Source organism: Lactuca sativa, chromosome 7, assembly GCF_002870075.4.
Source record: "Lactuca sativa cultivar Salinas chromosome 7, Lsat_Salinas_v11, whole genome shotgun sequence".
In the NCBI taxonomy this organism is placed as follows: domain Eukaryota; kingdom Viridiplantae; phylum Streptophyta; class Magnoliopsida; order Asterales; family Asteraceae; genus Lactuca; species Lactuca sativa.
The window spans coordinates 138,782,024-138,854,112 of NC_056629.2; the positions used below are offsets into that span (position 1 = coordinate 138,782,024).

General features: G+C 37.1%; 4 protein-coding genes across 4 annotated transcripts; 3 read left to right on the top strand and 1 right to left on the bottom strand.

Annotated features, from left to right (window-relative positions):
• The first annotated feature begins 14,018 nt into the window (after nucleotides 1-14,018).
• On the top strand, nucleotides 14,019-16,151 carry LOC111913659 (uncharacterized). Its single transcript, XM_023909383.3, has 5 exons — nucleotides 14,019-14,568; nucleotides 15,154-15,350; nucleotides 15,456-15,554; nucleotides 15,676-15,727; nucleotides 15,801-16,151. The coding sequence occupies exons 1-5, from the start codon at nucleotides 14,316-14,318 to the stop codon at nucleotides 15,947-15,949; spliced, it is 750 nt and encodes a 249-aa protein (XP_023765151.1). The 5' UTR covers nucleotides 14,019-14,315; the 3' UTR covers nucleotides 15,950-16,151.
• Nucleotides 16,152-27,895: 11,744 nt separating this feature from the next.
• LOC111913660 (serine hydroxymethyltransferase 7) lies at nucleotides 27,896-30,983 on the top strand. Its single transcript, XM_023909384.3, has 4 exons — nucleotides 27,896-29,440; nucleotides 29,855-30,260; nucleotides 30,342-30,443; nucleotides 30,529-30,983. Exons 1-4 carry the CDS (start codon nucleotides 28,316-28,318, stop codon nucleotides 30,750-30,752), a joined length of 1,857 nt encoding a protein of 618 aa, XP_023765152.1. The 5' UTR covers nucleotides 27,896-28,315; the 3' UTR covers nucleotides 30,753-30,983.
• A 589-nt stretch (nucleotides 30,984-31,572) lies between these two features.
• Nucleotides 31,573-32,940, top strand: LOC111913633 (uncharacterized). The gene is made up of 5 exons (XM_023909349.1): nucleotides 31,573-31,577; nucleotides 31,656-31,767; nucleotides 31,857-32,174; nucleotides 32,277-32,324; nucleotides 32,485-32,940. Exons 1-5 carry the CDS (start codon nucleotides 31,573-31,575, stop codon nucleotides 32,938-32,940), a joined length of 939 nt encoding a protein of 312 aa, XP_023765117.1.
• A 4,220-nt stretch (nucleotides 32,941-37,160) lies between these two features.
• Nucleotides 37,161-37,487, bottom strand: LOC111913634 (uncharacterized). Its single transcript, XM_023909350.1, has one exon. It carries the CDS (start codon nucleotides 37,485-37,487, stop codon nucleotides 37,161-37,163), a length of 327 nt encoding a protein of 108 aa, XP_023765118.1.
• Nucleotides 37,488-72,089: the final 34,602 nt, after the last annotated feature.

The window sequence follows — 72,089 nt, forward strand, 5'->3', positions numbered from 1 at the left end:
TTTGTTACATGTCACTCTCTTGTTAACTTAAACACATGCCATATTTTGGTATTTTTGATTAAGTGTTTTTTCCATTGTCATTTTCTTATTTTTTTTTTATCTTTTCTTAATTAACACATCATATTTACACCTCAATTAATAATTGTCTTGATTTAAAATAATCAATAAATTATAATATTAGTACTTATAGGATTTAATATGTTTACTTTTAAATTCAAATTTCAAATCTAAAATTTTTAAGTTTAAATAAATTTTTGTTTAAATTTTTATATTTAATTTTTGTTTTATCAAACCCGTATAAAATACGGGTCTCACACCTAATTATAATTATACAACCACATTTCATCCAATTAAACACGTTTGCGGTTGGATATTGCATCTTTGGATCTTAATGAAACGTTGCATATTTTGTATAAATCCCACGTCGTTATACAAATTTTGTTCTGAATAAACTTTTTTTTTCTTTCTAAATTAAATAAAAAACAAAGAGTCTCTCGTGGAGGTGTCACATTTAGTCTTTATTTTCAAATAGGACAGATACCAAAAAATCCAAAGTTTTACAAGCTTAATTTGAAAAAATACCAACTTTTTTCTTTGTTGGTTAAAACCACAACTTTTCGAATGATCTTCTATTTTTAACATTCATATATTTTTTTATTAAAATAAAAGGTTTTCCAACCAAGTGTGTAAAAATTGAGACTTTTTTTGTATTTACCATCACTTTCATTAAGCGGATTTATATACACAAATGATATTCGTATATCTATAAAAAAAAATTATTTAATGTTTAAACATATAAATATCATATTATCGTAATATAAGTAAAAATTACATATTGTATGTACTTTATATGATTAAAATGTGTATTTTACTTATTTTTTGTATAGAAATCGTTTTTGATATATATATATATATATATATATATATATATATATATATATATATATATATATATATATATATATATATATATATATATATATATATATATATATATATATATATATATCGTCTTTTGTATGTATTTTATGTTTTCTAAAATATAGGTATACAAATAAGATTTTTATGTATAACACGGTTTTATACAAACATAAATACATAAAAATACATTTTTTATACATAAAAACATTTTTTACATATAAAACTAAGTAAAAAACATATTTTATACGTATAAAGTACATACAATACGTATTATATACTTATATTACGATATTTATATGTCTAAACATTAAACAAGTTTTTTTATAGATATACGAATACAATTGTGTATATAAATCCGTTTGAGGAAAAGAAGGGAAAAATACCAAAAAACCCCAAGTTTTACACACTTGTTTGGAAAAGGCCCTAACTTTTTTTTGTCACACCCCTGTGTTGACGGCGGAAACGTTAGGCATGACAATGTATGATACGCATAAGAGCTTATAGTAGTTCTATTGGTCAATCGCTTAGTAAGTGCAAATTTTTATCTCTTGGTTTTTTAGGAATACATGTGGTTTTAAAAACGTTAATATAATATTGGTGAACTTATAATTTTGAAATGTTACATCTTGAAAATACTTTTTTTTATTAACTTGTTTATTTGTATTAAGTATTTTTCTTTTAAACTCTGACGTTGATATAGTTTTAACCAAAAGTATATTTATAAAATTATACATGGTGCTGGAAGTCGTGATTTAAAATATGGCAACCTATATAATTAGTATATATCTTTACCTTAAAGGTTGTGTTTTAATATATATATATATATATATATATATATATATATATATATATATATATATATATATATATAGAGAGAGAGAGAGAGAGAGAGAAAAAAGAGAGCTAGGTTCAGGTATTTAAAGTAATTATTGTGTTATTGTATAAATAAATATAGGTCAATCATTTCAAAAGGGTAAATATGTAATCATACATTTAATTAATTATGGTAAATATATAAATCAATTAATATCCCTTTAATTTAGGAATATCAGTTTTAAAACCCAATTTCTAGTATATATCCTCATGTCCGCCTCTTCCCTCTTCTCTTCTATTCATTGTCGCTCCCAACCTTTTCCCTCTCATCTCCCTCTCGTACACACTCCAATTCTAGCCAACCAAGCACACACACGACGACATATTTTGGAATACACATCCAAACACGAGCAGAAACACTCGTACTCACGTGAAACACAACGCAACAACCAATATCTTTCTTCTTCTGATCACTCGCTGCCACAATTACAATCGGCGGCCTTCGTCTTCGATGTTCGTTGAATCGGCGACGGTGGTTGGGCACAGGTAGTTCACAACAGCCATATAAACATGGCTGTGACTAAGCGGTTCACGGCAGTTAGCCACCACGAAAGGGATGGTGGGGTGACAACCTTAGACTTCTTGCATCCTACTGGCTCGCTCTCTTTCAAACGTAGGAGGGCGTGGCTCTGGCGATTTCCGGCTCCAATGGCGGATAGGATGTGGCGGGTGAAGGATGGGGTATAAGCGGCGGCTGTAGCACCCTCCTAGGGTTAAGGTTCTTATTGCGGCGGTTATAGCACCCTCTCATCCGAAATTGAAAGTTGTTTTGATGCACACCAAGCGCTCGCTAAAATGATTCAACTGAATGGTATTTCTTCGTTTATAGTATTCTATCAGAAAAGAATGTTTTTTTATGATAATAATGAACATATTCGGTTAGAATTCCCCAAATTAATATAATTATTGGTAAATTAATACCAATTTTATCAGAATGAAATCACAAATTCCAATTCTGTTGGAAAGAATATGGATATTTTCTTACTAATTTATCATTGGATTTGTTTCTACAGAAGCCGATGCTTGAAGAACGGACCACAAAATTTGAACGACGTCTCTTAGCAACATTATTTTTTTAGAATGTAGTAGTGTATTTGTTAGATTTTGATGTTTTTTTTCCAGATTTGAAAGTTTTTTTTTACTTTTATTCTTTAAAAATAAATGTAATTCTTAACAATTGTTACATGTATTCTATAAGAATTAATGTAATTTTTGTTTTAATTCTTCAATTGATGGTTCAAGAATTTTGTTATTCTACAAGAAATTTTTAAAGTCATGATCAAGAAATATGTTCAAGAATATTTTTATTATTTTATGGTTCAAGAATTTTTTTTATTTTTGAACATACTCAAACATATTCTGTCAGAATGTCCGAATTAAAAACCTTATAATTCGTAAAATTGGATTTTTAAAATTAATAGAATATATGATCCCCTAAAATATGCAAATTTCCTTTATTAAATTTATGTTAATTGACTAAAATACCCTTATAGTTAAATTAGATGGTATTTTTCAATTATATTTAATTCAATAATATATATTAATCACTTTCTTAAAATAAGTAAAATGATTGGCCCACATTTATGCATATAATAACACAATAATTACTTTGAATATAATAATCTAAGCCTATATATATATATATATATATATATATATATATATATATATATATATATATATATATATATATATATATATATATATATATATATATATATATATATATATATATATACCATTTCAACTTTCGTGCTTTAGTTATTGCTCGTAGTATAGATATCATATATGTATATTACTGTCGTTATTAAGTGTTCCACCATTGGTGGTTTTATGATTATTACTTCCTTTAAGGCTCCTGGACAGTGTCATAATAAGTTATCATAATCGAGTTATTACGTAAGATTGTGTCCCGCACGACGCTTCATCAGACGTCATAAAAACTAAGACAATTATCCCCGCATTTGACTTGACCGCCATGGTTGTCGCTAGCAACCACATATGGGGATGTCTACCCTGTATAGATATATACATAGCTTTTTCATTCATTTAAGATTAACGATTACAGGTTGGGGTCTTAGCTAAAGTTAATTAGCTAAGGTGATGAATTGTTGTCTCATTTAACATCTGTTTTATTTAGCCATTGAATTACGGACACATTTTTAGTGTGTTTGTAGTATAATTATACTTATACATAATTATATTATTCTTAGTTACTTAAAAATAAACAGGAAGTGTAACGATATGATATTGAAACTATCCTTATGAACCCGGGCAGAGTAACGACCGGTTACAATGTTATTCGTAGAAGTTCAACAAAGTAACGTCTAGCTATAATGTTAGAAGTTGAGAAGAGTAATGACTAGTTACAATGTTGTCCATAAAAGTTGGATAGAGTAACGACCGGTTACAATGTTGTTAAAAGTGATGGGTTTTGATCATAAGACATCCTATGTGTTCATACAAACCCTAATGCTTGGATCTAGGTTTCTCTATTGTACATGCTTTGAATCCAAGACTATAAACCCTAATTCTAGCATATGGAAATCGATATTAACATATAATTAGGTTTATGATATTACCTTGATTGTTATGTAGCAATAACAATCCCAATTCCTCCTTGAATTGACTTTGGAAGGCTTAGAGTCACAAGTGTCACTCCTCTAATGGCTCACAAACACCATAAGCAAGAGGATGAAGAGGAGAGAGGATGGAGGCTGCCCAAAACGTGTTCTAACCCTAGAAAAGAAGTTCCCCACGTTTTTTAGCCTTAAGGGTTCTATATATAGTGAGGCTATTAGGGTTATCTAACAAGGAAACCCTAATTTGGTTGCTTAAGCCCTAAGCAACCCATAGACTCCTTTAATCAAGCCCTTAGACGATTTCCTTATGGGCTTCCCATAAGAATTCTTCCAACCCTTGATACAAGGCAATCCGTGGCCCAAATTGCAATTATCTTATAATTACAATTCCAGTCCCTTAAGTTTAATTAATCTCTTTTAGTCACAAAACTAATTACCAATTAATTATTGACTAATATTAATTAAACAATATGATTTCTCCTTTAATATATTATTCTCATAATATATTAATAAATCATATTTAATCCTTTCTCTCCATAATTCATCCTATCAAGTTGCTTTGGTGAAGGCAACCCAAAAGGACCATGCACCATCGGGTCAAGTACATACCAAAATAGTTATGGACTTAGACACTAATCCAACAGTCTCCCACTTGGATAAGTCTAATAACTATTATGCGTATGACTTCAGATCCCGATCTGCAATCGTAGCTTTCCAAAGCCGCTGTCAACTCTGATCATATCGGATACGCGTGTCCTTAGATAACAGATCATATATTCCTCCATTCTAGATATCATATGAGATATGATTTCAAATCATTCTCTTTGTACTATATCTCGATTCCCGATTTATGACGACTGACTAATTGAGCAAATCAAATTAGCCCTAGCCCGGCCGAGCATTTACGTTTGTCATCACTAAATCATCTAGGGGCCCAAAGATATCGCTTTTATCCTACTTTGGATAAAAGGAACGGATAAACTTTGATACAATGCTTGCTTGCACTTACTAACCAAATTACACACAACAATATGTTTTATAACACCAAGTTACTAGTGCGTTTACATATTATCAATGTGCAACCGATTTGCAAGATACAACTCACACATCTCGGTTTCAAGAATATAAGATGTTATCGTCTCACCAATCACTCGTGATACCATTCATGGAGTGATCCAAGTGAGCGTGGGTTTAATCCAATGCTCAAATCACATTCATAAGCACTCATGAACGTTGCAGCAAACATTTGCTTATGTCTAATGCTCTTTAGACAATCCACACATCAATTCACGACAGTCTTCATTCATATCTACTTCCAACATATGAACGACTGTGGCCCGTTTGAATAATTCGATTATTCTTAATAAACTCAATTATTCTGGAAGTCAAAACATGCAAATGTGAAACACAAGAATAATACTAATCCCATATGGCCTCAAACCTTTGAGCATAAATAAAACACCTTTTATTTATCACCATATTGATTACTCATTATTTGTCGTTTCGGTTAATCAACTTCTTACTTGAATTACAACACTTGTCCCATGCTCTTAGCATGCACACAATGTTTTCCTATGGTTCTTACTTTGTGAAATAGATCATATTCAAAACATTTCCAATCATTCTCATTTCACAACTCCAAATCCGTTTTTCATAAGTTAAAGAATATCAAATTCTTGCTACTTATAGAATATGCTAGAATCTAACATTTTATGCAACTATCCTTTCGTAATGTCACTGCACCAAAGTCACAAAGACTATTGCCAATGATATTACAAAGTCCTCTATCGGAGATTGTTACAAGACAATTCCATAGACGTGATGTCTCTCACTCAAAGTACATTCCTTTGAACATCCTTTTGCATAGAAGTTTCTAGTCATAGATTTCTCAATATTCAATTCCCAATATGGACACACTTCCATATGTTCCATATGACAACTCATTCTTAATAGAATCTTTTCTATTCATAATAGAGTCGATATGGTCCATCCAATATGAAAACATTTCCATATTTTCCAATACTATACTTCCAACTACTCACAAGCGACCAATCCTTGTCGAACTTTGGGTTGTCCTTTAATAGTTGTTTAATTGTTTTAGTCAAAACCAATTCTAGTCCCTTTTCCTTCTAAATGCGCTAGACATTTGAAAAATTTTAGAATGGTCAATCATTAAAGCATTTGCAATCGATCCTATACCCGAAGCGTATGGGACACGACGCATAATGTTTTATTTGCTATGTTCTCAAAATTCGAATTGTGAAGAGGAATGTCGTAATCATAATCGAAATTTTAAGAACACACTATGTACCCTTGACTAAATTTATTAACATTTCTCAACCTAAACCTTTAGATTTGAAATGAAGCATAATATTCTCTCCCTTAATTATAGCAAAACAACTTTACAACCCTTACGATTTTGCAAGGTATAACTCTTGTTTTCTATAATTAATATTGCCAATTTGCAATACGTGCCTTAATAATCATACAATCATAACATTTATGCTCCCACTATCATGATGATTACTATAAAACATAACACTTATGCTCCCACTAGCTTCGACATGTATTCATAAACATCTTAACTTTCAGAAAAACAATACTTATTGAATTTCTTAAGTTCATGTTTCTAATACTTAATGCTTTGATAATCTTTTATCAAGGCTTCTTGAACTTATACACCTTTGCCTTAGATAGTTCATATGTGTGTGTAAACAATTGCCAAACCTCACAATTCAAATTATGGAAAGGGATACCGTAACCATAATCGAATTCGAGAATGCAATTGTACAATCACTATCTTCTTAAAATCTTTCTTAGTGAAAGCATTTCCTCACAATCATTTTCATGAAGGAGGAAATCTTATGACACTTAGATTTAAACGGTGTATTTGTTCCTATCCATGTGAATTTGTCAAAAACAAAGTTTACGACAAATTCAAACTCATATGGATCGAACTTTCTTGATCTCGATTTCTTGCCTTATGGTAGCACCGTTGCCCACCACGTCTTCCAAGTAGTTAAGCAGCTCACCTTTTCTTATCAATGTAATTTCCATTGATCAAGGTCCTTGCCTTTTATGCATTCAAATGAGAACTCATAGGACTCACATGCATAATTAACTCGATTGGATTGGCACAGAAACAAAATAATGTCAACACGATAGGTTGTAAACCTCAACTCGTGTGCTAGTGATGATCGATAAGGTTTATTTGATTTGTTCCTGAAACCTTTCAAGACTATTAAGACTCCCACTGACTCCTTGACATATAAGATCCTTTTGTCAATAAACATTTCTTGACAAATAAATATTCAAGAGTTAGTGTAGCTTTTATCAAGACTCTTCATAAATTGGTTCTAGTTGGTCTTTGTCTTATCCAAGACATCACAACTTTCCACATTTGATGAATCTTATAAACCTTCTTAATACTTTTCACTCAATGTCACAATCTTAACTCTAAGACTTGTTTTGGAACGTAGTATGATTGACTTCTTGATTTAACCATTTCTTCAATTCTTGATTCCTCTTCTTAGACATACAATTGTACTAAGACTTACTTAGATGATCAATTGAGATATGGTTCTTAATCATTAAGACCTATCATAAAGCATAAAAGGTACTCTCCCTTCTTCTTCGAATGGAGAACCTTTTATCTTTCTGCCTCCTTGATTCTTCTTATTCGTTCTGCTATTGATTTAAACTTTTTCGATCAATTCAGAATTACACTTAATCTTATAAGTATAATGATATTTACTAACCTTTAGTGAATCATGACAAATATCTTTGTTACTCTTATGGTGGACTTGATCAACACGCAACTTTGTGTACTCGATCTCCTAGTCCTTCACTTGACACTTTGTCAATGAATTAGTCTAATTTCCAAATATGAAATTTCTCATTCATCGTGCAACCAAGTTGCATGATTCCAAATTTCTGTCCAATTGAAACTTGGGCGATGAGAAACTCTCCCTATTTGGTAAATTCTCGACTTTCCATAAATAATATAATTAAGAATCAAATCCATTATTGCTAATAATAGAAACATCCAAACATCAATTTTTCATATACGCCATTGCAAGGATAAATAAATAGTATAAAATCAAAATTTTATTTTATTGCGGAAAAATTTGTCCTTACAATGCATCTCATTGAAAAACTATGCTAGTACATATTTCTTAGCAATCTAATTCTAACTCTAAGTAGTAGCTCAAGAATCTAATCTTCAAGTAATGCGATCGAAATCCATTCCTTCTCGGTTAGATTCTGCTCACTTCTTCCCTTAAGCGTCCTTTTCTTTTCTTCGATCCTACAAAACATCAATTGTAATCTTATCACATTATGTTTCAAGAATCTAGAATAGAAACTTAAAAGAGTTAGTCAATGGATATTACCTAAAGCAGAGCCATATGTTTTGACTCTCTCATCTCTTAGATCTCTTAGGTAAATAGGGCAGTTTCGTCTCCAATGCCCCCTCTCTTGGCAATAAAAGCAAATTGACTCTTTTGGAACAGCACATGGAACTACTTCAGACATCGCCTTTCTCTTATGATCAAACTTTTCGATCATTGCATGTCTTTCGTCGCCATGGTCTACATCCATAGAGCTTTCGAAGGCAGATTCACCAATCAACATTGCTTTTCTATTGCGCCAAACCATTGCTGATTCAGCAGCAATAAGCATATAGGTGAGATCTCTAAGGGTCACGTCGCAGTTCATCATATAGTACTCTCTTACGAACTCACTATATGAGTTAGGAAGTGACTGAAGAACCCAATCAACAGCCATTTCCTCACAGACAATGGATCCCAACATTCTTAACCTATCAATGTGTGACTTCATCCCTAGGACGTGTGCACACACCGGCTTTCCTTCTTTATGTTTACTTGCCAAAAGGGCTTGAGTGATCTTGAACTTTTCAAGCCTTCGAACTTGTGGGTTAGGGAGAATAATTGGAGGAGGAAGAGGAAGTGAAGTATGATCTCTTGTTCCTCGATCGAATCGTGGAATATCATCTTCATGTGGAATGCTTGTTCCACGGGATTTGAGAAGACCATAATTGTCAAACTTTGACATCTACAAAATGGGAGAAAATAAATTCAAGTTAGTTGATTGATTGAGTCCTTAGTAAATCACCCAAATGAGATACTAAGGCTAGGACCCAACACAATATTCTACAACTCGGGAAAAGGATGCCGTAACCCAAATTGCAGAACATTTGAAGGTAAGTGAATGACGATTCACTAATTTCCACCATGAAAAACAAAAAAGAAATTTAAGTTTTAAATCTATGAAAACTCCTAGATCCTTTGAGATTCATTGAATCATTTCAATGGCATGTTTAAATCTCGATATGCCCCTCTAGTTTGTGACTGGGATGCCGAGGATCACAAAGCGGGTGTGAATAACCATGCAAACTTACATGGTGCCCTCACATGTTACAGTCACCTATTCGAATTGTTGATTAGCTAAAGTTAATTAACTAAGGTGATGAATTGTTGTCTCATTTAACATCTGTTTTATTTAGCCATTGAATTACGGACATATTTTTAGTGTGTTTGTAGTATAATTATACTTATACATAATTATATTATTCTTAGTTACTTAAAAATAAACAGGAAGTGTAACGATATGATATTGAAACTATCCTTATGAACTCGGGCAGAGTAACGACCGGTTACAATGTTATTCGTAGAAGTTCAACAAAGTAACGTCTAGCTATAATGTTAGAAGTTGAGAAGAGTAATGACTAGTTACAATGTTGTCCATAAAAGTTGGATAGAGTAACGATCGGTTACAATGTTGTTAAAAGTGATGGGTTTTGGTCATAAGACATCCTATGTGTTCATACAAACCCTAATTCTTGGATCTAGGTTTCTCTATTGTACATGCTTTGAATCCAAGACTATAAACCCTAATTCTAGCATATGGAAATCAATATTAACATATAATTAGGTTTATGATATTACCTTGATTGTTATGTAGCAATAACAATCCCAATTCCTCCTTGAATTGACTTTGGAAGGCTTAGAGTCACAAGTGTCACTCCTCTAATGGCTCACAAACACCATAAGCAAGAGGATGAAGAGGAGAGAGGATGGAGGCTACCCAAAACGTGTTCTAACCCTAGAAAAGAAGTTCCCCACGTTTTTTAGCCTTAAGGGTTCTATATATAGTGAGACTATTAAGGTTATCTAACAAGGAAACCCTAATTTGGTTGCTTAAGCCCTAAGCAACCCATAGACTCCTTTAATCAAGCCCTTGGACAATTTCCTTATGGGCTTCCCATAAGAATTCGTCCAACCCTTGATACAAGGCAATCCGTGGCCCAAATTGCAATTATCTTATAATTACAATTCCAGTCCCTTAAGTTTAATTAATCTCTTTTAGTCACAAACTAATTACCAATTAATTATTGACTAATATTAATTAAACAATATGATTTCTCCTTTAATATATTATTCTCATAATATATTAATAAATCATATTTAATCCTTTCTCTCCATAATTCATCCTATCAAGTTGCTTTGGTGAAGGCAACCCAAAAGGACCATGCACCATCGGGTCAAGTACATACCAAAATAGTTATGGACTTAGACACTAATCCAACAAAAAGTTGGGCAGAGCAACGACTACTTATAATGTTATTCGTATAAATTGAGCAGAATAACGATAAGGTACAATATATTCCAAAAATTTGTGTAGCATAACGACTATGCATAAAATATTGATTTATAATGACATGAATGATAATCAAGTATGTGTTCTCTCCCTATATAATTTCAGAAAAGCTTTGAAAAAGGGGCCGTGAAACTTACCCTTGAAGTGTGCTTTGACTAGCTCGGGGTGATGTGTCAGAAGATTCGAAGCTTCCTGGGGAGGGGAAGGTCTTTTACTGGAAATTTGAGAATAAGAGCTGAAGTCTTCAGTGTGGGAATGCAGGGGTTCTACCCTACTATTTATAGTAAGATTTCATGGAGCACACAATGCTTTTTATAGATGCGCGACATGCATCAGCGCGTTGGCTCCACCCAGAGAATGACACGTGTCAGCTTCCTATTGGACCATGTCTATGAAATCTATCGCGGATCCGGGTGTCAAGCTGCACGTTGGGTTTTGTAAAATTCATATCTTTCGTATACCAGCTTTGTTTTCGACGTTCTTTATATCCACGTGTAGCTATCGAAGAGTACTACAATTATCCTTTCGATTGCATTGCTTATTACGACTTTATTTTTAGCCCATATTTTTATAATGAGGGTACCCTAAATGATTTTATAAAAATCATAACTTCCTCATGCATACTCATTTTCGGCATTCTCTATGTATATAGTCTTATATGTTCGAGTACTATACTTCTCCTCTTTGGTGTTTTTGCTAAAACTCGAGCAATTTTTTTCCCGCTAATTACGACGCTCTCCTCATCGTAGAGCTAAATTAATAACTTAGAAAAATCGAGCAATTTCTATCTTTCATATTTTTGTGTAAATTAGTTTGGGAAAACTGTAATAAAGTCCCTACATATTGGCCTCATAATCGATTTAGTCCTTATATATTTTTTTATTCAATTAAGTCTCAAATACCGGTAATCGTATTCAATTTAACCCTTTGACCCAGTCAACAGGTCATCCAACTATCAAAAATTACATTTTTGGCATAGATTTCAAAATTTATTACAAAGTTGGTCCAATATTTACACTTTTGGCCTAGATTTTAAATTTTTTTTCAAATTTGGTCCAAAATTTACCCTTTTTGCCCAAATTTTAGAATTTTATTATGAATTCATCCTAATTTTAGTTTCTTTTTACAACTTTTTTTCTCAAAAATTTGTTTCTAATATGTTTTTTTCTTTATAAACTCATATTTATACAAAAAAAAAACATATTTTCACATAAAAATCTTATTTTTTCTATATAAAAACTTTTTTTAAAATGTTTTTTGTATATAAAATATCTAGTTATAAAAATAGGTTTGGATTATTTGTGTGATATCTCTTAAAAAATCAATTAAAAAATTAAAAGTGACCATAAATTATAAAAACAGGTTTGGATTATTTGTTCTTTAATCACATTTATATGAAAGTTTAAACTAGTTACATTATATATGACAGTTTAATATATATAATATAATAATATTATATTTTATTCGTAATAATTTATTTAAGAAGAAAGTTAAAATCATAACTTTGATATATTTTATTTATAACTTTTTAATAAATATATTATCTAAATAAAGCATATCCAGTCATGGCAGGTGTCCGATCTAGGTTGTGATTTTTTATTGCCAATCAACCTCTTCTTACTTGCATTATTTATAATCTTGTATTTCCTTTATTTTTTAATGTTTGTTATATGGAATACCGATTGTAATTTATTATCGATAAACATGTTTTTAGGGGAGTGAGAAATGAACAAAAATACAATAGAAACATAAATATATAAAATATTATAACTATCAATAACACAATAGAATACTTTAACTAAAGTTCTAAAGAATTTACACATGAGTTTGGTTAAAAAAAATTCCTTGTGAAGCTCAATTCAAGCATTTTTCAGGTCTTTGACTATTTTTTTTTAACCAAACTCATGTGTAAATTCTTTAGAACTTTAGTTAAAGTATTCTATTGTGTTATTGATAGTTATAATATTTTATATATTTATGTTGCTATTGTATTTTTGGTCATTTCTCACTCCCCTAAAAACATGTTTATCGATAATAAATTGCAACCGATATTTCATATAACAGACATTAAATAATAAAGGAAATACAAGATTATAAATAATCCAAATAAGAAAAGGTTGATTGGCAATAAAAAATCACAACCTAGATCGGACACGTGCCATGAATGAATATGTTTTATTTAGATAATATATTTATTAAAAAGTTAAATATATCAAAGTTATGATTTTAACTTTTTTCTTAAAAAAATCTTATGAATAAAATATAATATTATTATATTATATATATTTTAAACTTTCATATATAATGTAACTAGTTTAAACTTTCATACAAATGTGATTAAAGAACAAATAATCCAAACATGTTTTTATAATTTAGGGTTACTTTTAGTTTCTTAATTGACTTTTTAAGAGATATCACACAAATAGTCCAAACCTATTTTTATAACTAGATATTTTATATACAAAAAAACCTTTTAAAAAAAGTTTTTATACAGAAAAATAAGACTTTTATGTGAAAATATGTTTTTTTTGTATAAATATGAGTTTATAAAGAAAAAAACATATTAGAAACAAATTTTTTGAGAAAAAAAGTTGTAAAAAAACTAAAGTTATGATGAATTCATAATAAAATTCTAAAATTTGGGCAAAAAGGGTAAATTTTGGACTAAATTTGTAAAAAAAAAAAAAAAAAAAATCTAGGCTAAAAGTGTAAATTTTGGACCAACTTTGTAATAAAATTTGAAATCTGGGCCAAAAATGTAATTTTTGAAAGTTGGATGACCTGTTGACCGGGTCAAAGGGTTAAATTGAATACGATTACCGGTATTTGTGACTTAATTGAATAAAAAAATATATAAGGACTAAATCGATTATAAAACCAATATGTATGGATTTTATTGCAGTTTTTCCGATTAGTTTATACTCAATTTGAAAGTAAAAATAGTTTTTTTTTTTTTTTTTTTTTTTTTAATGTACTTTGACAAATGTTCAAACATATATATAAAATGTTCATAAATTCAATAAGGTGTGAAGTCGAGGGACAAGATTCCACGTAGAAGCATCGGCCATAGACCGCCATTTTTGATCTCGACGGCCACGAGTACGAGCAAAGAAAACTAATAAAGAATTGGTAGCAGTAAGATAACTTTGATGTTTTCTTTTGTCGGTGTATACACAGAGGACACTGATATCTTCGTTGAGAGCGATTGATCGACAAAAATCGGAACCCTAACTAATTTTCTGATACGAATCGTACGCGTATATGTTACATGTTCAAGATTCGTCGCCGTTTTCATCATCAGGAGGCAATTTCATCGTCGGTTCATCTACTTGTGAAACTGAAATGGAAGAATCTGGAACACACTCAGCATCAACAACAGGCAACTTGTTAGTTTCAGATAAGGAAGGAAACAGTTTGACCGTACGCGATGGACCACCGACCGACGACTGTTGCCCTATCTGCTTCGGCTCCTTCTCCGCTCCATGCCGTGGTCCTTGTGGCCACTGGTACTGCGGTATGTGAAAATTCCTTTATGTTTTCAATTTGTTGGTAAATTACAAACTTGCTTGTTCATTTGCTTGCTTTTACGAGGAATTACGCGTACAATTGGATGGTTTTGATTGATCAGGTAAGTAATCGCAGTATAGCATTTGCTTTCTGATTGATTAATTCGTCTAACAATGAAGGAAATTATCCCTGAATTTAGACCTCAAGGAATTCGTTGTTGGTAGCTTAGAAATGCGACTATGTTTGTTGACACAGCTGTACAATGACCTTGATTACATTCGTTTTTGGGGAATTTCAGTGAAAAATCTGGTTTGCAACGACACAATCCATTTGATCACAACAAACTTATGCTATAAATTCTGTTGGTTCTCCTTGAATGTGATTATCTTCAACCTTGCATCATATCTTGCCTTTTTATGTGAATTCGACAATGGCTTAAGTTTTTCCTTCTAAAGAAGATCTATGGATTAAGGAAATTGCAATCATCTTCCTCTTCCCTTGGGTGTTAGAATCTATCGAGTCTTTCATTAGTTATACATCATAAGTGTGTTTCAAATCAAGCAACTATGGATCATATCTTACCTTTCTACAGGTGGTTGTATCATGGAGTATTGGAACCACGTTGCTGCATTTCAGCCTTGCAAGTGCCCTATGTGCTCCAGTCCAATTACCAAATTGACCCCCGAAGCAACATTATCTCAACAGCAGGATGCAGGGATCCGTGATGTTCTCAAGAATGTTAAACAGTACAATTGCCTTTTTGCTGGTGGTGCTTCCGGTTTCATTCTGGTAGGTTACTTGACAGTTGACACCAGACACCCTTCCCTAATATTGAAGGGGGTAGTTTCGTCTTTTCCTTAAGCAATTCTGATGATTGTGAGTTTCTTGTGACAGCAAGTGTTTCAGTTGCCTTTATTTGTCAAGAGATTGCTTCAAGCAATGATGGATCCTGATAGACCTGTTGCTTATCTTAGCAGATTGCGTTTAGTTGCAGTTAAGACTTCAGACTTCCTTCATTTCAGACTTAAATGCAAGAAATAGCAACATTATATGATTATATGCATTTAGGAGCTAAGTTTTGAAGGAATTGCTGAATCTTATTTCTTGTTTGCAGGTGTTTCTTGGTGCTCTTTATACACTTAGCCCTTTTGACTTCCTCCCAAGATGTAAGTTATCTATTCAATGTTTGTTAAATGCAAACAATGTTTCACTTTTTTTTTTAATGCAACTGTGGTGCAGGGAGGTACCTTGATGCTATAGACTTGTTTGATTGCTCTGCTATTGTACTATCGTTTAGCTTGTACTTTGTTGGACTTTACACACGAAGAAGACGACTAAGACATTTACGCCAGCTGGCACAGGTCCCACGTTTTGACATAGATATGTAACAACACTGAATCTGAATTCACACACTCAGTTCTAAACCCTAAACCACAAATCCTTTGTCTAGTGAGACTAGTATCATGCATAGGCTTTATAGTTTATATGTATATATATACTCGCAATATCTTGAGAAAGGTGCTATTTCTTTTTCTCCAAGGTAAATGTTGCATCGTAAATAATATATGGTAACAACAGTTTAGGATTAAATTGCATTTGTTGAGTGTAATAAGTGGAAGAATTGCTATATGCTCTTCTTTTACTTCCATAATTATATAAATATACCAATAGAGGTATATTGTTCATATGGTTGAACCAATTTAGTTTAAAGGGATAATGACATGTTAATCAACTTTTGCAATTTTATATAATTGGTTGCTATTTTACATATTCGACCAATAAATTTATATAAAAAGTTAAAATAGACTATAATTACCGTCAATTATAGGGTTTTAAGATTACATTGAGTCATTTTTCTTGTACATATTTGGGTAATAAGCTTGCAAATCAAGACCAATCGATAATTAAAGATTTTCCCAATTTTAGACTTATTTTCTGTCGACTTTTCCTTTTAAGATGATACACAATTAACATTTCATATATCACAATCAACCAATAGTTTACAAGTTCTTTTAGACTCATTGGTATGAGCCATTTATCAACCAAAAGTTTACAAGTTCTTTTAGACCGATTGGTATGAGCCAGTTATCAACCAATAGTTTACAACGGATTCAAAATCGAAGGAACGATCAAATAACCGTTGGCAAGAATCACAAAAAGAAGTAAAAAGAAAACTTACCTATTTACTCTACATGTAAATACACATATACCCATTTTTTACCTACACTATTTTCCTCTCTTCCATTTTATACAAAAATCAACCATATTTTATTTCAACTAAGCTATGGACCAAAATCCAAACACTCCTCCTCCAAACACAAACACATCCACTCAGATGGGGTTCGCATAATACGAGGGTAACAACTTTGATCAAGGTATTTTCCGTTTTTACCCCTTAGAATAAATTTTCATTGCAAATTTGGTCCCTTTGCTATGTTAATGAGGTTGCGTGTTTTGCTAAGTACATTTGGCGTACACTTTTATACATAGGAGCTACGTGGATGATGCCCCAAACCCTAACTTTTAGGGTTTGAACCCTATTTAAGCATCATTACCTTATTGAGACCCCTTTATTCATCAACCTCCATCCCTATTTTCGTCCCTAGCAAACCCTAATCACTTGTGTGAGCCCTTGTGGGCTTAAGAGTGCATTTATGGTGTTCTTGAAGGAGGGAGAAGGAAAAGAAACCATCTTGGAAGCTTAAGGGCTAAGGCACTTTGGATCCAGAAGTGTTTCTTCCTCGAGCATCATTCGGAGGTATAAAGTCTGAAACTTGATGAGTATTTGCTTAGATCTTGTTAGCTAGGAGTTTGTGTTCATTTTGGTCCCATAAGCTTGGTCTTCATGAGTATGGCTTACTCTAACCCATAAGGGTTGTCCTTCCAGACGTTTTTAGGTGCTTAGGACCATAAAAATGTGATCTTGGTCCATTTCTTTTCTTCCTGCATGAGATATGGGGTTTTGGTATGTGTATTAAGTTAGGGTTTAGTTGTTGGACCCTTTCTAGCCTTCGAAAGTCATACAGATTGAAATTTTAGGACTTAGAACATTATTTGGAACTAGATCTGAGTTTTGGATGTGGTACTTAATAGATTAAGCACTTAATAGAAAAGAAAAGGTGGCAGTCGAGTACGTTGGGCGTACCTGATGGTACATTGCGCATACCTGGTCGAGACCACGTAACCGAACCAAGGGTGCACTACGTTGGGCGTAGTGGTTGAGTACGCCGAGCGTACTTAGTCTGAATTGACTCATTGACTTTTTGGCTTTTGACCTTTGACTAGGATTTTGACCAAGTTTAACCTAGGGGTATTTTGGGTTTTTTGAGTTATAGTTTGAGTTTAAGTCACTGTTTGTTGTTTAGGTGACATGTAGAGTTGACTTTTGGAGCAATGTTCTTTTCTGATATCTTTTCAGATTGTGAGGTGAGTTTCCTCAATATACTCATGGGTAGAAGGCATCAATGTCGGCCCATTTGGTTATGTATCCTGGTATATAGGATTTTGCTATGCTGTCGTGATCTGTTAGACCTATATAATTTTTTGTTTCCTTGTTATATGTTTATCTATTGCATATCTTGACATAGTGCGGTTAGGTTGAGGTAATACTACTCTATGCAGAAGCCAACAAACCTGGGAGAAATCCAGACATAAGTTGTGGGCCGGAAAGGCAAACCAGACTTATGGTGTGGGCTCGGGAGCAAGCCAGACATAAGATGAGGGCCGGAAAGGCAAGCCCGACTTATGCTGTGGGCTCGGGAGTAATCTATACATGAGTTGTGGGCCAAAAAGGTAAGCCAAACTTATGTTGTGGGCTCAGGGGTAATCCAACCCGATTGTTGTGGACCCGGTATGCATGTTGTTATATGTTTGCGTGGTGGTACTTTGGGGAACTCACTAAGCTTTGGCTTACCGTTTAAGTTTTATATTTCAGGTACTTCAGATGATCGGGGGAAAGCAAAGGCGTGATCATACACATCCTTTGGTGATATGTTTTGGAGATGTTATGATACATTGATTTTGGAACATGTACTTGATCTTGGGTTTTTATTACTTGAGTTTTATTGAAAACAATGATGTCTCTTTAATTAAAAATGAAAATTTTTGTTGATTTTAGGATGTTACAAGTTGGTATTAGAGCCCTGGTTTGAGGGAATTGGATGATCACTTGTGTGAATCCAGACTCAAACTAAGGATCTGTTAGAATTTTCAAATGATTTTTCAAAAAATGGTTTCCAAAGCTATTTTCAAAAAAAAAAATGTTTTCAAAAGTAACAAAGGAAGGACGAGATGTGTATGATCAGCATAAGTAAGAAAGTATATCCTAAATTACCCACACTATTATTTGTTTATGATGATTATGACAGAACTACATGATAGTGATAGGCTAGGGATCTTTAAGAATTGCATGATAGAATTGTCATATTTATGATGCTTGATAACCTAGGAGACTTCTTATAGATTAGATGCAATTGACATCATTACTGTAGTTGCTTAGTGTGTGTGATATGTGTATTTTTATATATATTTTTATACATTATATCTTAATATTTTGGCATTTATTATTCTCTTTTAGAACTAAAAGATACTCATAATGTTTTAAATTATGTTTTGCAGCTATTCGTTGACGATAAAGCACAAAAGAAAAGACTGAAGCGGAAATCGGGCTTAGAAGATAAAAGAAAGGAAAAATGTTGAGAAGCCATTTACACCCCGCGTAATTTACTTGTACGCCAAGCGTAAAGGCTAAGGCGAGTTACGCCCAGCGTAATTCTTGATTACGCCCCGCGTAACGACTGGTATCGGATAACTCCAATCGCGTATAAATCTTCATTATGCCCAGCGTAATCCGACTTACGCCCAGCGTACGTAAGTCGGTTACAAAGGTTATAAAAGTCGATTATTAGCTAACCAGAAGGGGGGATTCGACTTCCAACCTAATTTAGTCGATATTAAACTTCTGTTAAGCCGTTTTGAGGGTCTAGAAGGCGGCTGGAAGGCCGTTAAGCTAACAGGAGCGGAGATCGGAAGGATTGGAGAGCGGATACATGTCGGTAATCATATGGGTTGTTAACGTGACCATGTTTAGCATTCCATTGTGTTACTATTCTGTATTTAGTTTCTGATTTAGGTGTAAAAACCTTTTACTTTGCGTTTATGATTGAATGAAACTTTGATTATTAGACTAATTGCTATATTGAATTGTTTGTTTATGTTTAATTTATCTTGCTAAGCTTGTTAAAAGATTATTACGTGTTAATGATAATTATTTGCTGTTAATTATTAAGTAAATTAAGTTGTATGAACATCTGCTTGATTGCTTGTTGCTTATGATTTTGATGACCATCAAGATTATAAGTCTAGGAATAACGAATGTGAAACTAGGATTAACTTGGAAATAAGTAAGTTAACGTGTGAGCCTTGTTTGATGACCATCAACAAGAGGTTAAATTGAATTAGTAATTTGATTAACTATATTTACAAGTCTTGCTTGATACGAGCTGAACACTAGGAAGCATGTTAGTTTAATCAACTGATCACTGTTTGAATTGACTTGTTTGCTAAAGGATTAGTTATAGTGAACGCGGATCTAATCATTTTAGGAATCGGTGAACATGAATAAATGAATTTGTGTATGCAACTGTCTATGTTTTTAAGGTGTAATTAATCTAAACCAAAGTGCCTGAAGAGATTTGTTTTCCTGTTGGTTTATCGAGAGTTGTTAATTAATTGTTTATTTGAGAATTATTAAATTACTTCTTCTTGACCTGTAACCTATAATCAAACATTCTAAATTAATTCACCACCGTTCCCTATGATCGACACTCGACTTACCTAAGCTATACTGTAATCTGACTAGGTACACTGCCTATAAGTGCATAGTTAGTCTAAGTTTGTTAGGTTATAAATATTAAAATTAGTGGGTACTTTTGTGCACATCAGTGTGCATCATAGTTGTACATAACTAAAATTCTATAGCTTGAGAATGTTTGCTTTAGCCTTATTTCATGTTCTTTGTTTGGTTGTGGGCTTAAGGTAGAATCAAGTATTCGACTGTCTATGGAATCCAATATTATGTATGATTAGCATGCACGAGCGGTTGCAGGGTTGGTGGAAGTTTCATGAGTGCGTATGTGAGTAGCCGGCCAGATGAGGAATGATTAGCCACTCTCAAGAGAGTGAGTATATGATGTATGTGTATCCTAGTTGTGGGTTTGTTTTTGGGTAGTTTGTGATGATCTATTGATACAAATACAGGTAGGTGTGGAAGGTAGTATGGGCTCGTACTACTGAAAGCATATGAATCGTACGTGTATCAAGTAAGTCACAAACCCCGAGGGTTTAGTTCTCTGTGATGATTGTAATAGTATGAATTGTGGCATTTTTGATATATTTTGGTTCATTTTCAGTATGGTGTTCACGAGAGGATGTGGTTCTGGAGTTAGTGGCCAAGAGCCAGGATTGACAGATAACATCCGTGAGTTGATTGCAATTGAGGTAGCTGCTGCTGGTTTTTGGGTTTATCAAGACCGCTATGATTGAGTTGTTTAATGAGCGATATGCCGTCGTGGTTAAGGCTGCTGCTACAGCCACCTCATCCGTTACTGCTGCGGGAGGCCTATGCGGAGGTTTATTTCAGTACTGGGACTTCAGCAACCCGAAGCCCCCCGGGTCAAGGAATCGATTGTGGCTATGAAATGGATTTATGATATGGAGGGTTGCTTCTTTACTTGTCCTGTCCGAAGGACTGGAAGGTCAGGTGTGCCATGAACCTCCTTCGATTGGGAACGAAGGACTGCTGGAACCTGATGACTTGTTCCTACACTCCTGAACAGTTGATTGTTGTTACTTGGGAGCAATTCTATGAGATGTTTCACCCAAGGTATGTCCCTCTGGTAGAGGGGGAGAGGTTGGCCTGAGAGTATTTGGATTTGAGGCAGACGACAAAGGCGGTGACAGAGATCAGCAAGATGTTTACTGAGAGGGCTCTATTCTGTCTCGAGTTTGCTGCATCGAAGTAGGCCCAGATGACTCGATACTTAAGCATGCTCATTTGGTAGTTGGTGTCTACCTAGCGTTACAGTACCCTCACCGAGCTTCAGTATGCCGTGAGGAGGCAAGAGGTTGGGATAAAGACCCAAACGAGGGAGCAACGTCAATATCTCGTTTAGTCATAGCCTGTAGCGAAGCGGTTCAAGCCCGTTGATTCATGATCCCGGGGACAGAGAGGTTGTACTTGTGGCAAGTGCACCAAGGATGTTACATGCACATTATACGCATGATAAAAATAATTTTGTAACACAACCTCACCGCCTGCTACGTAAGAATGTATGCGCAAAACTAAAAAGTCATAAGCAACACCGAATACTGGAGGGGGGGGGTTGTTGATCTGGTATCAACCTTCTTCTTTGCTCTTCGCTTTGGCTTTGGTGTCATGTGTAACTAAAACATTTCTCAAACATTTATATCATTCTTTTATGAATATTTGACTAAAAAAAATTCTTTCCATATTAGCTTTTAATGTATACCTGTGTGAAAGGAGTACACATAAACTTTGATGGATTACGAAGCCTAGGTCCATCGGGTGTAGCTTCATTATCATCAAAGTGATTTGTAGTCCCTACAATTATTACCTCGTCGTCTACCACCTACATTAATATGTTATAATTATTAATAAAATCTACGTATTTATTAACAAATTATATCATAAATATAACGTATAATAACCTTTTCAGCTTCATTATCATCCGAATCCAAAACATTTATCAAACTGATTTGTACTCTACCACCATTCGTCTAACGCCTCTTCATCAAACACCTACATTAATATGTTATAATTACTAATAAAACATACATATTTATTAACAAAATTATATCATATATATAAGGTATCATAACCTTTTTAGCTTCATTTTCATAAAAAATTCATCATCGAATTGATTTCTAGTAATCCCCTTTCATCTAAAACCTACATTAATACCTTTAAATTATTAATAAAATATACATATTTATTAACAAATTATATCGTAAATATAGGGTATCACTAACATTTACATCAAAAGAATAATTTCTTTGAAACTTTTCTGGTTCATAAAAATTTATGTTGTTCCATATACTCTTGTCATTCACTTCTTCCACGTTTACGTCGGTGCGTTTTCGATTCAAATACATCTCTTGTTTGAGTGCAATTAACCTATTCGACAACTCTTCTAAACTTGGTTTCCTACTTTATCCTGCTCTATCGTGGGATCGGCCACTAGATGATAAACGACACGAAGATTCGCCTTGCCTCCTAAAACGCTTCCATATTGGGGATGGAACTGAAGGCGGTTCATCATACACATACTCTTGACATGACATATAATAAGAAGACCTTCTCTACTCATCGCTCGATGTCATGCTATGTCTTGGTCTTCGTCCCTCAAACAAATTAACATATGTATAATGTTAGTAAAAAGTTCAAACAAAATATTGAAAAAAAAATATACAAACCCGTGTCACATCGAAAATCTTGTTCACATCAACCCATTTTAATTTTTTGGTTGCACTCCAACGCTTTATCTGATGTGTAGCTTTGTTTCTACGTAACACATAAACACTTCGAACAGATGGAAGCATCTCATAGATCCATATCTATAATTTTAACAATTATATTAATAACAATTATTAACAACTAACATACTTGTTATATTTTATAAATATATAATTCTATATATGTATACCTTGAATGGCGCCGTAAATCCTGACACCGAGTATTTGAAAGTTTGACAAGGCTCATGTAGTGATAAATATTTATTGATTTTGTTTCATGTATCCTCAAGATTATCGTAGGTGAACTCCCACAAGTAACTACCCTAAGCAAAACTACAATATAAAACTTTTAATTAGAATAAACATTACCATAGAAAATTTAACTTCCATAAATTTTACGCCAAATTTAAACTTTTCAATCATAAATAAAAACCAAATAGCATTGTTTACAAAATGTTTTCAAAGCATTATCCATCAGAGTGTCCCAAAAATCATAACATAAGGATGAGGAGCGGTACGGTCACGCCTTCGCCTTTCCATGATCTCCTGAAGTACCTGAAACAATAAACTGAAAACTATAAGCCCGAGGGCTTAGTGAGCTACCCCCAAAATACCAATACCATACTGACAATACCATATCAGTAATAATCAATCAATCAATATGCATACTGGGCCATCGGCCTGACTGGACCGCTCTACAGGTCCTACAGTCTATCTGGATCTATACTAAGCCTTCGGCATGACTGGTCTGCCACGCGGGCCTACAGTCTCCCCGGACCGCTCATAGGGTGGGTTGGCCTACAGCACAAAGCAGGACCGCCTCAACCCAACCAACAAGCAAATACTATGTGCGCGTAACTATCATATACTGACATATATAAACATCAAGCATATTTATCACTGGTCATTAATCATAGAACTCTCTCGTAACTAGAGTACCGACCTAGCAGGTCACTAACATACCAATCCCTACGGATCATAAGAGCATAGCATACTGTCTACCCCTAATTCCGATATAACAAATCATAACTACATATAGCATACCATAACAATAACAACTAAAGGGCCGACCTTGGTGCCGTAGACCCTATCGATATAGTGAGGATAACACACCTCGCAGATGTCGACTCGGAAGGTAAGCTCCAACTCTCGTATCACTTGACACAGGCTCCACCACCTATCACACAATATGCTCGTAAGTCCTTAACCTTATAGGGTACTCCATAACCCACTAGTCAACCTCTGATCAAAGTCAAAGTCCTCAGTCAAGGTCAACAGTCCATTTTGACCTCGACTCGCTGAGTACCCTCGGCTACTCGCCGAGTTCCTTGAAGCACATTCCCAACTTGCTGAGTCATTAGGGTGATTCGTCGAGTTCCTTCGATTCTCGATCCAACTTTAAGGCCACCCGTCGAGTTCCCTCCTTGCAACTCGACGGATACACACGCATACATATCCAGGAGAAAATTCATTCGACTCGCCGAGTTGTTCTTCAACTCGTCGAGTCTATGGCAATAATCATCGGACTCACCGAGTTGTTCATCTAACTCGTCGAGTTCACGGTCATCTTCATGTGACACGCCGAGTAAACCTTGCGACTCGCCGAGTCCGTTCAGTCCTTTTTCCATACAGACCTATTTTGAGCCATGCAACGGCTCCAACTCACAGATCTAAGCTTCTTGGGCATGCTTATCACGTAAAGTTGCAAACTTTATGTGCATACATGGCTTTAATTGCTTTAAATGCTAAATCTAAGCTCTTAATGGGGCTTCATGCCCAAGAGGGACCTCAATCACGACCAAAACTGTAACTTTATGCTTCTAGAATCCGAAGAGGGTCCAGATCTGAAGTTACAACTTTTGATCTAGCCCATAGCTCATCATACCAACTTGATATTCCAAGAAAACCCTAAAACTCAACCAATAGAGGAGATCTATAAGGAAAATGATGGTTTAGGTACCTCTGGAAGATGATATCTGAGATGAATGTTTATTTCCACACTCTAATTGCTCCAATCTCCTTCTCCTCCAAGTCTTCTCCTTCCAAAAATCCTCTTTTCAAGCTTCAACACATACACAAGGCACACACACACACACACGAATAAGGGCTCTCAAGGACTCTTTAGAATTGTAAAGAGGTCCGAGGGAGGCTAAGGTCCCTTTAAATAGGGGTAAAAACCCCGGGATTTAGGGTTTCATCTGCCAGCTCCTACTCGCCGAGTCCCCATATGGACTCGTCGAGTAGGTCACTTAACACGCGATCCCACCCCGCTGCTACTCGACGAGTAGGGCAATCAACTCGTCGAGTAGAGCTTAACCCAATACATCTTATTTAAACAATACCTGAGAATCGAGGCGTTATAGAAAATATAAAACTTTCAAATTCGAAAAATAATACATGTTCCGCCTATCCAAGTTCTCAGGAAAAAAAACTAGTCTTGTGGCACACAATCATTTGCTTTCTTCCCCCAAAACCCTTCACACAACAAGTATATGATACATACTCTAACCGCATCATCGCCGGTAGCTGCTAAAAAGGGATGATTTAAAATAAAACTTTTCATATCACAAAATTTTCACCGAATTATTTGTAGGGATGAGCAAACCCGAACCAAGAAATCGGGAAACCGATCAAAACCGACGAAACCGAAACCGATAAAACCGAAACTGAAGCAAAACCGACGGTTAGGGTTTCAAATTTTTAAAAACCGAAAAATCGGGTTCGGTTTCGGTTTTTTCCTAGAAACCGACCCACCCAACCCGAGAAACCGACTCAATGGTTGAGTGCCATGTTTTTTTTTATGTAATCATAAGAATATATATATCTAAGGCGCGAATTAGATATACAAACACACTCTTGGCCCAGCGGTTGAGCGCCTTCCCCTTGAACATTATGTCGAGGGTTCGAATCTTGCTGCTTGCCAAAGTTTTCCCTAAGTTTTCTATTTTAATTTGCAATTTGATCTATCCCACATCGATGGGTGTATGAAAGTTGCGCATGTTTCACCCTTAATATAAGGAATCGTTAACCTTTATCAAGCCTCAAATCAGTTTAATTGGGATTATCATTGGGTTCAGGTTTAAACCCGGAACCGACCCATGAAGAAATTGAAAACCGACAAACCGAACCGACGGTTTGGGTTCATGGTTCGGTTTTTATATTTTTGAAAACCGATTTTATTGGGTTGGGTTCGGTTTTAGGTCAAAACCGACCCATGCTCACCCCTAATTATTTGTGTGGTTCGGAAAGAGACGTTCCCATAGTAAACATCTTTTTTGACTACTAATTTTTTTTTTTCTGACACTTTTTTCCAATTATTTTTGGATAAACTCCAAAATTAAATCCGATTATCAAAAAAGACTCTTCGGGGCCATAAACCATTTTAGTATCTCTCACTTTGAAATACAACCGCTTTATGCCGTCCGGATATACTACTGCGTCTGGCCGTAACTGATTATGAAGAAATATTTTATGAAATAGAAATCTGACCCCTTGTAATTGAGGGACGTCCAACAAATAACCAAACACGGTGCTTCAAAATATTTCCCGTCACACACCATGCAATACTTCAAATACTTACCATATGTAGAGGTGGCAAGTCGTGTCGTGCCGGGTTCGTGTCATGTCGAAACACTAAACGGGTTGAAAGTGCATGACCCTAACCCGACCAATTTAATTAACATGTCGTGTCGTGTCAACCCGTTTATTTTCGTGTCGAGTTCGTGTCGGGTTCGGGTTAGGGCTATACCTTGAAATATGTTGTGTCATGTGAGGTTAAAAGATTGAGCATGTTGAAAGAGTAGGAGTTGGGTAGGCGGAAAGGAAAAACTAATAGTTTGGAGGCAGAATAGATGAAGTCATAACAAGTTCAGATGACAGAACTAAAAAAGTGAGAGTTGGGGAGGCGGATGACAAGGTCATGAGGATGTGAGAGTGGTGAAAAAGACTGGGTAGTTTGGGAGAGAATGAAAAAACTGAAATGAAGTCTTGATCTAGACGGCTAAGTCATTTCAACATTACAAAACAATTCAATTCGAAGGTTTTCTTTTGCTTATGGTTTTGTTTTTGTATCTTTCTAGATTATTTAAATAATTCAAAAAACATGCATATAAATAAACGGATCATTTTCGAGTCATATTCGAGTTGAAATTTTCAACCCTAACCTTACCCATTTAATTTTCGTGTCGTGTCGTGTCAACCCGTTTATTTAAACGAGTTGAAATATCTTACCCAAACCCGTTTATTTCGTGTCGGGTTCGTGTCAGGTTTCGTGTCGTGTCAATTATTGCCACCTCTAGCCATATGTTAAAATTGATAAATGATAACTAAAACACAAAATAGGTAAAGATTTTACCATATTGCTGGGATTGTTCACGAAATCATCCATTGTTTTTCAAGGAGAGAACTCGTTAAAGAAAAAGTGTGAAAAATGAAGCAAAAAAAATAACGTTTTTATACTTGGAAAAATATAATATCGCAGATATCCTTCTGCGAACATACAAGTCGTTAAAACACGATTATGTTTTAACGACTTGTACGTTCGTAGATGGATTATTATGGACTCTATAATTTTCATAGCTAAATTTGTAATTTGAGTTTTTTTTTTTTTGACTATTTTTTATAAAATAATTATCGGATTAAACTATATTTATAATTACCTCAAAAAAAAAAAAAAAAAATTTAGGCATGAATCCTACCAGCTAGAAAATACCAGTCTACGTTATACGGGTACTCGATTTCCATTTTTATATTGCTTCTAATTTAATCTTTAATAAATGATCTAAACCACAAAGGGTATTCCAAGGTTCATATATCCACCTACACCCGATTCGACAAACCCAACTGCAGCGTGCGACGTGTCCAGATACATCCCCTCTGTGCCTACTTCGTCAAACCAACGCCATTCCATCAATCCTCCCTCATCTTCTCTCTCTCTCAACCCTTCGCCGTGTGCAAGCAAAATTCATCGAAACCGTTTCATTTTCGTCCATCATCATCACGCTTCGATTGGTCTCCGGAAGGTACGCCGTACGCAACGTCGATTTCAAATCATTGGGGGATTAGGGTTTTTGATTGTAATTTGATGGAACCCACAATCACTGGTTACTTTCTCCATTACTGTAATCGCTTCTTAGGTCTTGACTCTTGTTGCCGCTCTAGTTGTTGTCACTGTTAGGATTTGGTAAAGAAACTTCATTTCTACGTTGTCTTATTACAAATCTATGGATTTGACCAGAGCTCACCAATCGAACCTATCGTTAGGGTTTGTACCTCACTCTTCGCATAGTAATCAAATAGCCAACGACACTGTATCCTTCCAGATCGATACGAGTTTTCGAAATCCTTCCAACCACCTTGTGTCCGGTGTTCCTCTTCAATTGATGGAGCAACAGACCACAACCGAGAGCAAAAACGTCGATTTGAATGAGAAGCACCAGCAAACGAACACGGGGAGCATGGATTTGAATGAGGAGAGCAGAGACGGAGGTGAAGACGACGGCGAAAGAGATGTTGAGGAGTTTCGGATTTTGGGGCATTCTATGTGCTTAAAAAGGCGAAGGGATAACAATACCCCCAGCTGCGCCACCACTGATTCAGCTTCATCTCAGACGTTGTCAAAACGGTGTCATACAGAGCAAAACAGGCATCCTCAAAGTCTTGAGTCGCGTAGACAAGCTGTTCGAGCATGGGGGAACCAGTCCCTTCAAGCTGCTGACCCTGATATATTTGACATATTGGAAAAAGAGAAGCATAGACAATACAAAGGGATTGAACTAATAGCCTCTGAAAATTTTGTTTGTAAAGCAGTTATGGAAGCTTTGGGGAGTCATGTCACAAACAAATATTCCGAAGGCATGCCAGGATCTAGATACTATACTGGAAACCAATACATAGATGAGATTGAAACTCTTTGTTGCCAACGAGCTTTAGTTGCATTTGGTCTTGATTCAGAGAGCTGGGGAGTAAATGTTCAACCCTATTCTTGTACATCTGCCAATTTTGCAGTGTATACTGGTTTGCTGTCGCCTGGTGATAGAATTATGGGGTTGGATACCCCTTCTGGAGGGAATACAAGTCATGGTTACTATACACCTAATGGAAAGAAAGTTTCAGGGGCTTCAATTTTCTTTGAAAGTCTTTCTTACAAGGTTAATCCACAAACAGGTATTATAGATTTTGAGAAGCTTGAAGAAAGGGCCCTGGATTTTCGCCCAAAGATTCTTATTTGTGGTGGGAGTTCATATCCTCGTGAATGGGATTATTCTAAATTTAGACAGATTGCTGACAAATGTGGTGCAGTCTTGATGTGTGACATGGCTCAAATCAGTGGTCTTATTGCTGCCAAGGTACACATTCTTTTGCTAATTGCCAAATTGTCACTAGGTGTGATTTTGATCACTATTTGAGTTTCATTTTGTGCTTTAAATTTGCCATAATATCTTGTTTATGTGACAGCTATTACTTATGAAAAATTGGCATTAGCTTTTTGAGTTATTGTTTGAAAAGCTTTTAGCTTTAGACCCTTTTTTCCTAAAAAAGTCTTATTTTTTTTGTAAAGAAACATTAGCCGATTTTAGGGGCTTCTTTTAAAAAACAACATGTGAGGGCTTTTCTAAAACCGACTGTTCTTATAACTTTAATTCAATTTATTATTATTATTATCATCTTACTTTTTGAAAAAATGATCTTTTTTCAACAATAACTCTAATTTTTTCTTTTAATTTTCATCTAAATTTATCTTTATGGTGAATGATTAACAGGAATGTGCTAGCCCTTTTGAATTTTGTGACATTGTGACTTCAACTACTCACAAAAGTCTTAGAGGCCCACGAGGGGGTATAATATTTTACAAAAAAGGTCCAAAACCGAGGAAAAGAGGAATGCTTCTGAATCAAGGTGATGGAAGTGACAAATATGAGTTTGAGGAAAAAATAAATTTTGCTGTATGCCCCGCACTTCAAGGTGGGCCCCACAATAATCACATTGCTGCCCTTGCAATTGCCCTGAAACAATTAGCCACTCCAGAATACAAAGATTACATGCAACAAGTGAAGAAAAATGCTCAAGCATTAGCTTCTGCTTTGTTGAGAAGAAATTGCAGACTTGTTACTGGAGGCACTGATAATCATTTGTTACTTTGGGATCTCAGAAATCTTGGATTACCAGGTATAAATTTTATTTTTAATTTGAATTTGGTGGTTTATAGAAATAGTAATAAACTAATACTACTCATGGTTTTTATTTCAGGTAAAAACTTTGAGAAAGTATGTGAGATGTGTCATATTACTGTTAACAAAATTGCCATATTCGATGATAATGGGACTCTAATTCCTGGTGGAGTAAGGATTGGTAAGTTTAAAAAGAATTAAAAAAAATTATATAATAGTAAGAATTGAAAGTGATGACGTGGATATTAATCAATAAACATGTTCAGGTACTCCTGCAATGACCTCTCGAGGTTGTTTAGAATCAGATTTTGAGACAATGGCAGACTTTCTATGTAGAGCAGCTCAAATCACAAGTTCAGTTCAAAGGGAACATGGAAAAATGGTGAAATCTTTCATCAAAGGACTTGAAAACAACAAAGATATTATTGATCTTGGAGCTCAAGTTGAGAACTTTGCAATCCAATTTGCAATGCCAGGTCAAGACTTGTAGAAAAAAAAATATTATAATTCAGTTTGGTGGCACAATTTCTTGCATATTTTTTAGTTTAATGTTGCGTGGAAGAAAAAAAAAACAAAAAAAGAAAAATGAAAAGTTCATGAGTAAGTAAACATACAGCTGGGGGTAGTAGGCTGGCATATATGAATATGATATATATATATTTTTTGATTTTGACTTTTGATAAAATGGGAGATATAATATTGAATAGCATATTTTTTGGTATTATTGTGTTCAACTTGTATTTGTTTAGTTTTGTGTTCATATCTATTCTTGATGATTCTATTTCGTTCCTCGTTTCTTGTCATTGATTAATTGTGGGAATATCAAATTGGTACCAGAGGTAACAATGATATGATTTGCTCATTTTTTTATTCATTTTGTTTCATTGAAATTTATGTTTGATTTATTGATCAGTTTACTTTTGTTTCAAGTTCTTTGTATTGCTTTTCGATGATCTCAAAAGCAAAACTAGAGTTACCAAGGATTGTATTTGATTAACATTGTAAGACCATCTACAATGGTTCTTTCAAATCAAATTGCCATGTGGATATTGCAATTGGATATTAAGCTTTGGGAAGTGGGCTTCCTGGCGGCACTATAGCCCTTATAGGGTTGCACACCACCCCCATCAAAGGCGCCAGAGGCACTTCCAAGGAATGCTTGCCATGGGCACAACAAGAGAAAGAGAGGAGAGAAAAACTTGGATGTTGGTTTTCGTGATTTATTTTAAAAGTAAATCCCATCACAGTTGTCAATAGCGAACATAGCGGTCGCTATAGCGAATAGCGTGGCGAAGCGGTCAATGATCGCTATGGGGTAAATAGCGACAGAAAGCGGTCAATTTAGCGATAGGGTTATTTTTTTTTATTTTATTACTTTTTTTTTAAAAAAAAGCTGGAATAAACGTATTAGGGTTGACGACTTGACGCTAACTCAAATCAAGTCTCGTTTGCTACTTCGCCTCCTGCCTCTACGCTTTGGACTTGCTCTGCCTCCGAATCGTTGCGTCCACCTCCAACGAACCCCACTAGCAAACCACTGCATTCTTCCGGCGACTTCTCTGGCTTCGACCAACGTTTTCTCCTGCGACCTCAGGTCCGATTGGATAGAGCAAAAAAGGCGATTGCTCAGGCTTTCAAAAACAAAGAAGATAAGTATGCAGAAGTCTTCAAAATCATTGACAGGAGGTGGAATTGGCATCAACCTTTGCATGCTGCTAGACATTACTTGAATCCGGCCCTATATTATGAAAATCCGAATGTGGAAAATGATGATGAAGTGATGAGTGGATTGAAGTCGTGTATTCATAAATTAGCATTGAACGAGGACGAGGAGATGAAGATTCATGCCGAGCTCCCAATATACCGAAGTGCACAAGGGATCTTCGGGAACCCGATAGCGAAGAAAATGAGAGTAAAAATTGCACCAAGTAAATAATATAAAAATAATATACTTTGTATAATTATAATTTTTAACATATCTTTAATTCTTTATATTATTTTGTTACTAAATTAGCGGAGTGGTGGATGCAATATGGAGCATCAGCCCCGACACATTAAAAAAGTTTGCGGTCAAAGTGCTAAGTCTTACTTGTAGCTCGTCAGGTTGTGAGAGGAATTAGAGTGTATTTGAACATGTAAGTAACTCGGTTTTTGTGAGTTTAAGTATATATATAATTAGATATACTTTGTATAATAATAAATTTTAACTTACTTTTATGTAGTTGCATTCTAAGAAAAGAAACCGGGTAGAGCAACAAAAGTTGAATGACCTTGTTTATATCAAGTATAATCGGGCTTTGAGAAGGAGGTACAATATGCGTGATACGATTGACCCAATTATATTGGACGATGCAAATGTTCTAGATCAGACTGAGTGGTTGATGGGAGGCGAAGAAGAGGAGGAAGATGCCCCGGTCTTTGAGGGTGAGAATTTAACATGGGGTCAAGTTGCAGATGCTGTTGGGGCATGTGGGCCACCTTATTCTCCAAGAAGCAGGAATAGGGGAGCTGTTGACAAGTCTGCATCGAGCTCCAGAGGAATATGTTTAATAGATGAGGATGATGACAATAACTTGGGTGAAGAAGAAAATGATGTAGCTGCTTATAGAGATTTTGAGCCTTCATTTGTTCAAGATCATGATGATGAGCCTGTCTATGAAGATCTAGATGATCTTTGATTTGGGTTTTTGAGTTTAGACCTGCCTTTTGTTATTTATGTTTAAAAACTAACTTCTAGCTGATTACAATCCGCTACAAATATGTCTAAAAAACTAATATGGTTAAGTTATTTAGCTAGTTTAATTGTTTGTTTGCTTATTTATTGGTTATAATAGCTACAATAGTTACATAATATATATATTTTTAATATTTTTATACCTATCACTAAATACGAAATAGCGGTCGCTATTTACCGCTATTCGCTACGTAGCTTATAGGTGGCCCGTCGCTATTCGCTATCGATAACTATGAATCCTATTAAACTTAGACACTAACACTTTCTATATTTTTATAACTTGGATGCTAACATTCTTCGTGGCTTATGTGGTGTGACAACATGATAAACATGGGGAAAATGACTCTTTAGGGTAACTAACTGTTGCGTTTGTTTTCATTTGGTCATTTTCCTTTTTTTTTTTTGTACTCAATATACCATCAAACTTGTTGTTTGTGTTCACCATAACCCCTTTGATCGACTTTTGACCTGGGATAGCCGGTTAAAGGGTTATGGTGAACACAAACAACAAGTTCGATGGTATATTGAGTACAAAAAAAGGAAAGTGACCAAATGAGAACAAACGCAACAGTTGGTTACCCTCGATTCATTTTCCCTTTACTCATTACAACAAATTCCATGTCATTTCCTGCTGATATTAATGACTTTATGAGATTCATTCTTGCTTCTCTTCAAAACATAACCCACGAAAGAACATTATTCATACATGTATAACTTTGTAATCCACTTGAATATTTATTAGGAGAATCTTGACTAAGCAGGTGAATTTTATGACTACATTTACATTTCCAATCAAATGATTTATCGTATCATGGATTCTAGACAAGTATACAAACTAGTGGAATCACAAGTGTTTTTTTGAGTTTACTTAGCTTTAAGATCGAATTCATGGGATAAGATACAACATCAATATGTGTCATGCAACTTTTGCAGACACATCATTATAATATACCTTGAGGTAAACGTTTATGCTGATAAATATACCACTCATACACAGTCATATCCTTTTGCAGAGAAGTGTTGACAGCTAACCACAGTAAGCATAACATAGAACATGTTTTAACGAAGTTACCCCTTCGAAACGCTCTTCATGTACGTTATGGCTAAAGAAGGTTGCAGTCTTTGATAATTTTGCAACTTTAATTCATTTAACTTTTCGGGAAAAATGACTTAGGAAGGTAACCAACTGTTGAGTTTGTTCTCATTTGGTCCCTTTCCTTTTTTTGTACTCAATATACCATCAAACATGTTGTTTGTGTTCACCATAGCCCTTTGACCGGCTTTCACATGTCAAAAGCTGGTCAAAAGGGTTATGGTGAACACAAACAACAAGTTCGATGGTATATTGAATACAAAAAAGGAAAGAGACCAAATGAAAACAAACGCAACAGTTAGTTACCCTAAAAAGCCATTTCCCCGATAAACATGCTACAACTTTCTTCCCCTTATTGCAAGTCAAGCCAATTTTCCATTTCAATTGCAGCAAGGCTTGCAAACATTAATGGACGGGCTCTTTTAAACACACACACACACACACACACATATATATATATATATATATATATATATATATATATATATATATATAATTTTAATTAATATAATAGAAATAAAACAATTTTAGTATAAATCAATAAAAATAAATATGTAAATATGATTAATGTATATATTAAGTTATTATTATATGATTTTTAGTTTTTAGTAACAGAGATATTAGTTAAATATATAAAATATTTGTTGATGAAGTGAACATTTTTGAAAGTTGATTATTGCAAATGATGATGTGATAAGTTTGAAAGATTAGTGAGATTGTATTGGTGTGGATGATCTAATTGTTTTAAATTGATTATAATTGGTATTAATAAGTCTGCTAATGAAATTAATATCAAGTTCTTTAACGGGTTGATTGAATGTTGGGCAACTGTCAAGATGATTGTGCGGGGGTCAAAGGACTTCAAGAAATTTATATTACATGATTTGTGTGGTTAATCGCGTGCTATAGTGTTTAGCAGTCCTCTATGAAATAGCGGTTGTGTAATTAGTGCCACGATTTACCTATATTTATTGTAATTATGGATAATATTGGCCAACTTGGTCAAAGTCAACGATCAATAGTAAAAAAGTTAGTGGTCAACTTCTAGACAATTTACGCCTTGCGTACATGAAGCTCTACGTAGTGGAGGTAAAACGGTCACAAAAGGAGCTATGCGCAACGTAGATAAAACTACGCATTGCATAATACCCTGTTGTCCAACTTTTCCTATTAAGTGCTTAACACTAAAAGTTAACCCTCCAAACTTCAAGATCTATACTAGATGGACGTCTTAATGGATAAAGTCTCTGACTTTATCCAGTTACATGCATACAAAGAGCATTAATCCAAACCCTAGGTCCAAAAAGCCTTCTATTTGCTCAAAAGCCTATGCATGGATGAATGAGAGTAAATAAGATCTCATTTTTATGACTTAGCAACCCCAAGAACTGAGGGGTTTTGAGCATTACAACATTCATACGTGCACATGCAACCCTAATTGCTTTGGATCTAGTTTTTTCTCAAGTTATACACGCAAACAAGATTTCCAAAGCAATAACCCTAATTCTAAGATACATAATCGAAACTAATAGGGTTTGGATCTTACCTTTCTTGTTATCTTGTAGTAACAAGTAATCCTTCTTCAATTCCTTGACCTTCGCAAGCCTAGTGCCCCAAGCGTTGCACTTCTAATGGAGTCAAAAACACCACAAGCAAAGAATGAGGGAGAAGGAGGTAGAAATCGGCTAGGGTTTCTCTTGGGAAGCAGGTAGGTCGATTTCTAGAGGCCGGGGTTCCTTTTATAGTTGAGGCTGCTAGGGTTTTCAGCTAGAAACCCTAATTTCCTTACTTAGGCCCTAAGCAGTCCATGGACCCCCATATGATAGGCCTTGGACGAAAAATCTATGGGCTTGCCATATATTTTCGTCCACCCCTTTCAATAGAGTCTATCAGGCCAAAACTGCAACTATCTCTGATTTACATAATAAGTCTCCATTCTTTTAATCAGTTCCTTTGATCACTAAATTAATTCTAAATTATTTTTTGACTAATACTAATTAAATAATATGATTACTAATTAATATATTATTCTTATAATATATCAATAAACCATTTATTAACCTCTTTCTCCAAAGCTCATCTTGTCCTGTTGCTATGGTGAAGGAAACCCAAAAGGACCATGCTACAATCAAATCAAGTACATACCAATTATAGTTATGGGCTTAGATACCTAATCCAACAGTCTCCCACTTGGATTAGTCTAATAACTTTGATCAGTCTAATAACTATAACTACAAGTATGACTTCAAAATCTAATTAACAATCATAGCTTTCAAAAGCCGCTGTCAAACTCTGACCTAGTCAACGATGCGTCCTTTAGATAAGTGATCATATAATCTTCTGTTCTACAAGATATCGTGTGGACAAAGACATGGAACAAAATCATTCTCAATGTCAAACAATATGTTTCCCGATTTCTGATTTGTTTGACAAGGAACTTAATTAAACACATCAATTTAGTCTTGACCGGGCCCGACACATAAGTCAATACAAAATCATCGAGGGGCCCAAGATATTGCTTTTCCCATTAGGGAAAAAGGAACAAATAAACTTTGACTTATATGTTTGTACTATTTACTCATCAAATCTTACACAGCAATATGTTTTATTACATCAAGCTACTAATGCGTTTACATATTATCAATGCACAACCAACTCGTAAACAACAAATCATAAACAACAACTCATATATCTCGGTTTAAAGATTATACAATATTATTGTCTCACAATCACTTGTGATAAATTCCATGAAGTGATTCAAATGAACGTGAGTTTGATCCAATACTCAAATCCTATTTCAGGAGTACTCATGAATGTTGCATCAAACCTTTGCTATGTCTAAGCACTTAGACAATCTACAAACCAATTCATGATAGTCTTTCCCCATTACTTACTTCCAAAGTATGATCGACTGTGGATAATTTGAATAATCCAATTATTCTGGAAGTAAAACATGTAAAAGTGAAACAATAGTAAACAATTGACACAAGATAGTAAACATTACTCATATATAAATCTCCATTATATAATCATCAAATGTCAATTACATTTATCTTCCCATCCTTGATGTCCTACAAGTATTTCAGGTAGCTTCTCTTCCAATGCCCTTTATCATGGTAGTAGAAGCACGTTGCTTCTTCAGGATCGGAGGAGGGAGTGGTAGAACCGGTTTTTGCCTTAGATCCACTTGATGAAGATCCATCATGGGACTTTCCCTTCCAGTTCTTATAGGGAGCTTTCCTATTTTTCCCTTTTCCATGTCCAATGTCCAGGACTGGGGCAACAACAGGAGTAGGAGTGGATTCGACACTTTTCCCTTTCAATCCACTTTCAGCAGTTCTCAACAAGCCTTGAAGCTTGATTAATGTGACTTCCTCATTGCTCATATGGTAAGTCATCTTGAACTAATCATAGCAAGGAGGTAGAGAGTGTAGGACTATGTCAATAGCCAACTCTTTGCCGAAGTTCACATTCAACTTCAGGAGATGATCCATATATCTTTGCATTCTTTGCAAGTGGCTCGTGAAGGACTCTCAATCCCTCATTTTGGTGGTGATAAACGAGGTAACTATCTCGTACCTCTCTTGACGTGCTCATTTATGGTACTTTTCCATCAAGTCCTTGCACATCTCGTAGGGCCAGTAGTCCTCGTAGAACCGTTGAAGCTCAGGAGTTATGGTGGCTACCATAATACAGGACAACTTAGTAGCATCCTTGTGGCGAACCTCATACTCAGCTATTTTGTCGGGAGTAGCTTTGGGATCATCAACCTCTTTTAAAGGATTTTCGAAGACATATTCTTTGTCCTCGTAGCGCAATGCCATTCGAATGTTGCATATCCAATCATTGAAGTTGGAACCATCGAATGTGACCCTCGCACAAATGTTCAAGAGCGAGAATGAGTTGTTGTTGGAGGAACCGAAAACGTTGTTTGAGGTAGACATCTGCAAAAGAAGAAGGACAAAGTTTTGATTAGATAAGGAAATCCTTAATATGACACCCAAATGAAATATTAAGGCTATGACCCAACACAATAATTCACAGCTTGGAAGAGGGATGCCGTAATCCAATTGTAAATTATTTGAAGTTAGGTAAATGATGATTACCAATTCCAACACGAAAAACAAAATAAAGAATTAGGTTTTAAATGAAATGAAATTTCTAGATTCTTTTGAGATTCATTGAACTTTTCAATGGCATGTTTAATCTCGATTATGCCCTTCAAGTTTGTGACAGGGATACCGAGGATCACAAACAAAGTGTGAATAACCATGCAAATTAGCTTGGCACTCTCGATGTCATTCACCACGTAATCAATGTTCCAGTTAACCACACACACTCCATTGATCTATGATAATTCTCAAGCTACCCTTTTCCACCTTGTTAGTCCAAGTTAGTGTGCCAGTTAGCCACACACACTCCACTAACGACTTGGCAAGGTGCAAAGTGCAATTTCATGGACTAGCATGATTTTCACATTTTTCCTAAAGTAACTAAGATTGGGAATTTATAAAAACATTTAGCTACTTTATATTTATCATTATACTTATAAATGAGAGAATTAATGTCCTATCCTACCCGTTCGACTAACGACCATCCACCAAACAAGGAAGCGGTAGGTGAGAGTGGACACCTAGGGCTGCAAACCAGCCGAGCCGAGCTCGAGCCTGACCAGGCTCGGGCTCGACTCTTTTAAATATTTATAGGACCGATCTCGAGCTCGGCTCGTTTCGAGCCTTGTGGTACTAAGCTCGAGATCGGCTCGTTAAGAATTGTACGGGCTCGTGCTCGGTTTGGGCTCGGCTCGTATACGGTATATGCTATTTTCCTAAAATGGTATTTATTAAATTATTATTTATTTTAATATATAAAAATAATAATAATTTATTTATTATATATATGTAGGCTCGTTTAGGCTCGCGAGTCTAATCGAGCCAAGTAATAGAGGCTCGAGCTCGAGCTCGTTTAATAAACAAGCCTAATATTAAGCTCGAGCTCGGCTCGGGCTCGTTTAAAATCGATCTCGAGTCGAGATTTTAACGATTCGATCTCGAGTAGCTCACAAGTAGCTTGGCTCGTTTGCACGTGTCCGACACCCATTCAACCGCCATTTTATAGGCAGTTTCCTTATACCCCTTTATAATTCGGCTTCGTAAATGAGGCCTACTAACAGTAAGACTGACTCATCTTATACATATATATATATATATATATATAAGTATTAATCTTTTAATATTATAATAGTATAAGGGTTGGATTTTAAACTTTTAAAATACTTGGGTTTCTAGAATTTAAAAATTCAAAAATAAACTTTTAATTAAATTTAAATTCCAAAAATTTGTGGGTACAATTTGAAACTTTTCAAAATTATTCAATTCAAATTTTAAATAATTAATTAATCACATAATCTTGTAATTATCTTAAAAATTTGATCAAATCTCTTATTTAGATGGGGATAGTAGTTACCTTTATAGAAAATTCGATTTTAAACAGTTAAACAATTTACGGTAATTATCCTTATCTAATTAAGGTCTGAATTCCGAAAAATATGCTTATAGATGAGACAACTCGTCGAGTCAGGTCATGGACTCGTCGAGTTCATCCAACTCGTTGAGTTCATCTTTGAACTCATCGAGTTCATCTTTGAACTCATCGAGTTCATCTTTGAACTCGTTGAGTTCAGCAGACAGTGAGCAAAAACGATTTTGTTCTAGCTTTAGGTAAATCACAATTGCATCAAATATAACATAAAAACACCCTAAGCTTTGATACCACTGATGGGTTTTGAGCATTACAACATTCCTATGTGCACATGCAACCCTAATTGCTTTGGATCTAGTTTTTTCTCAAGTTATACATGCAAACAAGATTTCCAAAGCAATAACCCTAATTCTAAGATACATAATCGAAACTAATAGGGTTTGGATCTTACCTTTCTTGTTATCTTGTAGTAACAAGTAATCCTTCTTCAATTCCTTGTTGTTTATATATTGTTGTTTATATGTGTGAGTGTGTGGTTACTTTCTTCTAACACATAAATATAAAGTATTAGCTATGAAATACGTGCCATGTGTTATATATTATTTGTCTATTTGAGATGGGCTTGGAATTGATGTTTTTATACGGGTGTTAAATGATTTAAACTGTATATGTAATTTATATCTACAAATATGTTGGGTAGAACATGGGTAGATGAAATAGTTGACGTGTGTTGAAATAATGTGATAAGAGATAGGTGAGGATATAATGGTGATGATAATTAGGTGATGATAGATAGGTGATGAATTACGAGTCCAGGCGATGTTGTGGCTGCGTATTCATGCGATGATAGTTTGACCCTTATTATGAATTATGAGTCCAGGCGATTTTGTGGCTGCATATTCATGCGATGATAGTCTAACCCTTATTATAAATTACGAGTCCACTCGATGTTGTGGTTGCGTATTCATGCGATGATAGTCTAACCCTTATTATGATTTACGAGTCTAGGCGATGTTGTGGCTGCATAATCATGCGATGATACCCTAACCCTTACTAGACACATATTAAGGAGTGATCCCCAAATTAGTATTGTCTATGCGATGTAGGCGATGATCCTTAGGAAAAGTTCTTTGGAACAAACATATAAGGAAATAAGATGTAAGGAGATGAGAGGTAAACATGATATAAGAGATGGACCTTAGGATAATATCTTTTGGGAAGATTAAACGAAAATAATGGGGATGAGTAATTGGGTTGATTGTTTGATGATTAAATATAATAATTATATTATTGTGGGTTGAAAACCCTATACGCTCACCAGGCTCCCAAGCCTGACCCACTCAGTTTTCTTTGTATTACAGGTAATGGCACAAGAGTATAAGTTGGTGGACTTGACGAGAGATTTTGGATTATAGATCAGTAGTTATAAATAGTTGTTGTAAGGTCTATTTTATATTGTTTATGCTTTTGGTCTGTATTGGAACATGACATCCTGAGATTTTGTTATTTAATGAAAATACATTTCTTTTAAAAAAATTCTTTGATAAATTCTTATCATATTTTGTTTGGGAACAAATTCCGCAACCGTTTAACGATTACTCTGATTTATAAAACAAAGCATAAACAAATCAGTCTTTTCTGGCCGTGAAATTGGGGATGTCACAGTTGGTATCAGAGCATTAGTTTAAGCGAACTAGGAATTTGTAGGAAATTTCTAGACTTAAACTTAGAATGCTAAGTAATGATTGTGAGGAGTGTGTCTAAAATATGTTAGGTAGTACACCTAAATTGACACAAGTACTAGTTTATTTAGGAATGATGCCTAAAATGCTTTTATGTGCTAACTGCTATATGTTTGCCATATATGAAATTGTTTGTTTGGATCTATGGTCTGTTGCCGACCGGATCCGGGAACCTTATGTGTTTAGGATTCTAAGCGTACGACTATGATATTAGAACTAGCATGTAAACGTTTCGAAGTGATAAGGAGATTTATACGTCTATCGTAAATAAAAGTTTCTTATCTTAAGTTCTCGCCCGGTACACCGAATGTCTGCTTGGATGTACAAAACATTATGGTGAAGACTTGTAGAGAATTGAGTAAATGGAGGAAATAAAAGGCTTATGATAGTGAATGACACCTATCATAAGATATCGTAAGAGTGGTATCTTGCCTTTAGAATATGCTGATAAAATAACGGAATGTTTAGAGGAGTACGGTACGTCTGAAGTACACCTTCAATTGACAGGATGATGGAACGATTGTTGTAATTCTTGAAGTTTTCCCATCGTCTGGAATTTCCATCACTAACTGAGTTGAAGTAGAATTGATGTGTGAAGATGCGCATGGAAGAAGTCCTAGTAGAGTCTAGGAATTTTTTTTTGATTAATTGAACACATTTGTATGTGTTAAATTTTTTTGTGATTTTAGGACTTGGGGACTACGAGACAATACTTGGGACGAGTATGAGTAGGTGTGAATAGTAGTAACGATCTATACTACTGGAAGCACATGACTCACGCTTGGATCAGGGAAAGTCACAAGGTTACCAAGAAGCTAGTGATTGGTCTCGTTTTATTCAAGTATGTTATTACCATTGTTTCGGTAATGACTAGTAAGATGGTTGTTATTCCGACCGTAGTGGTCATATCAAATTGAGTCTGACTACGATGAGTTTGTTACGTGGTTCGGAGAACCAAGTTCATTGTAACATCTGACATAATTCAGAAGATTGGAATCATTTTATAAGTCCTATTTCGTTGATGATTTCGGGACGTAATCATCCTAAGGGGGTGATAATTGTAACGCCCGTAGATCAGGGCTAGTCAATTTAGAGACGATAAGCGTCAAAAAATGACTTTTTGATGGAAGATTATTTAGAAGGATTAATCTTAACTAAGTTGTAGTATATGTTACAAGGATTCCGTACATATAAAGAACGCTGAAAACCGAGTTATAACGAAGAAGTTATGACCCGTCGAAGTTTCGCGACAGAACCGGCACGACACAACGCGACGTAAATAGTGAAATTACGTTAGAGCGATATTTAACCCTAGTGATCTAAACGAAAGTCGTAGAGTTCGTTAAACCAAGAGCGTGCATAAAAATGCCCAAATCTGACTTCATATGAGGAAGTTATGATTTTTCTAAATTTCGATTTAGCAGTATGCAGCCCGAAACTCGAATTCGAGATTGAGTGATTTCTAGCCGAAACAATCTAAACGAGAATCGAAGATCTCATTGATAGTAGTTCAACAGTAAAAAGACAGACGAAAACGGACGTCAGATGAAGAAGTTATGAATTTTTAACGGGCACTCCCTGTCTCGGCCTGTTAAAAATACAATAATAAAAATAAAGTTAAAATTAGCCGACGGAGTCTAAATGAAAGTTGTAGAGCTTAGTCTCACCTACGTGTGAATATAAAGAATGTCAAAAACGGAGCTCGTATGCGAAAGTTATGCAAGTTTGAGGTCTGCTTAATCGAGTACGCCTATTGTAATTTTGGAGTACGCCCAGCGTACCCGAAACCGCCTCAGCTATGCATGCAATGACGTCACTCGAGTACATACGCATGCAATGATGTCGCGTACGCCCATTGTAAGGCCTAGTATGCCCAGCGTACCAAGATTTACACCCAACGTAATCCCAGATTCAACACCCTATAAATAGAATGCGAGGCTGCCTTATTTCTTTGCTCATTTTCTCTTCTCTCTCCCATTTTTTCTCGATTTTCGTGCAAGAAATATCCCGAAGCCCCAGTATCATTCCCGAGCCCCGAAGCAAGTCCCGAAGCCCCGAAGATCCTGAGAAGTGCAATTCCCGACCCGAAGCTCTGCCCGCGAGAAGCCAATTTTTGTGAAGATCTTCCAGATCTACCGAAGAATACTACTTCTACAAGCCGTAGTGCTGCCCAATCATCTTCTAATTAAGTGAGTGTATAGTCACTTTGATCTTACACATATATATGAAGTATTTTATAGAATACGTGCTATGTGTATATATATTGTTGTTTATATGTGTGAGTGTGTGGTTACTTTCATCTAACACATAAATATAAAGTATTAGCTATGAAATACGTGCTATGTGTTATCTATTATTTGTCTATTTGAGATGGGATTGGAATTGATGTTTTTATACGGATGCTAAATGATTTAAACTATATATGTAATTTATATCTACAAATATTTTGGATAGAACATGGGTAGATGAAATAGTTGACGTGTGTTGAAATAATGTGATAAGAGATAGGTGAGGATATAATGGTGATGATAGATAGGTGATGAATTACGAGTCTAGGCGATGTTGTGGCTGCGTATTCATGCGATGATAGTCTAACCCTTATTATGAATTATGAGTCCAGACGATGTTGGGGCTACGTATTCATGCGATGATAGTCTAACCCTTATTATGATTTACGAGTCCAGGCGATGTTGTGGCTGCGTAATCATGCGATGATAACCTAACCCTTACTAGACACATATTGAGGGAGTGATCCCCGAATTAGTATTTTCTATGCGATGTAGGTGATAATCCTTAGAAAAGTTCTTAGGAACAAACATATACGGAAATAAGATGTAAGGAGATGAGAGGTAAACATGATATAGGAGATGACCCTTAGGATAATATCTTTTGGGAAGATTAAACGAAGATAATGGGGATGGGTAATTGGGTTGATTGTTTGATGATTAAATATAATAATTATATTATTGTGGGTTGAAAACCCTATACTCACCAGGCTCCCAAGCCTGACCCACTCAGTTTTCTTTTTATTACAGGTAATGGCACAAGAGTATAAGTTGGTGGACTTGATGAGAGATTTTGGATTATAGATCAGTAGTTATAAATAACTGGTGTAAGGTCTATTTTATATTGTTTATGCTTTTGGTCTGTATTGGAACATGACATCCCAAGATTTTGTTATTTAATGAAAATACATTTCTTTTAAAAAATGCTTTGATAAATTCTTATCATATTTTGTTTGGGAACAAATTCCGCAACCGTTTAACGATTACTCTGATTTATAAAACAAAGCATAAACAAATCAGTCTTTTCTGGCCGTGAAATTGGGGATGTCACACTCAAGGGGTTAGAGCCTTTAAATAAGGCTCACAACCCTAAGAATTAGCTAGGGTTTTGGTCCTGGGCTCCTACGCCATGCGTACCTTGATCTACGCCCTACATAGACCATTTAAATCCCATGTCCAAGTTTCCTACTACGCTCTGCGTAGGAGACTACCCTACGCCTCACGTAGGACCAAATTTCCCACACTTAAACTTTTCAAAAAGAAAAGAAATATACCTGCAAGGACTAGGACTGAGTATGACATAAAGAGTTATGATAGTTTTATTAGTTTGCTATTACTATTCGGAGATGTCTAGAAACATAGTTTTTCATTTTATATATTGTAAGAACAAGTTCCAATATTCTCTTTAATCAATAAAAGTGAAGTTTTGGTTTATATGGTTCCCTTATTTTATATTTCCTTGTAATGACATTAATGAATGTGTTGATCATGTTTCTAATAATAGCAATATTAGTTGTAGATTTGATTCTTATGAGTTCATGCTTGTGGTGCTATCATATTTAACCAAGTGAAAAGAAATCTCATCACCAAGTTTCAATTGGACAGAAACTTGGATTCATACGATTCGAATTGCATGATGCATGACAATCTTGTTTATTAGAAAAATCATGATTAAATCCTTGTTCACATGTTTATGTGAAGCAAGTGAACGATTGATTGATCTAGTATATATTGATATAGACCTTTCAAATCCACCACAAGGAATGATAACTCTATTTGTCATGATTTACAGATGCTTCAGTATATATATATATATATATATATATATATATATATATATATATATTCTATTTTTAAGATTAAGTAGAATTCTAATGCTATTGAAAAGATTCAAAGAGTATCAGAACAAAGAAAATAATCTATTAGGAAGAAAGATAAAATATTCTCCAATCTAAAAGGAAAGGAGAGTACTTTAGTATCATGTTTTATGATCATTTGGAATTGTATTACAATTGATCCTCAAAGAACATCTTAATGCAATTGTATGACTAAGAAGAGGAATCGAATATTGTTGCAGATCGTTCAATAATAGATGAGTCATGTTTCATTCCACATAAAGTTGTAGAGTTGTGCTCTAGTTACTATAAATTGTATCTTGAAACTCATTCCAAACCAAGAAGGTTGATAAAATCTCGTAATATGTGGAGTAAGAATGCAATTCTTATTGTAGCACATTTAGAGTTGGATTTGTGATGTTTTCGTTGATTGAGAAACAAAAGATAAACTAAGCCAAATTCATTGGAGTGTTTTCTTGTCGGAAATCTGCATGAACTTTTGAATATTTGTTTTAGCTCATCAAGGAATGTTCCTTGAGATAAAAATCATATTTCAAGAAGTCAGTGGGAGTCGTATTGATCTTGAGCTTATAAAGTCATAAAGATGGGAGCTTGGACACCCCCATTCATCCATGCATAAGATTTTGGGCGTTAGAGTATACTTTGGACTTAGGGTTTGGATTTGTGCCTTACTGATCCATGCAAAGGCATCAAGTTGTCAACTTTATCATTTAAGACATTCCCAAGAGCAAGATATGTGATTTGGACGTTTGGTCTTAAAGCATTAAGTGCTTAAAGTCGAGTTTTGGACATCAATGGCGTATGCCGAGCGTACCTTCCAGGTATGCAGAGCATAACAGGTTTGACCTGAATTCCCTCTCGGTCGTAGTCTTGTATGTTGGGCGTAAAGGTGGTATGCTTGGCGTACTCACCAGGAGGACTTTTAGGCCATTTTTGGGCCTTAGGTCTTTAGGGCTTATTCCTTGGTTAGACGAGTCAAGTAAGAGAAGGTAAAATGATCTTTTACCCTTAGTTGTTAGATTATAATCTGGACCATTTATTATGGGTTATTACCTTGATTATTTATTTGGTTTAGTTTGAATGTGTCCAGTTGAGGAGCCATCGTAGCGGCAACCGGTGCGTGTGACTGTTCATTATTTGATTGAGGTGACTCTTCTCATAGTGTTTTTCGGATCGAAGGCACCATTACCGACCCATTGATTTATGTTTATCTGATGCTAGTTATCTGTGTGACACTTGCATGTATTGTATGTGTTTGTATGTATACCGAGTGGGGCCCGATGCCAGGTGGGGTCTGATGAATGTGTTGGGCAGGGACCATCGCAAGTTACTGATAGATCTATACTGGGTGGGGCCCGATGCCAGGCGGGGCTCGATGGATGTTGGGCGGGGCCCATTATATGTATGGTATGTGGTATTTTGGGGAAACTCACTAAGCTTTGTGCTTACGGTTTAAGTTTATGTTTCAGGCACTTCCACTTCGAACGGGAAGGGCCCGACCTGATTGAAGCATATTCACCCATGTTTAGCATTTTATGATTTTGGTATTGTACTCTGATAACTATGTTCACGTTGGCATACTTTTGATGGTTGATATGAATATTAGATTGATTTTGGTTGACTTAAAAACAAAAAATTTCAGTTATAATTTTTGGGATGTTAGAAGTTGGTATCAGAGCCTTGGTTTGAGGGAATCAGACACACTGTAGGGTGTATTTGAAATCAAACTCATGTATGGATGAAAAGGATCAAGATTACGTTTTTATGATTCCATGCACTCAAAAATTTCTGAAAAGGCTACTCATAAAGTTTGGAGTAGCTCAAACCCAACTAGACCAAGAATATGGGACAAAAAGGGACATAAATCTAAAGCTAACAAGATCTATCAACTTATTCATCAAGCTTTGAAATTTATACCTTCTAGAGAATTCTTAAGAGGCGCAAATCCTAGATCCACAAGGCTTGAAGCTTTCTAAGCACCACCACTACCCTCTTCTTCCTTCAAAAACACCCAAAAACACACTCTTAAGCTCACTATGCTCAAATATAGATTTAGGATTTTAAGGGAGTTGTTTGGAGGAATGGAGGCTGAGAATGGAAAGGGGTCATGAAGGTTAAGGGGTTTAAATAAGGCTTAAAACTCCGATTTCAGGGTTTGGACCCTATCCCAGAACACACTGCACACTCTTTACCTGCGCCTTACGTAGTTTATGAAAGTGTCACATCAACTTCCCTTTTATGCAACATGTAGATGCTGTCTACGCCCTGTGTAGACTTGAACCTTAAACTAAGCTTAAGAATTAAAGAAGTGAATTTTTTACCAAAAATGACTGGGTGTTAAAATTGTTTTGATATAATTTGGCAAGGACAATATTTTTCTTAGGAAACTATGTCTCTTGTTTGCAAATTGCAAAATTTGGGAAATGTTTCGCTATAGTAAACTTTGAGGAGAGGGAACTCATACTTTGTTTCGAATATAAAGGTTTAGAATATATAGTTTAATGGAACTTAGTCAAAACATATACGAATAGCATGTTGAAATGTTTCAACATAAGAGATTCCATATATAGAAATATTATAGCAAGAAATTGAACATATATTAAATTCTTGTATAGATAATTATGTGTCGAGTCCCTTATGCTTCAGATATAGGATCAATCACATATGATATAATATTTACTTATTCTAATTTTTTTTTCAAATGCCTTAAGCGTTGTGTGAAAAGGATTAGAATTTTATGTGATTGAAGTTGTCAACAATTGTCAAGAACGTTCTAAAGTTTTACCATGGATTGGTTGTTTGTGGACAGTACGTTGGAAGTATGATATTATTCAGGACAGACCATAGTGACACATTTTGAATTGAGATGAATCTTGGTCAGAATTGATGGTCATATGTAACGCCCACACATTCGGGCTAGTTAATTTAGAGACAATAAGCATAAAAAATGAGTTATTATGGAATATTATTTATAAGTATTAATCTTAACCAAGTGGTAGTATATGTTACAAGGGTTCCGTACATATAAAGAACTCCAAAATCCAAGTTATAATGAAGAAGTTATGACCTATCGAAGTTTTACGACAAAACCGGCACGACACCGGAAGACGTAAATAGTGAACTTACGATATAGGACTTTTTGGCCTTAGTGATCTAAACAAAAGTTGTAGTATATGTTAAACCAAAAGCGTGCATAAAAAGAACGCCCAAATCTGACTTCGTGTGAGGAAGTTATGAATTTTCTAAGATTTGACATAGTAGTGCACGACCCGAAACTCGAATTTTAGATCGAGCGGTTTTTGGCCTACGCGACCTAAATGAGATTTGATTATCTCATTAATAGGAAGTCAACGATAAAAAGAAAGACGAAAACGGAGTCCGTATGAAAGAGTTACGAATTTTTCGCGGTCATTTAACAGTATAATATCCTCCTATTGTTAAATTTAAGATCGGTTGAGAATTAGCTGACAGAGTCAAAATGAAAGGTGTAGATCTTATTTTTATCTAGTGCGTGGATATAAAGAACGTCAAAAACGGATCTTGTATGCGAAGGTTACGGATTTTAGAAGTCGGAAGTGTGCTGTGCGAAAATGGGTGACGTGACACAATCTTGACCATTGCTTTTTCCCTAAGTCTTGCCACCCGATGGTGACATGTGGCACCAAGTTCAGCTATATTTCACCCTATAAATAGAACCTATCCCACCTTCATTTTTTTCACACCTTTCCCATTCTTTCTTCTCTCTACACTCTCTCTAAACCTCCCAAAAACTCCACTAGCGCTAGAAGAAAGCCCCAGAGCACTCGGTGGCTCCGAGAATAAGAGATTTCGGCTCGCAAGTTCTGCCCCTGCAGAGCACGGCTTCTAGCCAAACCCCCTCATAGGTAAGATACGCCTACCTAATTTTTAATATAGCTTTTATTTAAATATAGTAACATTATTAAGACCTTATCATAATTATTTGAGTTATTATTATGGGTTATATAAGTGTCATTATAATATCTTTTTAACCACTCGTGGTACGGGGAATCCGGTTTGAAGGTCTGTCTGGGTTGTTGGACTTCAGAAGTGCTATATGCCAAAATGATTCTGCCCTCCTGTAACACCCCAAATTATGGTATGTTATTTAAATAATTATTTTTTTTCAAGTTTTCAAGAGGAACTCGACGAGTCAGTAGCCAGACTCGTCGAGTAGAGTCGGGATATTGAGCACGTTTAAGTTGGCGACTCGACGAGTCCATATTTTGGACTCGGCGAGTCCGCCAGTCTGGATGAAACCCTAATTTCAAGGGTTTGCACCCTATTTAATCAACTTTTTAGGACCTCAAGTCAGCCCCCACCACCCCCAGAGCATCCTTCTCGAAACCCTAGCATTCGCTTAGCATTTTGTGTGTTTTGGTGTGATTCTTTGAAGATCTTGAGTGAAGAAGGAAGTTAGATCAAGAGGAGAAGAAGGAGATCCAAGATCTTTGTGGCATTTCGGAGTATAGTAAGGTATAACTCGACCCCTTTTCAGTTTCTATTCTTAAATCCCCATTGGAACACTATTAAATCTATTCTTGAACCATTTCTTGGCTTGGTAGTAGCATAGAGGACACATTGAGATGAATAGCCTTCGAATCTAGCTATGTTTGAGTTCCCGAATCCCAGATCTAATACCTTTATGGAGCCATATTGCATGAAAGCCCTAGATCTACTCTTATAGTGTGCTTTGAGCCTTAAAACCTTCATTTGGTGTTTATTTACACGTAAAGTTGGAAACTTTACATGTTAAACAAACCCTAAGAACCCAGATCTATGAATGGAATGAACTGGTTTCAAGCATAATCGAGTATATAGTGATTGCATGTATACGACTCGGTGAGTCGTTCTTCAGACTCGGCGAGTCGAGTCGCGAGTCCCCTGTTTTCCCCTTTTCGAGTTATGCCGAGTGGAACCAGTGAGTGAAAGATGGACTCAGTGAGCTAGAGGTTAGAATTATTCATGGAAGGACTCGGCGAGTTAATGCCCTGACTCGGCGAGTCCAAGGCAATCTTCATGACTCAAGAACAGACTCGACGAGTTGTTCATACAACTCGGCGAGTCACAGTCAGAGTATTCATGTGTTGAAGGAGGACTCGGCAAGTTGTTCATACAACTTGGCGAGTCGGATGCAGATTGACTGAGTGTTAGTATCGAGGAGGAACTCGTCGAGTCTATGCCAAACTCGACGAGTAGTAGCGAGCAGAAGCAAGAAAGTGAGAGTAAGGACTCGACGAGTTGGTGATCCCAACTCGACGAGTCAGGTCAACTAAATGTTGACTTTGACCAATATGTTGACTTTGACCGGGGATAAAATTGTCATTTTACCCTCAGTATATTTGTCAGTATTTGATTGAGGGTACTTATGGAAATTGTAGCCGGGGTGAAACCGGAGCCGCAACAGACAGATTCCGGAGCAATTTTTTTAGCAGCTAGGCTACAAGGTGAGTTTCCTTCCAGAACGAGTCTAAGGCCTCAATGTCGGCTCTTTTAGTTAAAAATAGTTCCTGGACTTCGGTCTGATGCAATAGTTAGTATGTTTGATGCCTTCGTGGCTCAGACAGGTTTTGTGTATTATGTGTTTCGGGTACGACCCGACTCAGTATGCAGTCTATGTTGTGATGCTAGTTGATACGTGTATGCTATGTTATGTTTAGAAGTTCTGGACTTCGGTCCGATGCAGTCAGTTCCAGACTTCGATTCGATGCAGTTAGTTCTGGACTTTGGTCCGATGCAGTTAGTTCCAGACTTCGGTCCGATGCAGAGGGCAAGGCCCTGGTTAGTTCCAGACTTCGGTCCGATGTAGTGGGCGGGGCCCAGTAGTTGTTTATATGTTTGTATGGTATGTGGTAGTTTGGGGGAAGTCACTAAGATTTGTGCTTACAATTTCAGTTTTGGTTTCAGGTACTTCCGCAAGTAAAGGGAAGAGTTCGGGATGATGGCATCGCACACACCACAGCTTCAACTTTTTTCCTGGGAGTTTTGTTCAGATACTTAGATATGATTTGATACAGTTTTTGATACGACACTTTTATTATGGCTTTTGAGTTACCCGACGTTTGGTTTTTATTATATGATATTCAGTGTTATGACTTTTATTACTATTTAAAAAAAAATTTGGGTCATATTTTCGAAATGTTCCAAGTTGGTATCTGAGCCTTGGTTTGAGGGATTCGGGCACACTTCCGGGTGTGTCTGAACTCAAACTAAGGAAGTGGTAAAATGTTTTTCAAAAGAAAAGAGTTTAAGAAAAGCAAAAAGAATTTTTAGAAAGAAAAGAACTTTGAAAAGAGAAAAGGGTGTGGTGCATGCGAATCAGCCAAGCTCAAGTAAGTACTCCCAAATTACCCATACAACAGTATGTTTCAGTTTACGTTTGAGTTCCCGCTTCAGTTTCAGTAGAACAGCATGCTAGTATAGGAGTAAGGATCTAAGAGGATGCCTTATGTGTTTCAGCTTTATAAGAATTGCATGCTAGCATTGAGTAGTCAGCAGTAGGATAGCCTGCTTAGGTTATGCCTGATAGCATGAGCTTAGCATTTTATGCTAGTACATTTTCTCATTATGAGGACAGAATTGCTTGAGTAGTTTCCGTTTCCGAATGCTACTTGCTTAGTGCTTTGTGGGACTTTGAGTAATGGGAGTTAGCCGTTAGGAGAATACGCCACATCACATGTGAACAGGATTGAATAATCTCAGAGTGTGGGATTTGGCCCTGTTGCGCAACTCTTGTTTGAGTCTAACCGTTGTGAGGACGAGTTCTTTACTCGAAGGATTATCTGAGCCTCACCACATGCAATGGTATTCAGGTAATGACTCATTGGCATCACCAGGAGGCCTTCAGCAGCTGAGGACTGGTAGGGTCGAGTCAGAGATTTCCCTAGGGCAACCCTAGGATGAGAGTAGTAGAGATCAGCAGCAGTAGTAGTGGTTTGGTGGAGTCGAAGCAGTTCTTGAGGAAAGTACGGATAGATGTGGAAGGTAGTAGGGGCCCACACTACTGGAAGCAGAGGATCCGTACTTGAATTAAGGAAGGCTGAGATGAGACCGGAAGGCCTGTAGTAGTAGTGATCCCTCGAGATATATCAGTGTTTCTGACGTTGTCTTGATGTGTTTTCAGAATGGTGGTTTTACGACCTAGGCCAGAAGCCGGCGGTTCAGGTGCCGGAGAGGGATCGGGCTCGGGAGGCGAGTAACTAGATGAGCAGACCAGGGAGTTTCTCTCTTCAGAGATTAGTCGTATCATACTGGAGCAGACTCCTGTGATTTTCGGTTCGATCAAGGAGTGTATCCTAGAGATGATGGATGAGAGGTTGGGCACCTTCCGTGCCGAGGTGGCGGCCATGATGGAGTCGCGCACGCTTACGTTCAGGGAGTTCAGGGCATGTGGAGCTCCAGATTACCACGGGGCACGGGACCCCATAGCAAGTACCAGATGGTTGGTGGATATGGCCAACGCATTCTGCACGAGCAGATGTCCCGAGGGGGATAAGGTCAGATTGGCGTCCTGTCTTCTGAAGGATAGGGCACGAGATTAGTGGGAGGAGGTTGGTCATGCCATTGGGGATGACGCAACTTTGGATGCCATGAGCTGGGCAGACTTCACTACCAGGTTCAGAGCTGAGTTCGCACCGGTTATTGAGGTGCAACAGTTAGCACGTGAGTTTCAGGATTTGACCCAGACTACAGAGATAGTGGCGGGAATTACCGCCAAGTTCAGGGAGATGGCACTTCTCGTTCCTCAGTACGCGGCTGATGAGGAAATGAAGAAGGCCCGTTATCATGAGATGCTGCGGAGTGATGTCCGCCAGTTTGTGATCCGGTCTAACTGTAAAATGCTGGATGACATGATTGCTAGGGCTTGAGAGAGAGAGATTGACTTTGAGATGGATAGGAAGAGGAAGCCGGCGGTGGCTTCGGGTAAAACGCCCAAGGTTTTAGATCACAGATCCAGGAGTCAGCAGAGCCACAGTCGATGTGGCAAGTATGGGAGATTGCACGACGGAGTGTGCAAGGCAGGGAGTTCCGGCTGCTATAAGTGTGGCCGAACTGGGCATATGAGCAGAGATTGTACAACCACTACCACCGCCATTGCGGCGTTAGATCTGATTTGCTTCCAGTGCAATAAGAGGGGACATAAAAAGTCCCAGTGTCCGAGTTTAGCAGCTGCACGGAAGGTGTCAGCACCTGCCCTGCTACTTTGAGGATTACAGATGGCCGTCAGGGTCGAGCTGAGACGCCAGTGGCGAAGAGTAGAGCTTTCTAGCTGACAGCAGAGGAGGCGCGAGCGACTCCTGACGTGGTGACGGGTATGTATTTCTCCTTTACATCTGCATTTATTATTGATTGTTTCTTATGGTTATCTGTTTTGTATAGGGTCGTTCTCAGTGAACGGCATTTCAGCTACAGTATCGTTTGATTCGGGGGCTACCTGATCATTCATCTCTCTTGCGCTTAGCAAGAGGTTTAGCAGAGCTCCAAGGGAGCTAGATTGTCCACTTGAGGTTGAGATAGCAGCTGATAGGACCGTTAGGGCTGCAAGGGTACACAAAGGATGTTCTCTACAGTTACTTGATGAGCAGTTTCTGGTGGACTTGCTCCCTATTCCCCTGCGAGGGAATAAGGTTATAGTAGGCATGGATTGGCTGAGCCCCAATGGGGCGGTGATAGATTGTGAGTTGCAGTTAATGAGGGTTCGCACTCCCAGTGGGGGAGATTTAGTGATTCAGGGCGAGAGGCCACAACGCGGACCAGTTCTGTGTTCAGCGGCGAGAGCGAGGCGCTATTTTCAACAGGGTTGCATCGGTTATGTTGCCTATGTTTTTGATGCCCGGGGAGAAGGGCAAGACGACAATTGATGATGTTCCAGTGGTACGATACTACCCAAATGTATTTCCAGAGGATTTGCCGGGAATATCTCCTGAGAGGCAGGTCGAGTTCGGGATTGATCTAATCCTTGGTGCGGCTCCGATAGCCAAGGCACCGTATCGGTTGGCTCCCCTAGAGATGCAGGAGTTGTTTACGCAGCTGCAAGAGCTGCTAGACAAGGGTTTTATCATGCCTAGCAGTTCTCCCTGGGGTGCATCGATTTTGTTTGTAAAGAAAAAGGACGGGTCGCACCGTATGTGTATAGATTACCGGGAGCTGAATAAGGTAACGGTGAAGAACCGTTACCCACTTCCGATGATAGATGATTTGTTTGATTAGCTTCAGGGAGCGTCTTGGTTCTCCAAGATCGATTTACGCTCCGAATATCATCAGATGCGGGTCAGAGGTGAGGATGTGCAGAAGACTGCTTTCAGGACCAGATATGGTCATTATTAGTTTGTGGTGATGCCGTTTGGGCTCACCAACGCTCCAGCCGCGTTCATGGACCTCATGAATCGCGTGTGCAGGCCGATGCTGGATCGATATGTGATAATATTCATAGATGATATCTTGGTGTATTCCAAGACTCAGGAGCAGCATGAGGAGCACCTGAGAGAGGTGCTAGAGGTTTTGAGGAGGGAGAGACTTTTCACGAAGTTCTCCAAGTGCGAGTTCTGGTTGCGCGAGGTGCAGTTCCTTGGTCACCTCGTCAACCAGAAGGGTATTGTGGTAGATCCGGCCAAGATAGTGGTCGTGATGCAGTGGGAGGTCCCGAAGTCTCCATCCGAGATTCGGAGCTTCCTAGGTTTGGTAGGGTATTACAGGAGATTCATCCAAGATTTCTCCAAGATAGCAGTACCGCTCACCTGACTGACCAAGAAGTCGGTGGCGTTTCGTTGGGGGCCCGAGCAGCAGGTAGCGTTTGAGACCCTCAGGCAGAGATTGTGCGAGGCACCGATTCTTACCCTGCCAGAGGGAGTAGAGGATTTTATAGTCTACTGTGATGCCTCGATCACAGGTATGGGAGCAGTGTTGATGCAGCGAGGCCGTGTGATAGCTTACGCCTCGAGACAGTTGAAGCCCACGATGCTAACTATCCTACGCATGATTTAGAGCTGGGGGCAGTGGTGTTTTCCCTCAAGATTTGGAGACATTACCTCTATGGGGTCCGGTGTACCATTTACACGGATCACAAGAGCTTGAGGTACCTCATGGATCAGCCGAATCTGAACATGAGGCAGAGACGATGGTTAGATGAGTTGAAAGATTATGATTGTGAGATCCTTTATCACCTAGGGAAGGCCAATGTAGTGGCCGACACCCTGAGCCGCAAGGCAGTAGCGGCCCCGATCAGAGACATTTGTTTGAGGATGACGGTGATTACTCCATTATTGGAGCAAATCAAGGAGGCGTAGGTAGAGGGCCTCAAGGAGGAGAGGAAGAAGTGTGAGAGGATCGTGGGCCGAGTAGCTTCTTTGGACTATGATAGTAGAGGATTGTTGACCCTTCATGGGAGAGTTTGGGTGCCGTACTGGGGCGGAGTACGACAAGTGTTTATGGATGAGGCTCATAAGTCTCGATTTTCCATCCATCCAGGGGCGACGAAGATGTATAGAAATCTTTGACCCTATTATTGGTGGCCCTGTATGAAGCGGGATGTCACCTGGTAAGTGGAGAGGTGCCTGACCTGCAGGAAGGACAAGGCAGAACGCCAGAGGCCTCATGGCAAGATGCAGCCGTTAGACATTCCAGTGTGGAAATGGGAAGACATCACCATGGATTTCATCACTAAGCTTCCCAGGACTGCACGTGGAGTCGATTCGATTTGGGTCGTTGTAGATCGGTTGACGAAGAGTGCTCATTTTATACCGATCCAGGAGAGTATATCGGTGGAGAAGCTAGCCGATATTTATGTGCGAGAGGTGGTGGCATGGCATGGAGTGCCTGTCTCGGTGGTGTCAGACCGAGACGTCCGTTTTACTTCCAGATTCTGGAAGCGATTTCATGACGAGATGGAGACTCGTATCCATTTCAGCACCGCTTTCCACCCTCAGATGGACGGGCAGAGCGAGAGGACGATCCAGACTCTCGAGGACATGCTCCGGGCATGTGTTCTAGATTTTGGTGGCAGTTGGGATACGTATCTTCCGTTAGCGGAATTTTTGTATAACAACAGCTATCATGCGAGTATTGACCGCCCTCCTTTCGAGATGCTATATGGGAGGAAGTGCAGGACCCCGATCTGTTGGGGCGAGGTTGGTCAGTGTGTCATTGGGAACACCGAAGGGGTGCTCAAGACGACATAGTTGATCCAGCAGGTTCGTAGTAGACTGCAGACTGCGCAGAGTCGGCAGAAGAGTTACGCCGACAGGAGGAGTTCAGACTTGGAGTTTCAGGTGGGTGACATGGTCCTCCTGATAGTATCACCCTGGAAGGGTGTCATTAGATTCCGAAAGAGGGGCAAGCTGGGCCCCAGGTTCATTGGTCCTTTTAGGGTTTTGGCCCGGTTGGGTCGGGTCGCCTACCGGTTGGATCTTCCAGCAGAGCTTAGCTAGATCCACAACACTTTCCATGTTTCTCAGTTGAGGAAGTGTTTGGTGGACGAGTCGGCAGTAGTACCCATTGAGGATATTCAGGTTGATAGCAGCCTAAATTATGTCGGGAGACCAGTTGTGATCTTAGATCGGAAGGTGAAGACCCTGAGGAACAAGGTGATTCAGTTAGTGAAGGTGCAGTGGCAGCACCAGAAGGGTTCAAAGTGGACGTGGGAGTCCGAGGAGGAGATGTGGGAGCATTACCCAGACTTGTTTCCATATTTAGCAGCAGCAGACTTCGAGGACGAAGTCTGAGACAAGTGGGGGAGAGTTGTAACACCCCAAATTCTGGTATGTTATTTAAATAATTATTTTTTTCAAGTTTTCAAGAGGAACTCGACGAGTCAGTAGCCAGACTCGTCGAGTAGAGTTGGGATATTGAGCACGTTTAAGTTGGCGACTTGCCGAGTCCATATTCTGGACTCGGCGAGTCTGCCAGTCTGGATGAAACCCTAATTTCAAGGGTTTGCACCCTATTTACTCAACTTTTTGGGACCTTAAGTCAGCCCCCATCACCCCCAGAGCATCCTTCTCGAAACCCTAGCACTCTCTTCGCATTTTGTGTGTTTTGGTGTGATTCTTTGAAGATCTTGAGTGAAGAAGGAAGTTAGATCAAGAGGAGAAGAAGGAGATCCAAGATCTTTGTGGAATTTCGGAGTATAGTAAGGTAGAACTCGACCCCTTTTCTGTTTCTATGCTTAAATCCCCATTGGAACACCATTAAATCTATTCTTGAACCATTTCTTGGCTTGGTAGTAGCATAGAGGACACATTGAGATGAATAGCCTTTGAATCTAGCTATGTTTGAGTTCCAGAAGCCCATATCTAATACCTTTATGGAGCCATATTGCATGAAAGCCCTAGATCTACTCTTATAGTGTGCTTTGAGCCTTAAAACCTTCATTTGGTGTTTATTTACACGTAAAGTTGGAAACTTTACATGTTAAACAAACCCTAAGAGCCCAGATCTATGAATGGAATGAACTGGTTTCAAGCAGAATCGAGTATATAGTCATTGCATGTATACGACTCGGCGAGTCGTTCTTTAGACTCGGCGAGTCGAGTCGCGAGTCCCCTGTTTTCCCCTTTTCGAGTTATGCCGAGTGGAACCAGTGAGTGAGAGATGGACTCAGTGAGCTGGAGGTTAGACTCATTCATGGAAGGACTTAGCGAGTCAATGCCCTGACTCGGCGAGTCCAAGGCAATCTTCATGCCTCAAGAACAGACTCGACGAGTTGTTCATACAACTCGACGAGTCACAGTCAGAGTATTCATGTGTTGAAGGAGGACTCAGCGAGTCGGATGCAGATTGACTGAGTGTTAGTATCGAAGAGGAACTCGTCGAGTCTATGCTAAAATCGACGAGTAGTAGCGAGCAGAAGCAAGAAAGTGAGAGTAAGGACTCGGCGAGTTGGTGATCCCAACTCGACGAGTCAGGTCAACTGAATGTTGACTTTGACCAATAGGTTGACTTTGACCGGGGGTAAAATTGTCATTTTACCCTCAATATATTTATCAGTATTTGATTGAGGGTACTTATGGAAATTGTAGCCGGGGTGAAACTGGAGCCGCAACAGACAGATTCCGGAGCAGTTCTTTCAGCAGCTAGGCTACAAGGTAAGTTTCCTTCCGGAACGAGTCTAAGGCCACAATGCCGACCCGTTTAGTTAACAATAGTTTCTGGACTTCGGTCTGATGTAGTAGTTAGTATGTTTGATGCCTTCGTGGCTCAGACAGGTTTTGTGTATTATGTGTTTCGGGTACGACCCGACTCAATATGCAGTCTATGTTGTTATGCTAGTTGATACGTGTATGCTATGTTATGTTCAGAAGTTCCGGACTTCGGTCCGATGCAGTGGTCGGGGCCCAGTAGTTGTTTATATGTTTGTATGTTATGTGGTAGTTTGGGGGAACTCACTAAGCTTTGTGGTTACAGTTTCAGTTTTGGTTTCAGGTACTTTCGCAAGTAAAGGGAAGAGCTCGGGATGATGACATCGCACACAGCACAGCTTCAGCTTTATTCCTGGGAGTTTTGTTCAGATACTTAGATATGATTTGATACATTTTTTGATACGACACTTTTATTATGGATTTTGAGTTACCCGACATTTGGTTTTTATTATATGATATTCAGTGTTATGACTTTTATTACTATTTAAAACAAAAAATTTTGGGTCGTATTTTTGGGATGTTCAACCTCCGATGTTTCATGTCTGGCCCCTGTCTGTACGTAGTGGGTGAAGAGTATTGTTTAACGTTTATATAATAGTAATAATAGCTAGACTATTAATTAGTCTCGTTGAACATCAGACTAAACTCTAGTGGAAATGATACTAGGTTTTGTCAACGGAAATTTGTTTTAAAGTAAACGAAGTGTTATCCGAGTACCGAGTCACCACCTTTGCAGGTGAGTGCATAGTTACTTTCATCTTACACATAGACATGATGTATTTTATATAAATTACGTGCCATGTGTGCATATTATTTGAATACTTGCTTTCTATGCTGGATGAACGATTTTATACATGTTTTAAATGATTTAAACTTTATATGTATTTTATATCTACGAATATATTGGGTAAAACATGGGTAGACGAACGATGAGAGATGAAAGATGGTATGAGTAAACATTGGCAGCTATAGAATTAGTGCCTAATAAATAACATCTGCAGCTATGGACTTAGTGCCTATTAGATAAACACTGGTAGCTATGGACTTAGTACCTGTTAGAGAAATGATGGTAGCTTTGGACTTAGTACCTGTTAGATAAACGCTGGTAGCTATGAACTTAGTGATCGATAAATGAAGATTAGCAGCTATGGATTTAGTGCTTTACGAACGAGCATTGGTAGCTATGGACTTAGTGCCTATCATATGAACCCTGGAAGCGATGGACTTCGGAATGAATGAATGCAGGATATATGATTCTTAGAGTAGACCCTTAAGAATAACGAAGATAATGGGGATGGGTAATTGGGTTAATTGTTTGATGATTAAACATAATAATTATATTATTGTGGGTTGAAACCCTATGTACTCACCAGGTTTCTCAACCTGACCCACTGAGTTTATTTGTATCACAGGTGTCGATATGAAGTTACATTACACTAAGAGATTAAGGATATGTAAATCACTAGTCATAATGAATGTAAGTTTTGTTTATGCTTATGTTTCTGTATTGACGATGACATCCCAATGTTTTAAAATGAATAAAAATACATTTCTTTGGAAATGCTTTGATAATGTATTTATTATGTTTTATTGGGAACAAATTCCGCAACATTTTTATCAAAAGAAGTACTCTGATTTTTATAAAGCATAAACAAAATCGGTCTTTTCTGGCCGTGAAAAATAGGGATGTCACTGTTGGTATTAGAGCATTAGTTTAAGCGAACTAGGAATATGAATTTATTTCTAGACTTAAACTTAGAATGCTAAGCGATGATCATGAGGAGTATGTCTAATAAAATTTAGGTAATACACCTGAATAGACACAAGCATTAGCTAATTTAGGGAAAGTGCCTAACATGATTTTATGTGCAAAATGATTTATGATGCTAAATGTATGATCGGATCTATGGTCTGTTGCCAACCGGATCTGAGAACTTTATGTGTTCAGATTGCTAAACGTTTAAATACGGTATTAGAAGTGACATGTAACTTTTTAGAGGGATGGGGAGGTTTACACGTCGATCATAAATAAAATCTTTCCTATCTTAATTCTCGTCATTTCACACCCAATGCCTAATTTGGTGTATAAGATTGAAATGGCAAGAACCCAAAGCGGAGCCAGAAACACGAACGGAAACTGGAATCAACCCCTATGATTGAGCAAATACCTGTTGTGGTAGCCACTCCTGAGCCAATCACTATGGCCAGAGTACAAGCGATGATCCAAATGATGTTGGATCGTCAAATGGAGGAGACCTGACGCTTACTTCAATAGAACCGAGAGGAAGCTACAATACCGATCGTACAACCTGAACTGGTCCCTGAGCAATCGGAGGAAGGGAACTACACCCACCCTGTAAGTCAAGCTGGGACTCAAGGAGAACAAAGAAATGGCCCGGAGAAGGGAAATGACAAGGATGGGTGAATGTATAAGAACTTCTTGAGTGCAAAACCACCGAGTCTCTTAGGAAGCCCAAAGCCTGTAGAGATTATGGACTGGATCTCCGAAATGGAGATGGTGTTTGAGAGTTGTGACTGTAGCAGCAAGCAGAAAACCATCTTTGCGGTCAGACAACTAAAGACCGGAGTCTTGAGCTGGTGGAAGTTATTGGCAGAAACGATGCCCAAAGGAGAAGCAAGCAAGATGTCTTGGGAAGATTTCCTAGTGCAACTAAAAATGTATTATTGATCTGAGCAGGATCTACTAGAGACCAACAACGAGTTTCAGAACCTAAGGAAAGGAAGAATGAGCGTTACCTAGTACGCTGCAAGTTTTACGGAGAAAATGAATCTTGTTCCTTACTTAGTTCCAACTGAAGTCTCCAAGGTCAACAAGTTTGCCCATGGATTACCAGCGGACTTTGGTCCAATGGTCAAGCAAGCAACCATTTTGAAAGCCGCCATTTGGGCATCCAAGAATGTTGAGAACCAAAATAAGGGAAAAGGGTCTGGAAAAAGCTAAAGTTGGCGAGAAGAGGAAGCTTGAAGAATCCTCAAGACCTGATAAGAAAGGAAAGTTCCAAAAGTCTAACCCAAATAACCAAAGTTATGGAGCCAAGTGGTGTGAAAAGTGTAAGAAGAAGCACTTCGGAAGATGTGATGGAGAAGTAACCTGTTACTACTGTGGGAGGATCGGTCACGATTCCAAGGATTGTACACAAAATGATAAGGTATGATACGGATACGGAAGCAAGGGCCACATGTCTAGAGACTGCCCAAAGAAAAATGAAGCAGCAAGGCCAGAGGCACCGCCAAAGCCAAGGGCATATCACATGATCCTCGGTGAAGCAGATAACAACGCGAGGAATCAAGGATGAGGACTTAATATTCGAAGATTGAGTTATGCAGTAGCCATAGTATCATATGGTGTAGCCTAATAGAGGCATAATCTAGGGTGAACTTGAACACCTTTGTAATCGTTTCAAGGAATAATATAAAACCTTCATCTTGTTATCTGGTGTGTTAAGTTGTTATGTGATTTTCTTGAATGGTGACTTGGAAAAACTGTGAGACAATACTTGGGGAAAGTATGAGTAGGTTTGAGTGGTAGTAGAGGCCTATACTACCGGAAGCACATGACTCACACTTGGATCAGGGAAAGTCACAAGGTTACCAAGAAGCTAGCTAGTAGTTGATTCCGTTTTATTCAAGTATGCTGTTACCATCGTTTCAGTAATGATTAAGAAGATGATTGTTGTTTCGAACCTAGTGGTCATATCAAATTGAGTCCGACTAAGATGAGTATGTTACGTGGTTCAGAGAATCAAGTTCGATGTAGCATCTAACTTAAGCCAGAAGATTGAAGTGAAAGATGATCGAAGCGGTCAATAGAAGTATCGCGCTAGTTAAAGAAGTTGGTAGCTAGAAATGCTACATGTTAAATGTGATTATATCACATTAGAACATGAAGGAAAGTATATTCCATTTCGGAATTTGACTCTAAGAGACCTAAGTCTAAACGTTGCAACATACGATGAGAGTTCATTAGAACGTGACCCATCGGTCTATCGCGGAAATCAAATAAAATTATCATAAGTTGTTAAGAAGAAGAAGGAGTCTCTGATAACGAGCTAGTTTGTGACATGAATTTCATGATCGAAAGTGTAACAGGACATAGAGAACGGGTGCAAGATCAAGTACCGCTTACAGTCAAGAAGACCAGGAGTTAGATACGCATTTGAAGAAACATAGAATTTGTGATTATTAACTAGGATGAAGAGATAATGTATGGATTAATTATACAACCTTGTTTCGTTGATGATTCTGGGACGTAATCATCCTAAGTGGGAGATAATTGTAACGTTCGCACATTCGAGCTAGTCAATTTAGAGACAATAAGCATAAAAAATGAGTTATTGATGGAATATTATTTATAAGGATTAATCTTAACCAAGTGTTAGTATATGTTACAAGGGTTCTGTACATATAAAGAACGCCGAAATCCGAGTTATAACAAAGAAGTTATGGCATGTCGAAGTTTTACGGCAAAACCGGCACGGCACCGGGAGACGTAAATAGTCAATTTATGATAGAGGACTTTTTGGCCTTAGTGATCTAAACAAAAGTTGTAGTATACGTTAAACCGAGAGCATGCATAAAAAGAACGCCCAAATCTGACTTCGTATGAGGAAGTTATGAATTTTCTAAGATTTGACATAGCAGTGCACGACCTGAAACTCGAATTTTAGATCGAGCGGTTTTTGGCCTATGCGACCTAAATGATATTTGAATATCTCATTAATAGGAATTCAATGATAAAAAGAAAGACGAAAACGGAGTCCGTATGAAAGAGTTACGAATTTTTCGCAGTCATTTAACAGTATAATCTCCTCCCACTGTTAAATTTAAGATCGGTTGAGAATTAGCCGATGGAGTCAAAATGAAAGTTGTAGATGTTATTTTTACCTACACGTGGATATAAAGAATGTCAAAAATGGAGCTCGTATGCGAAAGTTACGGATTTTAGAAGCCGGAAGTGTGTTGTGCGAAAATGGGTGACGTGGCACAATCTTGGCCATTGCTTTCTCCCAAAGTCTTGCCACCAGATGGTGACATGTGGCACCAAGTTCAGCCATATTTCACCCTATAAATAGAACCTCTCCCACCCTCATTTTTTTTCACACCTTTCCCATTCTTTTTGTTCCCTCTACACTCTCTTTAAACCTCCCAAAACTCCCCTAGTGCTTGAAGAAAGCCCCGGAGTGCTCGACGGCTCCGAGAAGAAGAGCTTTCGGCTCGGAAGTTCTGTCGCTGCAGAGCATGGCTTCCAGCCAAATCCCCTCGTAGGTAAGATACGCTTACCTAATTTTTAATATAGCTTTTATTTAAATATAATAACGTTATTAGGACCTTATAATAATTATTTGAGCTATTATTATGGGTTATATAAGTGTCGTTATAATATATTTTTAACCACTCGCGGTACGGGGAATCCGGTTTGAAGGGCCGCCTGGGTTGTTAGATTTCAGAAGTGCTGTATGCCAAAATGATCCTGCCCTCTGGTGTTTCATGTCTGACCTCTATCAGTACATAATGGGTGAAGAGTATTGTTTAACGTTTATATAATAGTAATAATAGCTAGACTATTAATTAGTCTCGTTGAACATTAAACTAAACTTTAGTAGAAATGATACTAGGTTTTTTCAACAAAAATTTGTTTTAAAGTAAACGAAGTACTGTCCGAGTACCGAGTTACCACCTTTGCAGGTGTGTGCATAGTTACTTTCATCTTACACATAAATATGAAGTATTTTATATAAATTACGTGCCATGTGTGCATATTATTTGAATACTTGTTTTCTATGTCGGATGATGGATTTTATACATGTTTTAAATGATTTAAAATGTATATGTATTTTATATATACTAATATGTTGGGTAAAACATGGGTAGACGAACGATGAGAGATGAAAGATGGTATGAATAAACATTGACAGCTATAGACTTAGTGCCTAATAAATAACATTGACAGCTATGGACTTAGTGACTATTAGATAAACACTGGTAGCTATGGACTTAGTACCTGTTATAGAAACGATGGTAGCTATGGACTTAGTACCTGTTAGATAAATGCTGGTAGCTATGGACTTAGTGCCCGATAAATGAAGATTAGCAGCTATGGACTTAGTGTCTGTCATATGAACCCTGGAAGCGATGAACTTCAGAATGAATGAATGCATGATAGATGATTCTTAGGGTATACCCTTAAGAATAACGAAGATAATGGGGATGGATAATTGGGTTAATTGTTTGATGATTAAACATAATAATTATATTATTGTGGGTTGAAAACCCTATGTACTCACCAGGTTTCCCAACCTGACCGCTCAGTTTATTTGTATCATAGGTGTCGATATGAAGGTACATTACACTGAGAGATTAAGGATATGTAAATCACTAGTGATAATGAATGTAAGTTCTGTTTATGCTTATGTTTCTGTAGTGACGATGACATCCCAATTTTTTAAAATGAATAAAAATACATTTCTTCGGAAATGCTTTGATAACGTATTTATCATGTTTTACTGGCAACAAATTCCGCAACATTTTTATCAAAAGAAGTACTCTGATTTTTATAAAGCATAAACAAAATCGGTCTTTTCTGGCCGTGAAAAATGGGGATGTCACATCATATGAGAATATGGAAATGTTTCCATAATGGGAGATGATTATTAAATCTACATGTGAGTTGAAAACTTTAATGCAAGAGAAGTGTCCAAGGAGTGTACCTTGAATTTGAGACTTCATAATCATAATTTTTTTTTGAGTAACAAGTTTCAGTGCAACATTCTATAATATCAAAGGCTCGGTCTCTGTGACTTTAGAACCTCGACATCAAAGAAGGTCAATGCATGTAAAGATGGAATTCCACTACATCTTAGATAACGATAAGAATTTGGAATTGTGAAATGAGCATCATTGGAGTAATGTCCAGTTGATCTGTTCACAAAAGAAGGGCCATAGAGAGGCATGATATGCATGTTTATAACATGACATGACTGATGTATTTAATTTAAGTAGTTAGTTGATTGCTCGAAACAATATACAATGAATAATTTCGTAATTATTATGGTGATTAAATAATAAGGATTTATTTATCTTCAATTGGTTTGATACCATATTTAATTAGTTTATTATTATGTTTCACTTTGCATGTTTACTTCATGAATAATTTTATTATTCAAATTCTACATTCAGTCATAATTTTGGTAGTAAGTATTGAATTAAGACTATCATGAGTTGTTTGTAGATTGTCCATGTAGATTGGACATTGCGTACGGATTGCCGCAATATTCATGAGTACATGGAAATAGGAATTTAAGTATTGAATAAACCCACACTTAGAATTACTTCAATGATTCAATCACAAGTAAATCTAAGACGATAATATATTCTATTCTTCAAACGTAGATACATAAGTTGTAATTTGCAAGTCAGATGTGCATTGGTATTACATAAACGCACCAGTAACTTGATGTTATAAAAAGTGGTGTCATGTGTGATTTGATGAGTAAGGGATATAATTATGTAGTCAACGTTTATTCGTTCCTTTTGCCTTAACAAGAAAAACAATATATTTGGGTCCCTTAGTGATTTGAGTTGATCTATAAGAACCAAGTTTGGTTTGGTCTAAATTGATGTGTTCGATCTTGTAGTATGTATTTGATCATAAAATCAGAGATCGAGAAACATCTAAATGGATATGAGGTTGATCATTGAATCCATGATTATGTTTATATGATATCTTGTAAAATGAAGGAATAACTGATCGCTTATCTTAGGGCCAACGTTTGATTTGAATCAGAGTTCGAAAGTGGATTCGGAAAGCATACTTTGTTGTTTGGTTCAAAGTTATACTTGCAATTGTAGTTATAGACTTATCTAAGTCGAAGACTATTGGATTAAGGTGTCTAAGCTGAAACTAAGTCATTTTGGGTTGCCCTCATAACCAGAAATGTCAAGAAATGATGTTGGGGGAGAGAAAAGAAATGATTTCTTGATATATTATTTGATTAATATATTAATTAGAAATAGATAAATGATTTCTTAATTTATTATTTTATTAATAAATTAATATGAGATCAATATTTAAAGAATTGATTTGTTAATTTATATGATTAATAAATTAATATGAAATCAATGAGAATTGATTAATTATTAATCACAATTAATCTTGAATTAATTCAGGATTGATTAAAATTAATTAAATGTGGAAGGGGTGAATTGTAATTGTTTAATAGTTGAACAAAGGAAGCAATCCTAAAACCATCCATGGTATGGACTATTTTTGAGGAATTCATAGGGTTTCTGGAAGCCTCATAGTTGCAAATAAGGAAAAAATTTTAACTGAGATTAAATATATTATTTAATCAATTCAAATTTTGATTCATCTGCAAGTTACCTAAACTATAAATAAGACTCTTTAGCTTGCAATGACATTCCTAACAAGCATATGAATGAAATTTCCTTCTCCTTCCTCTCTCTCCTCTTCATTGTAGCGTTTCTAGTAAGGATGAACATAGGCGGTTACTCGACCAAATTCGCTGGAACCGGAACCAACGGTTCCTAGGATGTATGAACCGGATCTGGAATCGGCTACATCATTTCCTAAGATTTTTGAACCGCTCTTGTAACCGCCGGAACTTATTCCGGTTCTGGGTACCCGACGTCTAATTTTTTAAAAATAATAATCACAAAAATTATATGATAAAACTGTTTTTATAGACTTTTGGTGTGTATACTTTTAATAGAATAAGGTTGGGTTGTTGCACTTAGAAAAAATTGTCACGTTCCCAAAATTCTATGCATTCCCAAACTTCCAATACTATTAAATAAAGTTTGATTATTTTTGTAAATGGTGTAATTAAAAACTAGTGAGAAAAGAGACTTTCTTTTTTATGCCAATGTGAGGACGCAAGTCACATAATGGGAAAATAGGTACTATATGTTTTTCTACAAATTGTTGCATATTTTAATAGACATATAAATGAATTCTGTTTATGCATAGTTTATAATTCATTTGCAATTAGACATTATATATATATATATATATATATATATATATATATATATATATATATATATATATATATATATATATATATATATATATATATATATATATATATATATATATATATATATATATATATAGACACACACACACACATCGGTTCCGGCAGGTACTCGGTGAGTAAGGGTTCCAAAAAAATAAGAACTGGAATCGGAACCGCTTAAGGCGGTTCTGATTCTGGAATCGGAAGTTCTATGTAACATCCCGACCCCCAGGTATGATATTTAATTATTTTATTTCTTTTTGACAGGGCAACTTGACGAGTTGGGGAGCACCAGCTCACCGAGTAGAGACTATTATGGCCGCAAGATTTTTAGAGTCTACTCGACGAGTCGTAGGACCCCGACTTGACGAGTAGGAGCTGTGTGAGGAAACCCTAATTTTCCGAGTTTGTGTCCTATTTAAAGGACCTTAAGCCCTCATTTCCGCCACCCTTGTCACCCTAATACACTGTGAGAAACCCTAATCGAGCTGTAACCTTGTGTGAGGGAAAGAGTGATGGGTTTTAAGCATTCTAACACTCCTATGGTGTACATGCAACTCTATAAACCTTGGATCTATGTTTTCTCTATTATACATGCAGATATTCAAAATTCCAAGGTTTCATCCTAACTAGCATAATATGAAGCAACTTTACTACAAAAGACTAGTTAAATGACATACCTTTTGATGGAGCTTGAAGTCTTGATCTTTAAGAGCTTAGCCTCAATAGTGTGGAAGCCTCAAGTGCAATCACAAATCACCAAAAACACCTTGGAAAACTTGAGAGAATAAAATGCACAGTAGAAATCGGCCCACTCTTGTATCCTGACACACTACTGCCATTTCATGTTCCAAAGACCTCTTTATATAGTATGGAGGATTAGGGTTACATTCATGTAAACCCTAATACCCATGACCTTTCATTTCCATAGGATCTATGGGTTAAAAACTCCATGGACTATCCATGTAAGCTTAGCCCAACCTAAATGAACTTGGCCCATGCTATATATATATATATATATATATATATATATATATATATATATATATATATATATATATATATATAACAGTCCATATCTAATTAGTTCATTTTGATCACTAAATTAATTCTTGATCCATACTAATTAAATAATATGATTTCATATTAATATATTACAACTCATAATATATTAATAAACCATGACATACTATTCTCAAAAGACTATCCATACAAATTGTTCCGGTGAAGTGCAACCCAAATGGACCATGCTACTATCGGGTCGAATACATACCAATAATAGTTATGGGCTTAGACATCTAACCCAAAAAAGAGAGCCCAATATTGTGGGATTTAGTGCATTCTTGGAGGAGAGTTGAAGAGCAAGATACGTTGGACGAGAAGGAGCTTCTAGATCCGGTGTTCACTCATTCATAGCTTCTATTTGAAGGTAAAATTCACTATCTTGCTCATTGTTTAATTGGATCTCGTTATTTGGGTTTAGTGCCTTTTTCCCATTCTTCTTTGAGTTCTAGAGTGTTATGAGCTTGTCATGGAGTTGAGACTCTAGATCTGGACATATTGTGGTCCCATGAGCCCAAAGATCCAAGCTTTATCAAGCTTTGGACAAGTTTCCATGCATGAGACCTCTTACGGAGCTTGTTTTGGCATTTTGAGCCATAGATGCCATGCATGAACGTAAATCTTGCATCTTTACGTGATAAGTGAGCATTGGAAGGCTAGATCCAGAGTATGAGACACCATTTCTGCCTAAAATCGTCTGAATAGGAAAAGGGTTGAAGGGACTCAACGAGTCGGTGAGTGGACTCGAAGAGTCGGTTAAGGTTTTCCCCGACAAGCCTGGACATGTATAACTCGACGAGTTAAGTTGGATTTTCACGACACTTCTGAGGAAATGAGGGGACTCGACGAGTCACATAGATGCACTCGACGAGTTGGGTCAACAGGGACTGTTGACTTGAGTGTTGACTTTTGTTGACTTTTAGGGTTTGGTCAACACTTGGATTATGGAGACTATGGAGGGGTAAAATGGTCTTTTACCCATTCCAAGAGTTAGAGAGATAGGTTGACCGAATTTATTTAGAGTTGTGGTACAAGGTTTGCTTGCTTGCTTACGAGGTGAGTCTTCTCACTATACTTACCATGAGTGGTAACTTTGTGTGACCGGAGGGTCTTGTATGCTATTATTGAGTATTGTGATATCTTGCATTATGTCTTTGTGATTTATGCTGTGTATTATTCTGAGCTTCATTGAGTTAGGAACAAAGGGTCCAACCCGAGTTGTGGGACCGGAGGGTCTCCACTGAGACACATTGACTGGAAGGTCTTTATTGAGATATAGCCATGAAAGGCTAATGAGATGTGTGTGGTATTTTGGGGAACTCACTAAGCTTAGTGCTTACCGTGTTATGTGATATGTGTTTCAGGTAATTCTCAGGATCGCGGGAAGGTGCCGACTTGATTGTACACACGAGATTGGGTTTATGTTTTGAGAATCCTAGATTTTATCAGACAATTTATGAATTTGTGTTTTGTATAATTTGACAAATCTTGGTTTTAAAATGTGAAATTGATAATTATGTGGTTTAAAAATGAAAATTTTGTTTGAAAATTTATGATGTTACAAGTTGGTATAAGAGCCTTAGTTTGAGGGATTCAGATGTACCTTCGGGTGTGTCTAAACTCAAACCGAGGATTTGAGAAAATTTTTCAAAGAGAAATGATTTTTCTAAAATGAGTAAGAGTTTTTTAGAGAAAAAGGAGATGGAGCAGTATGTACAATCAACTAGAGCCCGAAAGGTGATTTCCCAAAATACCCTTATTTGTTTATATTATGAGATATTTATAAGATATTAGGGATGCATGCTAGAGGATAGGCTAGGTATTTCATATTTTAGGGCTAGAGTTGCCTGATTTGTGATGCCTTAGCCTAGCAGATGTTGCTATCTGTTATTTTCCGTGAGTATATGCTGAGTAGGAGTATCTAGCAGGAATCTCATAGAAAGAGTTGAGACGAGGGATAATCTATGAGAGATGCCTAGAAGAGCATGTGAGGAACCTATTGAGAGAGTAGTTTGATACTCGTAAGAGATAAAGTACTTTTGAATTAGGATCCTAGGAGGAGGACTTGGGATGACTACGGGTTGGTGTGGAAGGTAGTATTGGGTCCGTACTACTGAAAGCATCAGATCTGTATGCAACCCAAGTAAGAATCCTTAGGATACTAAGGAGCATGTAGGGACGGGAATCGAGTGTGAGTATGCTCGAACGAGTCTCTGATGATTTTTCGTGTTGTGTTTCAGACATTATGGTGGGTACACGTAACAACCCCGAGAGCAGCAGTGTCAGTGACGAGGAAATCCGTAAGATCATTCATGAGGAGGTGGCCGCAACCATCAGGGAGGCTATACCGGAGATGTTTCGGTCTATTAAGACCATGTTGATTGAGACATTTGATGAACGCTATGCTCCTATTACGGAGGCTGCTGTTGCTGCAGCCACCGCAGCTGTAGTTGCTGCTAGGCCACAGGGAGGCAACTCGTTATTGTTCCGTGAGTTCAACAACACGAAGCCACCAGATTTTGATGGGACACAGGATCTGATTTCTGCCATGAGATTGATCTCTGACATTGAGGGATGTTTCTACATGTGTTCATGCCCAGATCACCTGCGAGTTCAATTTGCGCTGGACCAGCTTCTCTTGGGAGCGAAGGACTGGTGGAAGTTCGTGACTACTAGCTTTACTCCTGCAGATCATGCTGCAGTGACATGGGAGAGGTTTACACAGTTGTTCCGAGATGAGTATGTTCCCCAGGTGGAGAGGGAACGGTTAGCCCAAGAGTTTCTGTCTCTCAAGCAGAAGACTGAAACTGTGACCGAGATCAAGAGGATGTTCCATGAGAGGGCTCTGTTTTGCCTTGAGCACATGTCCACTGAGCAGACACGTGTGAGCTGATATCTAAGCATATTGAGGAGGGATATACGGGAGTTCATGGCGAACTCGTCATACCAGACATTGATCGAGCTTCAGACCAATGCCAGGCGGAGGGAGATTGAGCTAGAGTTACATGCTAGGGAGGAGGGAGTGTCTCAGAGGAGAGACCAGAGACCAGTGTAGTCGCAGCCTGTGATGAAGCGGGCTAAGCCCACATATGCGAGAGAGGGAGGCCAGAAGGGCCGTACTTGTGGCAAGTGTGGCAAGAGCCACGAGGGGCCTTGTAGAGCGAGGATTTTCTACAAATATGGAAAGGAGGGGCATATGGCGATGGACTGCCTCAAGGGATTCTCAGTCTGTTTTCATTGCAATCAGACGAGCCACCGAAAGTCCGAGTGTCCTCAACATACTCAGAGATCAGTTCAGGCTTCCGCTCCCACTGCCTTGTGTACTATTGATATCCGACCGGCGAAGGCCGAGACCCCGAGAGCT

Excerpts from the sequence above, each read along its gene's own strand:
- LOC111913659 (XM_023909383.3), top strand. The coding sequence starts at position 14,316 with ATGTTACATGTTCAAGATTCGTCGCCGTTTTCATCATCAGGAGGCAAT. Across the intron at positions 15,351-15,455 it reads GTGCTTCCGGTTTCATTCTG|CAAGTGTTTCAGTTGCCTTT; the intron begins GTAGGTTACTTG and ends TTCTTGTGACAG. Across the intron at positions 15,555-15,675 it reads GCAGATTGCGTTTAGTTGCA|GTGTTTCTTGGTGCTCTTTA; the intron begins GTTAAGACTTCA and ends TCTTGTTTGCAG.
- LOC111913633 (XM_023909349.1), top strand. Across the intron at positions 32,175-32,276 it reads CGATAGCGAAGAAAATGAGA|CGGAGTGGTGGATGCAATAT; the intron begins GTAAAAATTGCA and ends TTACTAAATTAG. Across the intron at positions 32,325-32,484 it reads AGCCCCGACACATTAAAAAA|TTGCATTCTAAGAAAAGAAA; the intron begins GTTTGCGGTCAA and ends ACTTTTATGTAG.
- LOC111913634 (XM_023909350.1), bottom strand. The coding sequence starts at position 37,487 with ATGACTTACCATATGAGCAATGAGGAAGTCACATTAATCAAGCTTCAA.
- LOC111913660 (XM_023909384.3), top strand. The coding sequence starts at position 28,316 with ATGGATTTGACCAGAGCTCACCAATCGAACCTATCGTTAGGGTTTGTA. Across the intron at positions 29,441-29,854 it reads GTGGTCTTATTGCTGCCAAG|GAATGTGCTAGCCCTTTTGA; the intron begins GTACACATTCTT and ends AATGATTAACAG. Across the intron at positions 30,261-30,341 it reads CAGAAATCTTGGATTACCAG|GTAAAAACTTTGAGAAAGTA; the intron begins GTATAAATTTTA and ends TTTTTATTTCAG.